Source organism: Ipomoea nil, unplaced genomic scaffold (assembly GCF_001879475.1).
Source record: "Ipomoea nil cultivar Tokyo-kokei standard unplaced genomic scaffold, Asagao_1.1 scaffold1721, whole genome shotgun sequence".
NCBI lineage: Eukaryota > Viridiplantae > Streptophyta > Magnoliopsida > Solanales > Convolvulaceae > Ipomoea > Ipomoea nil.
In genome coordinates this window covers 227724-290321 of record NW_017618149.1, presented here as the reverse complement: position 1 = coordinate 290321, position 62598 = coordinate 227724, and the positions used below count along the sequence as shown (strand labels likewise).

Sequence of the window (62598 nt, the reverse complement as noted above, 5' to 3'; positions counted from 1 at the left end):
AGTAATATATATTCCATTCCATTTTTAATCAAGTATTAATTATCATGTTCTTTTCCAATTGACATAATTTCTATGTCATTTTTATTCTCAGTCAATGATTCTTTTTTAATACATATTAAGAGTTAATTACTGATTTGGTCCCTTGACTATGAGAGTTTCACCACTTTGGTCCTTGACTTTTAGAATTATCCAATTGCATCCTCGACTATGCAATTTATGACCGAGTTAGTCCATAGCCTAAACTGTCGTTTGCTTGACGTTAAAATTGAGGATAAAAATGTAATTTCATTGTCTAATTACATTCTCGTTTTCCTTTTTTGCTTTCCACCTCCGGCGGTGTTTGGTGGGTGATTTTGGGTCCATGGACTCCGGCACTTGGAGAGTTCGTCTAGTTCTTCCTCCGGCTGCCAGATATGTCTTCGTCTCGTCACCGGCGTGCAAGAAACTCTTGGAATGGTGGAAGCCGTGACTGGGTTTGCTCGCCGGATTTTCCATGGTGGTTGATAGAACCGTCAAAACAGGGTTAACCCGCCGGGCTAGCCCGTTCCGTCCCGCCAAAAGGGTGGGGCAGGCTCTAATTTGCAAAGTCCATTTTATAGCGGGTTTTTTAGCCCGCCCCGCCTAACCCGTCAGCCCGCCTAATTAAAAAAATAAAATAAAATAAATTGGTTTAAGTAGTCTTCCCGACCATTCCCCTCCCCACTTCCCCTTATAATTAATTCTTTCGGAATTCCCACTTCCCCACTTTCTTTTCCCTATTTAATACTTTAATCCCCTTACCAATTTCCTGTAATCCCCTTCCCAATTCCCCATTTCCCTTTCATTAATCCCTTTTCCCGTAATTCATTAATCCCTTCATAGTTCCCCAACCCCTTTCCCTCAGAATTCTTATATGGCTCTGTTTGGCAGAACTTATTTAGAGCTTATAGCTTATTTTAAACTACTAATAAGCTATATTTCTTAATCTCCTTAATTTCCCCTCGCCAAATCACACAAACAATCGCAAGCTGCTAAATGATGACGACGCTCTCATTCCCGACCCTTTCCCAGTTCACCATGCTAAATGACGACGACACTCTTTGAACATAGTTAAAAAAAAAAAAAAAAAAAAAAAAAAAAAAAAAAAAAAACTCGCGGGCCTAAGGGGGGGAGGGGCGGGCTGGCCCCTTTTAGGCCCACATTTTGGCGGGCTTTTTATCCCGCCTCGCTACAAGGGCAGGCTTTGGCGGGCCCCGCCCCGCCAACTTGCATTGACAGCTCTAGTGGTCGACGTTAGCTGACGGAGGAGCTGTGAATGGCTGACATCTGTCTTGGAGTCCGGCGCTCGGAGAATTCGTCTGGTTCTTCCTCTGGCTACCAGAGATGTGTTCGTCTTGTCGCCTGCGTGCAAGAAACTCTTGGAATGGTGGAAGTCGTGACTGGGTTTGCTCGCCAGATTCCCCATGCTAGTCAACGTTGGCAGACAAAGGAGCTGTGAATGGCCGACGGCTGTCTTGGAAATGGACATAACTAATCTGTTTTGGCGCCCGAAGTTTGGAGATGGTTTTGGGTAGCTCCACTCGTCTCTCTGATTACTGCAAGGGTAAAATAGGGCTCCACCCATCTCTCTGACTTTCTCTCCGTCAAAGACAATGATATTTGACCGCCACCGCTGACATGTTATCTTCTTCTTTACACTTTTCCAGTTTTATTTTCCTTGGAACTTCCTATTTTAACCTTGCATTTTGACAGTAAAACAGATTGAGGACATTTTGGTTAACGTTTCCATAGTCGATGATGCAATTGGACAATTTTGAAAGTCAAGGATCAAAGTGATGAAATCCTCATACTCGAGGGACCAAATCGGTAATTTGATAATTAACTCTACATATTAATTAGTTACTTATTAATAATAATTTTTTTTAAAAATATTTCTAGTAATATATTCCGTGTCATTTTTTAATTAAGTATTAATTATCATTTTCTTTTCCAATCGATATAAAGGACTAGCCTCCTTTTCTGGCTGAAGGCGACCAATTGGCCGACTTCCCTGTAGAAAACCACCAACTGGTCGCCTTCTCTTCTCATTGAGAGAAGGCGCCCAGTGGTCACCTTCCCTGGCAGAAGGCGAACAGTTCCACTGGAAATGGCGACTAACAACGGTCCGGCTATCGCCAGTCGTCAAATTTTTGCTGGAATAAAAATGGCCTGCAATTGCAGGTCATTTATGATTTACCTGTTCTTGGACCTAATTGTCTTAATATGACATTTTAAAGAGTGTAATTACACTTTTTTAGAGTTTAGAGGTTGACTTTTCAAGTAATGTTTATGAACTTATTTGACCTTTTTCCCATATTAATATAATAAATTTTGATCTACAATTCTTTACAAAGCTAATATAATAAATTTATAGATTATATTATATTATATTTAATAAGAGGATAGAGGATAAATGTTGATGATTGATATATATAATAGAATTTTCATAGGTTGTTAGGACATATAATTCTTGACTAAATTATTCCAAACGTTACGAAATAATTTTTACATGCTAAAAATTTCAAGTAACTCCTTAACTGTGATTAAATTTCAAGTTCCTTATACGAGACCTAGGTTACTAATAAGTCATACAAGAGTTATTGAAATGCTTTTGATTTGAGTAACTTTGAAGTAAAAGGCTGGAAAATGGAAATAAAGCTGCAAAAAAATTCCTCCTTTACCCCTTGAACAAAAAATATAAGTGCACTTACTCCACTATTTTTTCAACTGTACCAAACTACTCTGCAAAATGGTTATGTGCAAGTTAAAACGGTTAGGCTATGCACTAAAACTGAGCAACATTTTGGATGCAAAATTGGGAGCCAACCTTCGCGTATCCCTTTTTGAATGTTATCCACATAGCGAGCAGAAGAGAGCATAGCGAGCAGAAGAGAGCAGTGTTCGGCCATATTTTTCGTTGCTGTACCATCCTGATGAGCGAGCACTTTACTGCCTCACATCCATTCTCTTTCTCTGTTGATTTCTGTTTAGTATGAAAACAGTGGAATCGTGTCACTTATACGTCACATATTGAGACTAGAGACAATCTGATATAACAATGCAGTAGTATCCGTTCACATTCATGTTCTAAAATATTCTGATTGTTGAAAACCATAATGCAAGCAAATTTCAGCATCAATAGGAACATGGAAAAGTTGGTTTTACCTTTACGCAAACATAAACCCTTCCTTTGTCATTTTGAAGACGACCTTTTGAAGAGTTAAATCATGGTGAAAATTGGTTCCTAGTCGTCTCTGGGGATAATTGATTCTTTTCCATAATTCAGCTCAACTGGATGAGAAGTGTTGCTGCAGAAAGGAGAAACATTTATAAATTTTGATAAAGAAAAAACATAACTGATGAATGTTACTATGTTAGAATGGATAAATCGATCCATTTGTGTTTACAACCATAGATGCCAAACACTTACCTTTGCATAACTTTAAACATCCCCGTGCCCATCTGCATTGGTATGCCCATAATGATGCATTCACCGACTCCTTCAATTTTGTCGTCCCGCCCACTTACAGAAGCATTGAAAAGGTGATCAGCAGTCTTCTCAAAGGAGGCTAATGTCAATACACTGTCTTTCATCTTCTGAATACCAAATCTAGTAATTCCTAATACTTCACCCTGAAACGTTAAGAGTTATGAATGAATTGCAAGAACCCTTGTTATGTTAAACGGGAGAAACACTGAAAAGTATTCAAGTTTCTGGTATCCCTACCTTAGAAGTCATTAGATCTGCTAGAAGCATCATGTGACGTAAATCTATAGTCATTCCATGGCTTGACATGGTATACCTAATCTCTTTAATTATACGATTTCTTGCGGCTTCAATTCCAAGTACTTGATTCACTTCCATGATGTGATTGCTTTTTGTGTTATATCCATAAACTCCAGCTGTGCCCATAACAGCTAGAAGACCAGTCCTACAAAACATGACTAAATATTAGGGGAAACTAACTTTTATCATGAGAAGTAACATTCATATTAGTGGCCAGATACTCTTTCTCTGCCTTTTAACTGCCTAATAGATACTTGAACCAAATTTTGTTTCAAAGCAATCTCCCAAAATGAAAACCATATATATATATATATATATATATATATATATATATATATATATATATAGAGAGAGAGAGAGAGAGAGAGAGAGTAATAATCAAATGAGACCACCTCTTCCCGTGAATCCCGTGAGACTCTTCATAAATACACAAAAGCTACTACACGAATGCACACAGGCTACCCTGTGTGCATTCATGCAGTAGCTTCTGTGCATTTCCGAAGAGTCTCACGGGACTCACAGGAACAAGTGGATGCACTTGAATATATATTATGTAGCATCTTCCATAATAATCATCATCCCTATATGTGCAGCTTCTGTACTATATATAAAGCATTAGCCAATGTACCCCGACTTGGGAATCTAATTGCTAAACAGTTAAGCTAGAGAGGCAAATCATGGTTTCAGTCATATTCTTGATTAACCAAACCACCTCAAAAGGGTTCACTGAGGTTAATTTCTTCAGAATGCTTACTGTAATTTGCATGGAAACATGAAGTGACAAGCAGATAAAAGAAGGTTTATTAGAATATAGCAAAGTTAAGAAACTTGGTTTAGGTTGAATCACTTTGGAAATCCAAACTTTTTTCAAATACTATAATCCCAATCAAGCAGGCCAAAGCAGAACAGAAAAGAATCGTGTTCATAGAATAGAAGATACAGAATGCAAAACTGTCATTCAGTTATCCTTGGAAAGATGTTAATCAAGTGATTTGCATGTATGAAATAGACTCTGTAAGAAACACTAGAGAGGTTCTTTTCTAAGCAAAGATTAAACACACGACAAAGTACATCAGATAATATAACAATTGCTTGTAATTTGAAAGTTTCACTAGAAAAGGTAAATTGACAATACCCTTCCACAAGCAAGTTGTACTTCCCCGCATTCTTTCCCTTTTCTTTTTTGTTGATCACAGCACGTTCAACAGTGTCGATACCCTGGTGAGGAAAATAAAATAACTGTTGTGAATCCACACAATTGAGCAGATAAAGAAACCAGTCACTATAAAATAAAAATTTATGAAAATTCAAATTGTGCCATTGAATTACCTACCTTCACAACAACCCCAGGAAGCTTATTTTTGAGACGGTGGAGTTCAAAATGAAGTTTACTTCGATCAACATGAGGGATAACTTCCAGCTTTCTAGGATCTAAAACCTTGATGTGCTGAAGGAAAATGCATATTTTAACATTGAGCTGTCACAAGATGAATAGAAGAAACTTAAATGAAAGCATATCCTACCTGTTCCTTCAACTTCATTTTTTTAGTCTGCAAAATTGATTCCTTAACAATATAAGCATCTATGGAAAGAAATGAAGTTTGAATTGCTTCCTTATCAAGCACTATAACTATGGATGCTACTCTCGCAGCCATCACTATCTTAATACTCTTGGCAACCTACAAACAAAAATGAAGTAACAGATCAGCTTAGTAATAACCAACATACTAGCTAGGTGGTTGGAATTAGGAGTGTAAATGAGCCGAGTAGCTCGCGAGCGGCTCGGTCAAAGCTCGGCTCGAGTTCGGTCAAAATCGATCTCGAGCGGCTCGTTTAGTAATTGAGCTCGAGCCGAGCCTAGATATTCTAGGCTCGTGGCTCGTCGAGCCGCTCGCGAGCCATATAATATATAATATATATAATACATAATATATAATATAAATAATATATAAAAATAATAATTAGAAATTAAAATTTTAAACTCAAAATCCCTAAAAGATTTTTTATTATTTATGTATGGATAAAACAAAGTAGTTTGAATTTTAAATCAAAAGTATTAAATAGGTCAAATTCAATGTCAAAATCGAGCTCGAACTCGAGCTCAAGATCGAGCTCGAGTTCGAACTCGAATAATCGAGCAGCCCGAAAATTACCAAGCTCGAACTCGAGCATCAGTTCTCAAGCTCGATCGAGCTCGAGCTCGAACTCGAGTCGAACCTCCATTAACGAGCTCGACTCGGCTCGTTTACACCCCTAGTTGGAAATCTTCTCATGGAAAAAAAAAAAAAAATAATAATAATAATAATAAAGAAAGAGGGTCTATGCAGTAACATAGACAAAATATTGTTAAGGAGTCTGAACAAACTAACAATGGAATAAAACACATTAAGACTAGATAAGTTAATGTTATTTTCATTACCAACTAGAGGAAGGGGGGATCGAGATTATACAACGACACACACCAGAAACAGAATTTTAGAAAACCATTCTATGGAAGTTTAACATTATTGTTTCTTGGTGTTGTGTGTTTTATGGTAAAGAGCCTAAATTATTATCTTAAAACATCACCAGGGAACAAAACTAACAAAAAAGCATAGAGTGTCTCTAATGATAAAATAACTTTACTAAGGCTGTTGATAATACCAATAAGTAGTTAGAGAATCAATAGCTGCACTGTTGCATAGTTAATATTATTTAAAAGATGGAGAATAAGATGACTACCTGACCAAGAAGAGTTTTTTCGATACGACCCTTTACCATTCTACCAAAAGCTACATTATCATCACATGAAAGTTTTGCTTTAATAATAGGTGTGCTGATCTTTTTGGCTCCATTTATAATTTCTTTTATGCGAGGAACACCAAGTGTAACATCTGAAAAGGTGTTAAAGAAACATTCTAAAGAAAAAAAAAATACAATCATGACTGCTAATAACGATTCAGTGGGCCAAGAAACCAAATAAATTGGAGCAAAACCCAACACCAATTGAAACAAGGATACTCATGCTTGCAACACCAGCAAAGTGGAAAGTTTTTAATGTCATCTGCGTCCCTGGTTCTCCAATACTCTGAGCTCCTATTGCACCGATTGAAGTTCCGTCTTCCAATTTCTTTGCATGATAACGAGAGATGCAGGTCTCTAGGAAAACCTATGGCATTGCAAACACATCAAGCTGTTTTTGAGAATCAGGGCATATTGCCTCATAGCAAGCAACACATAAAACAGTGACCTTGTTACAGCTATACAAAAATAGATTAGCAGATAACAGCAAGCACCAATATCTACAAGCATAATTCTTTGGACACAGGATACAGAACAAAATGTATTATTCAAGTCCAGATAACCTTACATGATACTTTCGACCCAAAATCCAGAAGGCAGAATTCCAGATCGTCAGCAGGTAGATTTCATAAGCATTAGGGCATATAATTGATAAATTCAAAAGGCATAATGTTCAAAAGTAATAATAAGAATAATATGCTTCTTATTTGTTTCATAGGTTCCTGAAGAGTCTTGATTCTACTTTTTTTGAGTCCATCGTTGTTACATATGACTAAAAGAATAATATCACAACTAGTCTTAGATTTCCAATCTCTTCTGGTTACTTAAGTCCTTTAAGGAGTTCTCTACATATTTCGAGGGAAGATCACAGAAAATTAGTACCTATTTTCGATCTCTAGCCTTGATGACTATTATTTGCAGAAGGGAAGAATACTTGAAACGCAAAGAACACAAAATTGACAGAATTTTTTTTAAAGGCAATGAACCACATACTAATGAACATTCACTCTAGTGGATAATGTACCAAATTGCCTCAAATTGCAATATCAATGTAGAGTCAAATAATGAAATTAAAAGTTCAAAATAAAACCTTTTTGACACAAACAAAGGGAAGTGTCTCGTGAATGTAAAAATTGACCACGCATTAGAATGCAAGCTACTATGTTATTTTTTTTAACTAATATGTGAGCGAATGCTTCACTCTTAATTACTCCATATAAATTATACACCAAAGACACTAAATCTAATTTCATAAGACGTATTAATGTGTAGTAGTACCAATAACAATGTCCAATGACTAAATATCTTTTCCTGACACAAATATCTCCTGTCTAAAAACAGGTGTATTAAGCTCAGATGCATGCACTGAAAATGCAGAAGGCAGCCAAAAGTGCCCCATCAAAAAATAATGTTATTGAGCAAATAATTATATTATGTACATCACCTAGCTAGGCAAAAAATCTACAACCACATGGAATTTATGTTTGAAGTATGAAAGTGATACGCATCCAAAAGGATGGATAGTTTACTCACGCAGAAAAGGGAAGGATGCAAATCAGGTAAATCAGGATATATAAGGGAAAGCTTAACTCAAGGGTTTTGACAAATAATGAGAGGCATAATCATCTCAACAATCATCTCAGCAATCATCTCCTTTCTATAGTTATTTATTTTCTAGCACTATAAATAAGAATCTCTAGAAGAGAGCAGATCATCAAATCCTTTATCTTAGTCTTTGAAGCTCTAAGTAGCTGGGCAAGAGCTTAATACTCTTGTGGGGAAGGTCTTAGGACTTCCTGTTCTTTTTTTTTCTTAAGTTTCAGTCAAATAAAGCATACCTTTGTTCTTATCTCTAACAAATTGGTCCGACCTGCCGTTGAATGGCGAACACACGTGATTCCCGCATAGAGACGTTAGAGAAGAACCAGGATGCACTGCGTACTGAATTCACTACACTGACCGATCGATTTGCAGCCGTAGAAGCTTCTGTGGCTAGGATGTCCGACCTCCTCGCTCTCTCCATCCAAAGCAAAGGGCTGGGAGATGCCAGTGCGTCATCGGTAGCAGTCCCAACAATTGATTCCAACCCCTCGTCAGAACGATTGGCTCCTCCAGACAACACCACACTGCCCACAGGAAGATTGGAACTTCCTGCATTTGATGGTGTCGACCTGATCGGGTGGTTGGCTAGAGTGGAGCAATATTTCGCCATACATCACACCCGGGAAGATCTAAAGGTTCCGACAGCCTTTATCAGTATGCAAGGACCGGCTCTACACTGGCTACGGTGGCTACAACAACAAAATCCTACTCTAACATGGTCTCAGTTTACTCAAGACCTGTTAGAAGAGTTCGGTGAAGACCTACCGGGGCCACTGTTCGAGCAGCTTGCGGCTCTTCGCCAGATCGGAACAGTCGATGAGTATATCGCTAAGTTTCGAACTCGGATTGCCCAAACCACAGGACTTGCGACTCACATTCAACTGGGACTCTTTCTCAATGGGCTGAAACCGGCGATACGGGTGCGACTTCGACCGAATGACGTGATGGACCTTCGAACGGCGATGCGGGTGGCTCGCGCGGTAGAACGAGAGATTGACTTTGTTTCTACCGGTCGATTCCCTAGCCGCAGCGTGAATGAAGAAGAACGATCGTTCCAGAAGAGTTCTGCAACTACTGGGTCCAAAAGTCATGGGCAAAGCTACCAGGCAAATTCCTATTTAAAACATTCACAGCCCAAACCCATGTCGGCCCACTCTCAATATTTTACTAATAGCCAAATACCTCCCTCTGAAACGCAAACTTCATTCCACAAACCACAGGCTACTGGTTCTACACGCAGCTCTGGTTCGACATCATCACCAGCTCCGGCACGACGTTATTCAAATAGAGAATATTTAGACATGAGAGCGAAGGGACTCTGTTTCCGCTGTCAACAACCCTACAGCCCATTACATGTATGCCCGAATAAATCACTCAGAACATTAATCGCAGGTGAAGATGAAGACGGTGGAGGTGAAATCAATGATGGTGATATTGATCAATTTTTGGACGGAGACCCCACAACAGAAGTTGCGCAGCTTTCCTTGTTAGACCTTCCATTAACTGCCATGGGAGGGATTGATGGTCCTAAGACTATGAAGTTTCAGGGCCAAATTGCAGGTCTTGATATTCTTATAATGGTAGACAGTGGTGCAAGTCATAATTTCATCTCTCGTCGCTTGACCACCTTTCTGCAACATCCACTGGAACCAACCACGACCTTTGGAGTCCGATTGGGGGATGGTCGTCGCGCTGAATCAGACGGTAAATATTCTCAACTACATGTTGATTTGGGCCCCATTGCAATGCCGATCGATTGTTTTGTGTTTCCCTTGGGTGGAGTTGACTTGATTCTCGGCATAGCTTGGTTAGAGACACTAGGGGATGTTAAGGCAAATTGGGCAAAGCTGACAATGGGATTTACTATTGGCGATACACCGGTACAATTAGTTGGCGACCCATCTCTGGCTAGACTGCCTATTTCCCTCAATTCTTTGGATACAGACACTGCAAACTGCTGGTTATTGTGGGAGCTCTCTCTATCACCAAATATTCATGGTGCCCAGACTATTTCTGCAGTCCAACAAACTCAGTTGCAGAAACTACTACAGCAGCACCAACATATTTTCAGCGAACCAAAAGGGCTGCCTCCTTCCCGAGCGAATGACCACCAGATTACCTTGCAAACGGGTTCTTCTCCAGTAAGCGTTAAACCTTACCGTTATGGCCATAATCAGAAAAATGAAATTGAAAGATTAGTGGGTGACATGCTCACTGCGGGGATCATTCAGCCTAGCTCGTCCCCATTTTCGAGCCCGGTTTTACTGGTCAAAAAAAAGGATGGGAGTTGGCGATTCTGTGTCGACTATCGTGAACTTAACAAAGTCACGGTGCCAGATAAATACCCCATCCCAGTTATACAGGAGATGCTGGATGAGTTGTATGGTGCAAGATATTTTTCAAAGATTGATCTTCGCTCAGGGTATCATCAAATTCGGGTGGCTCCCAGTGACGTGGCTAAAACAGCGTTCCGCACACACTCTGGGCACTACGAGTTCTTAGTAATGCCGTTTGGCCTAACTAATGCATCGGCCACCTTTCAAGCGATCATGAATGACATTTTCCGGCCATACCTTCGCAAATTCATACTGGTTTTCTTCGATGATATTCTTGTGTATAGTTTGACTTGGGAAGACCATCTGCAACACTTAGAAGTGGCCTTGAGAACTCTGGATGTTCACCAACTGACCGCTAATGGAAAAAAATGCCAATTCAGCAGCCAAGCTGCTGTTGAATACTTAGGCCATGTTGTTTCTCAATTTGGGGTAGCAATGGATCCCTCTAAAGTCTCAAGTATTATTCGTTGGCCTGTCCCAAGGTCCATCAAGGCTGTTCGGGGTTTCCTAGGCCTCACAGGATATTACCGAAGGTTCATTAAAGACTATGGGAAGATAGCACAACCTCTCACGACCCTTTTAAAGAAGGACGCTGGGGACAAATTTGCTTGGACCGAGGCTGCAGACAAGGCTTTTGAGGCACTCAAGACAACTGTAACCACTTCTCCAGTTTTGGTCACACCAGATTTTTCACGACCATTCATCATTGAATGTGACGCCTCCGGAACCGGGATTGGCGCAGTATTGCACCAAGGACAACAGCCTATAGCTTATTTTAGCAAGGGGCTCTCGGGTCAGACATTGGCTAAATCTACTTATGAAAAGGAACTGATGGCCCTAGTTCTAGCAATTCAACATTGGAGGCCGTATCTCGTGGGGCGTCGATTTACAGTGCGGACGGACCATCGCAGCCTCCGCCACTTGTTACAACAACGCATCACCACACCTTCTCAACAAAACTGGGTGGCCAAGCTCATGGGGTATGACTTCGAAGTCGAGTACAAGCCAGGGAGGATAAATAATATAGCTGATGCCTTGTCCCGACAGAATGAAGAACTGGATCTATCAGCTATATCACTGCCCATTTGGATCGATTGGACAGAATTGGCTACATCCATTTCTACTGACCCCGAACTAAGCTCTATTGTTCAAGCACTACGTCATGACCCAAACAGCCGGCCTCCTTTTCAACTGCTTCAAGAGTGCTTATATTATAAAGGACGCATTGTTCTACCAACCACGTCATCTTGGATTCCTCGACTCTTGGAGGAATTTCATTCGACGCCAATGGGCGGACATTCCGGGGCTTATCGCACTTACCGCAGGCTTGCTGCTAGCATTTACTGGAAAGGAATGATGAAGCGAACGCAACAATTCGTAGCCGAATGCCTAGTGTGTCAAAAGAATAAGTATGACACAATGGCACCAGCAGGTTTACTCCAACCTCTGCCTATACCAATGACTGTTTGGGAAGACATTGCAATGGATTTTATCACCGGCCTCCCACGTTCCTGCGGGTTTGATTGTATATGGGTGGTCATAGACCGTTTCACCAAATACGCCCATTTTATAGGGCTAAAACACCCATTTACTGCCAAGTCTCTGGTTGGAATTTTTGCAAAGGAGATAGTTCGCTTACATGGAGTACCGAGATCAATAGTAAGTGATCGAGACCCAACTTTTCTGAGTACTTTCTGGACAGAATTTTTTGACAAATGGGGCACCAAGTTGCGTTTGAGCACTGCCTACCACCCTCAAACGGACGGCCAATCAGAAGTCCTCAATCGATGCCTGGAGCAGTATTTGCGATGTATGACTTCTGAACAACCAAAGCAATGGGGACGCTTCCTCCATTGGGCTGAATATTGGTACAACACTTCTTTTCAAAGTGCCGCTGGAATTACCCCATTTCAGGTTGTCTATGGAAGGCCCCCGCCAACCTTGAAGCAGTATTTACCGGGGGAATTCAAAGTTGAAGCAGTTGCCGAGGAGCACAATGATAGGAATGAAATGTTGAGACAGTTGCGCTACCATTTAGAGAAAGCTCAGAATAAGATGACCAAAGCTGCAAATGCCAAACGCCGTGAGCTCCAATTTTCTGAAGGGGACAAAGTTTTGTTGAAGCTTCGACCGCACCGTCAATCCACAATCCACCATCGCATTAACCAAAAAAAGTTGGCTCCCCGGTTCTACGGACCATTTACAATTCTCCAGAAATTTAGTGCAGTTTCCTACAAATTAGCACTGCCAGCTGCTGCAAAAGTCCACCCAATCTTTCATGTGTCACAACTAAGAAGGGTCACAGGAAATCATACTGCAGTCACTGACCTCCCTAAAGACATGGCAGTTACCGAACCAGGTTTTGCCCCTCAAGACATCTTGAATGCTCGGCAACAGAATGGGGTGCACCAGGTCTTGGTGCAATGGGAAGGCCGCCCTACAGACGATGCTACTTGGATGGACGTATCTGACTTCAACGGTCAGTTTCCTCACTCCAACCTTGAGGACAAGGTTGTTTCTTTGGTGGGTGGCAATGATACGCATCCAAAAGGATGGATAGTTTACTCACGCAGAAAAGGGAAGGATGCAAATCAGGCAAATCAGGATATATAAGGGAAAGCTTAACTCAAGGGTTTTGACAAATAATGAGAGGCATAATCATCTCAACAATCATCTCAGCAATCATCTCCTTTCTATAGTTATTTATTTTCTAGCACTATAAATAAGAATCTCTAGAAGAGAGCAGATCATCAAATCCTTTATCTTAGTCTTTGAAGCTCTAAGTAGCTGGGCAAGAGCTTAATACTCTTGTGGGGAAGGTCTTAGGACTTCCTGTTCTTTTTTTTTCTTAAGTTTCAGTCAAATAAAGCATACCTTTGTTCTTATCTCTAACAGAAAGCAACTTTGACAAACCTAAAGGATAATGATCATCATTCAACTTCAAATGCATTAAAGCTAGGGGCTATCTTTGAAAATATATAATACACATTATGCTAACTGTAAGAGTCCGACATTGATAAAATAAGAGAGAACATATGGGTTCATAAGGCCATGGGTTAGACTAGCTAATTGGTTGGATTCAATCTTTTAGTGTGATTTGGCCCACATGCATTATAGCCCAGTTGAGTGACCCTAGCCCAATCTTAGTTTATAACACTAACAAACATGGTATATTGGTGAAAAATATACCTGTAGTTGCTTTCTTGTTACACCTGATATATTTAAAGTGATACTTTCAAGAGCATCAAGATCCTCCCCTGCATTATGTTCCCCATCAAGTTTCAGATCTTTCCGTGTTTTCTCTAAGCTTGCTACACAGTTGTTTTCAATGAATTCTTCTAATGATTTGCAGAAGGCATTTGAGCACCCCCCATCTGGAGTCATATCATGTTCTGAAAGCCTTTTATGCATCACCTGTTGGATTTCTGATGATGACAGACTCTTTTCCTCTCCGGGAGGACATGTTGCCTGTCAAAATAAATGAATCAAGATTGCACTCAACCTGGAAATATATGTAATTGAGAAGAGATCATAAAAATTGAAGCTTCTACCTTAACTTTCATAAATAATCTATTAAAGTTCAGAGGATGCCCTTTTTTCTCTTCCATCTGTGCAGGGTCCATACCATCATCACCATACTCAAATTGTACTATGCATGAACTTGCATTTCGCACGGTTCTGTCGTACAAAATTGAAAGATCCTCCAGAGCCTTCATAAGCCTCCGAGACATATACCCTGTGTCAGCAGTTTTAACCTGTATAAATAAGAAAGTTTGAAAATGATTAAATATCGGGCTAGATGTTTAGTAGGGTAAAACATAATCCGTCAATTTTTTTTTTTAAATGAGATTAATACAAATTAGCATCATTAACTACTGAAATAAGACAATGATTAAAAGCATTACCGCTGTGTCTACAAGGCCTTCTCTTCCACCCATAGTGTGGAAAAAAAACTCAGTAGCACTTAAACCATCATAAAATGAACTGGCGACGAATCCTTTAGCCTGAATGTACAATCATATGGATAAAATTCAGAACTAAAACTATCATATGTAATTGATGTTAGACTATACATTGTTATGTACATTCAGCTTAATCTTCACATAAGTACATAACAAAAAGAAAGATAAACATGATCATATTAAATGAATTCAGATCAAATAATTTAGGAGGGTTTGAAGCCTATTCAGTGTTTCCATTTAAATGAACTAAATTCTCAGTGCAGGCTGGCATCCTCAAATTTAAGGTAAAAAAAAACAGCAGAATGTCAAAAGCAAATCCTCTCAACTCAAATTGCAATCCAAGCAATTAACTCTTTTGGATAAAGAAAAAGATGATGAAAGACCATGTGTTGATCTAATGATAAGTCCAAGATCATATTCTGTACCCAGTAAAACCTACCACATTAAATCCACAATAGCTTTGTATCACAAGTGCAACCTTTGAACTTCGACCCTCACCTATCTATCCACTTTAACCTTTCACCTATATATAGCTCATAATATATTCATATAAAAAAATTAAAAAAAAAAGTGTATCATTCTCAGAATCTCAGGACGTATGTATAATGTATTATAACATTATTAATATAATCAATATCAAGGTTATCAAGGCGGACTTTCTAGGCGAGATGCCACCGACTGCCTAGTCGACTAGTCGACTAGGCGACCGCCTAGGCGATGAGTATTAAATAAATAAGAAAGTATATATATATTGAAAATATCTTGTCTTGGGCAGCCTTTTTGCTGACTTATTTACTTAAGTAGATGAATAATCTTTCCTAGGATAGTGAGAAGTCAAGTATTTATTGTCTATTGAAAATATCTGTCTTGGGAAGTCTTTTTATAACCCTATTTACTTCAAGTCTTCTTGAGAAGATGAATAGTTTTTCCTAGGGTGGTGAGAAGTCTAGTATTTATCGATAACATGCTAGAGTGAGGTAGTGGGCTTTGCTCAGAACAGGAGGACGACGCCGGAGCTTTAACCGCGCCGCCATCAGAGCCACCACGCGCCGCCGCTCCGACGCCACGTGCCGGCGCGTGAGGCAGATTCCGGCAACTTCTCCGGCTGAAAATTACACCGGTCAACTCGCCTTAGTGTGTAGGTTCAACCCATGTATGTTTTATGGAGTTTTGGGTTGTATTCTGCACTTAGGCGAGGCGAGCCCATTAGGCGTTCGGTCTCGACCGACCGGACGCCTAGGCGTCGACTAGGCGACACCTTGATAACACTGATCAATATGTTCATTCTTTCTCTGGTTTTCATATCTTAACTTTTGCTTCACTGTTTGGTGGTGGTTATTCGCCATCCACTGCGCCCTGAATCCCTTAATTTAAATATTATAAGCAGAAATGAGAAATTTACATATATGTTCATCTTTTTTTTCACACTCGAAATCCGAATTAAACTCTAATATACCCACAAGCAATCAACTTTTGAAATTGCGGTTGTCCATTCAACTATTCAGTAACAATCAGGATCAACCCTGACTTTGCTAGCAACAAAAGAGCTCACTTTAACTCGATCTTTATTTTTGGTACCAACATGAAAATAACAAGCACCAAGTTGATATGGTGTTCTAGTTAAACATAGTACCAGAATTAGGATTTGACAGTCTACCATTTAGAAAGCCAATATAACATTTTTAAAAAAACGTAAAGAACTTACCGCTGGAAATTTTGATTTTATAGGAAAATGAGGAAGACTCCGATCCATGAATCCATTTGGAGCACGACAACCCCCAACAGATTGCTGGCCGACACATGCAACCATCTGACTAATATTGAGATCTGAGCCTTTTGAACCACATTGATACATAATTAAGGGGCTATTCCTCCAATGTAGTGTATCAGTGCACACCTGCACAAAAAGGGTTTAAAAGGCTACTATACCTATTTCCTCATAACACAAGCAAACTCAGAAAACATATACACACTATTTGGCTTATAGAGTCTTTGCCTTTTAAAAGGTTGAACTTTTAGAATAGAGAGAAGCAGCGCCAAATTACCAGTTGCCCAACCTCAAATTTGAGAAATTATATTTAATATTTTGAAATTTTCATTACAAATTAGAAAATATTAGAGTGTATTTAGTAAACGGAAATTTTTCCATCTTTTTTTTTCTTGGAAAAATGGAATACAGAATTTTATTTGGTTCAAAATCAACAATTTTCAGAATTAGGAAATGGAAATTTAAAAAATGGTCTTCCAACATAACAAAGGAATTTGGAAAACACTTTTTCATGTTTTCTAAAATTTCAAATACAAATGTATTCGAAATTTCACTGGTAATTTACCATCTTCTTACCTATGAACTTCAACCTCACATATTTATCTAACCCAGTAAATGAATTTTAAAAAACTACCACGTTTACATATTAATTTGAGGCAATGGGTTAGACTAGCCCAATTGATGACCTTAGCCCAATCTTAGTTTATAAGAATACGGTTATATATTAACACACATGATAACAATAAGTCTGACAAGCTAGACCTAAATTTATGTTATTTTTCAATTGCCATAATTTTAGGCTCAATTTAACAGTGATCTAATATTTTCAGATCAGATAATAATGTAATTAATCTTCTAGATGCAAGTATACAACTATATTGTGTACTAGATACCCAAAAGGTTCCATTCCAATGCCCTAGCTGTTACTGTACCTATCAATAGGATCTGTAGTTCTAAATAGCAAATTATGTTGTCATTAAATGGACACAGATCTAACTGGGAAAAGCTGAGTCTAAAACTTTGAAATGTTATCCAGGTGACTAAAGGTTAAACCAGAAAGCTAAAGGAAAAATAATGCCATGTTAATGGCAGGATCAGTAGCTTTGAATAGTTATAATATAACTTATAAATGGCCACTGTGCATTCTCTTTCTTTCTACAGTAGTTAGGATGAGGATGGTTCCATCAAAGCACAGACAAAATGATTGCAAAAAGATCTTACTCGCCCAGTTTTCACTCGGATACCATTCAGTTCCTTTGTTATATTGGCTTCAAGTGTCTGTGCAGCATCACATCCAGGTTGTAGCTCAAGTTCCCCCTTGTTAAATGAAGCTATATACGTTTCACATGTCCCATACCCCTTCTCTATTTCCATTGTCTTCTTTTCAACTAACTCCTTTCTTGGTTGCACATCATCTATGCCAATTGAAAATCCATGATTCCCTATCCAACGAGCACTGTCATAATGCAACAGCAGGAATTGTGCGAAGATAAATAACCTTTTCAGTTAATTGAATATAGCAAGATATAATGAAATCAAAGTAACGATTGAACAAGTACCATTAAAAAAAAAAAAAAAAACTACTTAACAGAAAACGCATATCAAACTCTATCCATCCATCATTAAATTTATATCATGAAGTGAAATTTCACACATAACCCAGGTCTCATAATCAATACTTCCTAAATTTCAGCCATCCTGAAAAAGAGTCTGCTCTAGTTTGGAAAAAGTAACCACTCTTTTTACCTTAATTATTATCTAACTTAAATACTAACATGAAAAGAAATAGTTGGTGATAACTGCAAAACAGTTTCAGTGAGAAACAACTATTTAGTGTGCTCAAATGTACAATAGCAAAGATAAGAATATGGAGTAATTAGACAGGTTACGTCCAAATGACAAGAAACTATATAGAGTTGTGAGTTGACCTTTATCACGACTTATTAAACAACTTTAATTGAATACATTTAATGACCATTTGACTAAAACAAACCGATTGAAGGTGACAGTTATATCATCTGGTGGTTTAGCAGAAGAAAAAATGGTTCAAATAAATACACTTAAGTAATGCAGGGGCCAAATAAATACGGATGAGCAAAAGAATCCAACACTATGTGTTGAAGCAAGTTTGGTGGACTACAAAAGAATGAAACGACACAAATTTAGAATGAAAAATCCGTGACAAAACTTGCAATGAGAAAAAAGAAAAGATATGAAGTGCATAGGAAACAAATCTCATCAAAAGGACATGTATAGATGTGCAAATATGCAAGGAAAACGCTGAGATGCTGTTAGAAATGCCATAAACATACCTCAACTTTGCAAGCCGATTCATACATATTGCAGCACCATGTGTGTTATAGTCCCTTAGCAGCACAGAATAAAGTCCATCCTTGTTTCCATTTCCTATTGCCCATTTCACAAAATACACATTCATAGTTTAAGTTAATTTTTTCCCTATTTAACAACTAGAATAATGAACATTTCAATGACTACCTTCTCGATATTGTTGACATAAATGGTCATTAAGACTAATTCTCATTTTTATTTTTCATAAACACAATAAGCTGGTGCTTACAGCACTGACCACAATTATGCAATGGGCTTTACCTATGACTTAACTCCTTACTTCAAAATGAAGTAAAAAGTAAAATGGTGACATACAAAATTTCAGACCAACATAATTGTGGTCAACATCTGCCATATTTAGATAATTATCCAGTATCTAGATAGCATTTCCTATAAATCATGATGTGTATTTAGAACTTTTAAAGCTTGAGAATTAGGAAACAAAATACAGTTGCATTGGGATAAAATAGAGAACAAACAAATGTGAATCTGTAGTAATCAATACAAATTATTATTTAGAATAAAATTTTCAATAGCCATGCATAAAATTACTTGGTTTAAAAAAAATTGTTAAGTCAGATAAAGAAAAAATCAAGATCAGTAGAAACTATTTATACAGAACAACAAATAACTTAATGTTAAAAACAATAGTATATATATATATAAAGGGATGAAGAGAAGATGAAGAAGATATATTGGCATTGAAGATAAAACAATACTTGGTGAAACTATAAGCTTCCAGTGGAAGAAGAAAAAATATAAATGAGCAATATTCAATATCATAAACAGTAATGAATACAAACTTGAATGCATGAAAAAAAAAAAGGACACCATTAACCCAAAAAAGTAATATAAGATTAGTATAGAATAAAAAGTTAGAAATTCACCTAGTGTGGCCTTTCCAAGTTGCCCACTTATCAGCTCACTGTTGCGGAAGTAAACAAACCCATCACTTGGGCACATTGTTTCTAGATCTCCTTTTTTCGGGTAACACTTCTCCTTAAGAGTAAGGGTTAAGTAGACTCTCATTTTACTATATGGACGTAGAAGCACACCAAATAACTGTTTTCCAGTCCAAAGCTCAACTGGCTGCAAAAGCAACAAAACTAATTTTATTGTCTTTTTTCTAAATTTGAAAACAAATTAACCCCTAAGAATGGGATAAGGAAGAGAGCAATAATATAGAAATGCATTTCATTCTAGAAACTTGATCAAACAAGAATTATGGAGTTCATGAACCAACCTTAATTAAAGCTGGAGTTGGCAAATCAATGTGATCCATCGCATCGCCCATGTATGAACACATAAGTGAAAACGAAGCACGATCATAAAATGTGTCCTTCCTTGTAATGAGAAATGAAGATGTTAGAAAATCCTGTGTAGAAGCAACCAAGATTTCTCCATTCTTTGGGGTGCATAAATTGTTTTGGACCTGCATTACCATCAGCAGTATGTTAAAACAATGGCAGAGTATTAGGAGATAATGTTGCCATATTTAACAATTTTCCTGTTGGTCTATTTCATATTGAAGAGTGACATATATAACTAGTTTCATGATCTCATGCTGATTAAAATAACATGTAAAGCAGTATTGGAAATTGGAATCCAAAAATATATTGGATATAAAGGTTATGAGTTTATCCAAATGAAGGCAATTGAACAGTTCACAAAATACTTGGCAAATAAAACACAAACAAGAAAAACTTATGACAAAGAACAAATCAACTCTTCCCATAAGGTATGGAAACCATTGCAATATTAGCCAGGGCTGAGAAAAGGAGACTGAAACTATTTGATCAAACAGCGGACACCAAAACATATATCTGTAGCCACATAAGAATGTACTGAACACTGATTGACTGAACATTTTACCCCCATCAACAAAAGAGCCTCTGTGCGAGCCTCTACTGTTTGTGGTACATGCATATTCATCTCATCACCATCAAAATCAGCATTGTAGGGATTGCAAACAGATTCATTAAATCTCAATGTGCGCCATGGCATAATCCTTGCCTACACCCAAAGAAAATGTTAATATCAACATAATTAGACACTAAAACAATTTTTTGAGTAATCACTCACCCGATGGCACATGATAGACATTCGATGTAAACTTGGTTGTCTATTAAATAGAACAGCATCTCCATCTTCCAAATGACGATCAACTATGTAGCCATATTTCAATTCATCAGCATGACGCTTTCTACTAGAGTACATTAACGAACTGCAAAATTGCAAATGAACCAAAAAAATTTAAAAATCATCATATACAAATAGGATGGAGAAGAAATTGGAATTTACAATCCTACTTACATCTCGGTACCATCAGGATGCTTGATATACTTCGCACCAGGGTATTTGTTGGGCCCATTGCGAACACATTGCCTCAACTTCTCTATGTTGTGTCGTGAAACACGCTCAGGAAATGTTAAAATTCGAGCCATTAAGATAGGAATTGCTACCTGCAAATTCTATCATCATTTTCTATTTCTTTTTGTTGAACAGAGTGGTAAAACCATGGTAAAACACAATACCTCAGTGATTTTAAGATTTGGATCAGGTGAAATAACAGTGCGTCCAGTATATTCAACACGCTTGCCTGACAGATTTCCACGGAAACGACCTTGCTTTCCTTTGAGGCGCTGAACAAAGCCACTCAGTGGCCTGGAAGCTTGCATTTGTGGTGGCAATCCACGTACATCACTATTTATGTACTGTGCAACTTCCATTTGGAGATCAACCCAGCTAGCCTGACACAATTTTAAAACTTAAATAGGGCTAAAGGAGCAAAAGAATAAAATAAAATAATAAAATAATGTCTCCACCTGGATACAAAGAAACTCTATTTGTCAATTGTCATGGAGATGCATGGCTTGGTTTTTATTAATGACAAAAATGAAAAGATTAGCTATAGTGCAAGATAATCTTAGATAACTTAAGAAAACAAAGGGAATCACATTCCATCAAGAGAAGGGAAAAGGCTGATGTGGTAGGCATATCAGATTCCCTTGGATTATCACATAACATGAACCAAACAACACCTGTTATGTACTTATGTAACATCCCAACATAACATTACCTTGGTAATCTCAAATTACCTGAACCAAATGCCCCCTAAAAGATCAGAAAACATGGACTAGCAGATCCATTAACTAAAACTTCATACTCTGATTTAACTACAGAAACTATATAGGAGCACACCAATCCAACATGAACACATTGTATACAATTTTTTTCTTTTAGATTTAAGTATCTTATTTACACCAACTCACCAAGATGGTGCTACAAGTGCTTTATAAAAAGGTCAAATCTGAGAGAAGCTTCTACAGTCCAATAAATCCCATACTGTCTACATGCATGTCTCTGAATTAAAAATAAAATAATATATTCAACTATACTCCAATCTTTGCACAGAGTCAATAACCCTTTAAACACCATTTGTTACTTTCCACACTAACAATCCCATATGTTTAGAAGGACTGTGTCCAAAGTCTTTCATTTGCTTATGAATTTCTCAAATTTGTACAAAGAATGCAGTGATTGCAGTCCATTAACTCAATCCATATTAAATATAAAATGATACAAAATATCCATGGTCTCACAATATGCTTGAATAGATAGTTGAGAGATTCATCTACTAAAATGTAGCAAAGATTCTCTTGTTCTAGTACACCTACTGTGAGAATATGAGAAGAGCTCATCAAAATAATATCATACCAGACTTCTAGCTGGAAGAGTTGTATCGGAAATTTCTTGTCGAAGACTTGAATTTGCTTGGATAATGCGCTTCAGCCTCTCTGTGATGTCATTCTCATTACTGCAACAAAAATACCCAGGATCTCAACTAACCATGTAATGCGAAGGAATAAAATGTAGTATAGCAATAGCACATTTTAATGCTAAAGAATGTTTTAAAAAAAAACAAAAAAACACAAAAACAAAAAAAAAAAACCCAAGACAATCATGATTGCTGGATAGTCCATCTTTTACTGGTATAAGAAGCCAATAGTTTAGTGTATTGACAAAAAAGATGTGAGGTTCAGAAATGCACAGACCAGTGCCTGCCTACTGCCTGGTACTGGAACAAAATTTGCAAAAGAAATATTTTCTTACCTATCTCTCTTACCAGTAGCATTAGTCTATTATGTTATTGTATTTAAAGGTGATTCTGATGACTTATGACTTCCGCAAAAGTTTCCACCTAGTCTAAAATAACATTCCGACAATGTATGTTGACTTAACAAAATTTGTAGAAAACTTAAAGAAGAGTCAACAGCATTTGCTCCAAGATTTTTATATCTAGTAGTTGTTGCAATGCAGAAATTAATTTATATACCCTTACATAATGCTTTGGCATGATTACATGAGGCATTTATTCCCTCAACCAGAGTCGCATGACAACAAAGGCCAAATCCTGAATAATGCACACAATTACACTTGAGCCAGACATACCTCTGCATTCCACCATCCACAAAGACAGAAGGGCGTATTGCTATTGGTGGCACAGGGATACTTGTGACAAGGAGTTTTTCTGGTTTGTCACTAAGATAAAGCAACTCACAGTCCTGCACATCAGAAGGAAATAGGAGGAATTAGAATGTGGAAACAGAGAGGAAGAGCCTACAGACATAATACTAACTGTGACCTAAATCAAATGTCCAATGTTATTTTATTTTTATGTGATAAGTTCATGTCAGAATTCAACTTCTGAAATGTAGTTTAAATTAGCTGTTGCTTAACCATGTGTAAAAAATTGTTGGCCCACACTTCATTTTCATTTAATGGATTGAAAAGTGTAAAGGCCTAAAGGATGTTCACTGTTCAGGAAAGGGAAATACACGCTAGAGCTAAACCTTAAAGGCAAGAAATTTCTGGTCCACACTTAAAAATCTTCTAAAGGATTGAAAACAAGGAAGGGTAACACCAGCAAACTCAAACTTTTGTCTTACAACTTCAGTGTAATGAAATGTTAAACTTTATCTTTCAAAAAAAAAAATGTTAAACTTTATTTCGCAAAATGTGGATACTATTTTGGAACAAACCGAACAGAAAACAAGGTTATTTAACTCAAGAGAAGGTAGAAGAAAATTTTTGTATAGCAATCTAGATTGGAGGCATTTTTGTGAATGAAAATTTACTTTAAAAAATACAAAAGAAACAAGTAAATGCCTATCTAAACAATTTATTCAGATGAAATTTTTAATATTAAATTACTAAACTCAATTCAAGCCAGGTATCGCTAGGGAGATTTTGATCATTGGAAAATGAAACTTCTACTGAGATTCACACTCAATGTTAACATGGGAAGACAAGATTGGTTACATGGCATAGAAGTTCATGCAACAAATCCTGTCCCGCCATGTCAATAGTGAGTGCAAATCTGGGTGCATGTAGCATAGAATTAGATTATCATGACACTTTTATTAACTTTTTGAGTGTTCTTGGATTCCAATTAACCCTAGAAGACTGTCTCTTCAATATTATTCCATTCTCTTCCTTAATTCCCAGTTCACTGCTTAATAATACTTCCCTTCCTAGTTCATGCACCCTACTGCACAAATTTTGGCATTTTGCACTAACCATAAGCATTCATCTTCAAATGATACATGCACAATTTTCTAGAAGTTCTTAAAACAGATTAAAACAAACCATCCTTTAGGTGTTCACACTTCACGGGTAGTAATTAAAAATAAAATTTGTAAATGAGAAGTAGAAAATGAAAGGAACATGTGTGATTTTACTATGTAACTATTGATATAAACAAAGCACTACCTCATCTATCATTTTCTTGAAGAGGGCGTGAACTGTCTTCGAGTCAAGTTCTGGAGGCACAGTAATAGATCCCTTGACTTTGTTAGAAACAGCATTATGGCACTCATCTAAAAACTGACTTCCATATTCATGGATGATCTTCAAAGGACCCTTTTTCACCATTCCTAGAATAGATAATCATTACACTTGACTCAATAACAGCTCATTCAAAAAGTCAACAATACTTCTTGAAAAGGTAAACATATCTAAATTTTATTTCATTCCATTTTGATTATCAAATACTTTGTTATGGCTAACATCACTCGACTAATAATGAAGCTACAAAATGGGTCCAACAATGAAATCACAAAAAAGTGAAAGTTGGAAGTGGGACCAACTTCAATATTACATGTCTTTGACGTCAAGGATACAAAAGCATAAATTCCAAAAATTACATTTCACTTTTTCATTTGGTTTGATATTCTCCCTTTACAGCCTAAACACCTTGGTAAAGTTATTGTTGAAGTTTCATCTAAGTAAACGATCTTAGCCTTTATATTGACAAAAAATTACTCTACAGAAAAGAATAGGCAAAGAAAATCATGAATTAAGGCTCATGGAATTGGAGGATTTGCAGATTCTTTATTGTGTGTGTGAGCAGGTGTAATAGGAAAATAATTCTATCCACCACATAGTCATAGAGGCACAGAGAAGTTAATAAACCATTTACGCATCCACATCTGGAACAAATCACTGCCTTGCGACCACTTGTCATGGCAGTGCACCTTTTCACAACTCTTTTGAACAACTCATTCTTTTTCAAATGCTCCAACTTTGTATTTCTCATCTTTCTTAGGAAGTCTAGACGTTCTTTTTCACCAAGAAGAATGCGGGAACAACCCTGTAAAAATAAAATGGGAAGAATGAATGTAAGACAATTTGAAGTCAGAGATCAAGTTGTAAAAATTTGCAAACCATTTTCTCTTGCATCAGATAAAGCATCATGAAAGAGAGTCTACCCTGATGTTTGTTTGAGATTCATAGCACAAAAATGAAAACAGCCATAAAAATAGTAGTTAATCTTCAAACTCTTTAGTAGCATAGTTCCAACCATGATCATTCACCAACTGTTAATCATGTTCAACCTCCTCATTAATATCCTACTCTCTTTTAAATAGTTATCCCAATTAAACAAACTCAATAGATAACATGTATTCCTCTTCCTGAAAGTTGACACCCTCCGACACAAACAAATCACGAATCGTGGCTTCCTGAATTATTCTTAAATATTGCAACTGCATTCCTACAAGTCACATTCAACATATTGTGCCGTATATTCTCTAATCTATGGGGTCTTTAAGATGATATAAATAAGAACCATGAAGCTCATGAATAAAGAGCTGTGTGCTTAATATACATGTCTCTCTTTGTGTATGTATACACACACACACATCTAAGTTTCAAACCCTAAATAAAGATTGAGATAGCACTTCAATGGGACTTTAAATCTGGAAAATCAGACGTTACTAATACAATAGAATCTAATTCATACATCAGAAAATGTTGAATAATTTCCAGACATATACCAACAACTAAATAAATAAAGAGAGAAAGGAATACACATAATGGGAATTTACAATTGAGCACTCCTAAATCCAATGTTATTAAAACCAGACTGAACTGCAGTTAAAGAGAAAAATGGTTCACTTTTTGTCAAATACCAACTATGCAATCCACCCATTTGACCCACAGGTAAACTGCAAAAGTTATATAACACCAGCAGTTTTTAAACTTTTTATCCAACCCAAAGGTTTGAACCATAATTTTAATATTCATGGGTTAATGGGTAGTTCAGTTTTAATAAAACTGCCTGCACCGAACATCAAAAACTGTAAAATTTCCTTTGGACAATAACACCAGAACTAGTGCTCCATAACCAAGTACCTTGCAAATGCATTTCAAGATGTCGATAATGATGGGTAGATATCCAACATTAAAAACTGGTAAAGCAAGATTCAAGTATCCATAGTGACCAGGACATTCTTTGAAATCTCCATTGCATGTGGCACAAGATTTGGTCTTGTTTGGAGGGCCCTGAAACAGCGAAACCCAAAGTTCTGTGAGTTATCTATAATCAAGTGGTTTGCAAGACTTGCTCTGCCCAAACAATGGTAGGCAAGATATAATGGACATAAATGAGAGGCAGTCATTCTAAAACATTTAACCATTGTTTCCACTGTCAGTTTGTCAAATTTGTTTCCATTCCAATGATCTATGACGAATACCATAAATTTATTCTTATTCACTTCTCAAAATGAATATAGAGATGGTGTAAAATGCAGGTAAAGTGATATAGATTAAGATCAGTAATGTCAAAAATGGTTAAGAACATAATTTTACAAAAAAATAAAAGATTTATTCAAGCATTTCATGCTAATGAATCAAAAGGAATGCCAACTGAACCCAGTCATATTTCACTACAATCTTTATTATCATCCATCCTCTTAATCAAATATTAGCACTCCAAGTTTACTCGGCCTTCATGTGCCCACCTACATTCATGTTTTACTTTGTCCCCAAAAATCTGCCCAGTCAGTGTATGGCTCTAAATCTACTACCTACCATTTTACAAATCATAGAGAACTCCATGTCTCATCAAAGCAATAAATAAAGAATACAAACAGCTATGGAGGTCGATAGAAGATGAAGTACAAATTGAAGAAACCCACAACAGTTATAATGAATAGGACTTAACAATTTATTATTTTATATAAGGAAAACAATTGGCTCCATTAGCTATCAATCTTAAAAAGTTGCATTGAGGACTTTTTAATAATGCATCCAAGTCAAATTGTAAAAAGCTTTTAATCGAAACAAATGCTAATAGTTTTGTTTTGAAGCTTACTTCCCATAATTCAAACTTACACAATGCATTCCTATACTTATCACAAAAGAAAGCATTACCATGCGAGGGTCTAATAGGCCATTGGGAATAGGATTCTTGGAAGCATCATAGTAAACTCCACGATAGACTTCCACTTCAGCTGATTTCATTACTTCAGAACTAGAAAAAGTTGAAAACTGAATACTTTTTCTGTAAAATGCCAATGAAATTAGGATAAATATATAGATTAAACTCAACTTAAAAGACACTAAAAAAGAAGGGAAAAAAGAACATGCTCAAATTGAGAAGAGCAGAAAGCACACATTTTCCGAGGGCCCACATCTTCAATATAAGGCTGCTTGGTGAACTGCATTTCTTCTCTTTTCCTCATCATCATCTTGACCACTGCTAACCTCAACCAACTCGTTTGTGGGGAGGTACCTCTACTCTGAAAAGTTGATCACCTGTATATTGTCCTTAGGGTTCAGCCTAAGGATAAGCAGCAATGCAGTTATAATTTTTCAAGGAAACAGTCCAACATCATTGCACCAAAACACTACTTTAAATTGATCAAAGAAGGTTCAATGGATAAAATCGATTGAAAATAAGATTGCATTTACACTGAATTATATTTACTTAATTAATAGAACACTTAGTTTCAAATCTACCAGATACACTAATTGCATAGTCGAATTTCTTCTCCTCAGACTGCTAGCTTCCTTGCCGCTCCACTAATACTTACGCCTTATGTAGCAAGGGCAAAACAAAACGAATTGTATCTGCTGTTCCTACTAGAAATCGATAATGAACCAGAATGGCTTTTATAGTCTTGCAAAGATCAACCGGTATACCTCCTAGCATTACCATTCACTGTCAAAGCGGGCCGCTCACCCCATTTAGGCCCGCGCCCACCGTGGACCTAATTTCTAGCGGGTTTTTGCGGGCCAATCCGCAAGGCCTGCAGGCTAAGGTCCATGCAACCCTAGCATTTTTGTTTTGACTTTTGAAGGTCAAAAGTGCAATCCTTATGCTATGGACCGTGTCCAGTATGCATTGTGGACACGATAACGGTACCGTTAGTGGCACCGTTATCTTTCACTTTTTTTTTTTTTAATTTCAGATCGCTTCGTTATAGGAGTATATGTTCATAATTGTAAATTCATAATGTCAGAGCTATGTGTTCATAATTCATAAATGTACATTCATACTTCCATAATTGTACATTCATAATTCTGTAACTGTACATTCATAATTCAATAACTGTAAATTCATAATTTTCGAAGCTCTATGTTCACAATTTTAGAGCTCTATGTTCATAATTTTATCACTATATGTTCATATTGTAAGTTCATAATGTCAGAGCTCTGTGTTCATAATTCTATAACTGTACATTCATAATTCTATAACTATACATTCATAATTCTCTAACTGTACATTTATAATTCTCTAACTGTACATTCATAATTCCTTAACTGTACTTTCATAATTTTTGAAGCTCTATGTTCACAATTTTAGAGCTCTATGTTCATAATCTTATCACTATATGTTCATAATTGTAAGTTCATAATGTCAGAGCTCTGTGTTCATAATTTCATAACTTACATTCATAATTCTATAACTGTACATTCATAATGCCACAAACGAATAATGTTGTTAACGGTGAGACAAAATCAATTTTTTTAAAAAAACTGGAATGCCGCGTTTTTCCTGTGCACTGGAATGACGCAAAAAACTGGAATGCCGCGTTTTTAAAAGTGGGCAAATTATGTTGTGCATCCGTATGCACCATGCATGGTGCATACGGATGCAAAAACGACGTCGTTTTATTAAAAACGCGCATCTCCCCTTAAAAAAAAAAAATCAGGTTCGATTCTCAACAACATATGAACTAAAATTTCAGAATCGATGAACTATAATTCCAGAATCGATGAACTATAATTCTAGAATCGATGAACTATAATTCCAGAATTTATGAACTAAAATTCCAGAATCTAATCTATGAACTAAAAATTCCATAATGAATGAACTAAATTTTCAGAATCTATGAACTAAAATTTCATAATTGATGAACTAAAATTCCAGAATCGATGAACTATAATTCCAGAATCAATGAACTAAAATTTCATAATCTATGAACTAAAATTCCATAATGAATGAACAACATAATGCTGTTACTGGGAATCGAACCTGAATTTTTTTTTTAAGAGGAGACACGCGTTTTTAATAAAACGACGTCATTTTTGCATCCGTATGCACCATGAATGGTGCATACGGATGCATAGCATAACTACTCTCAAAAGTGGGATACAATCACATTATTGACCCTGGCATCTTGGGCCAACCCGCGGGCTTTTTGTTTTGTTTCATTTTTTTATGAATTCATGTGAAATTAAGTAGATGCAATTGCTGAATTCATGTGAAATGATGTCGTTTTGGACATTTTCGTGTGTCTGTTGTTAACTTTTTAAAAAAATAAAAATTCATATTTCGAATATACAGAATTGTATAATAGAATGTACAGAATTTTATATCTGAAAACACATAATTTTATACCTGAATATACAGAATTTTGTAACTAAAAATTCTCATGTTTCGAATGTACAGAATTACGGAGTACATAATAGAATGCACCAAATTTTATAACTAAATACACATAATCTTTTTTAAAAAGATAAAACTCTCATATTTCGAATGTACATAATTGTATAAAAGAATGCACACAATTTTATACCTGAAAACACAGAATTTTATAACTAAATACACATACATTTTCGTCGTGTTAATTCCCCACGCAACTTAACAAAACGAAGCGCGGGACGCACAGTGCTATGTGTGGTATAATGATTGAACAATAATTCCCCTTGTAAAAACTCCGCTGGTTTACCAAATAATCAATAATTAATCCGGTTTTGAGCCACAAAAACAAGACAAGAGATAATCCCAAATCATGAAAATGCTAAAAGGGTGAGAAAATATGAATTGGAGACTTGGAGCTTCAGGTCAGTGGGACTGGTCGCGTAGAGTACTGGCGTGGTCCGCGACGGACTAGAGCGTGCGACGGTGGATCTCTCTCATCTTCCTTTAGCAACGTCAGTTTCGGCTGGTATTTCAGTCCGAGTAGAGCGCAAAGAGGAAGAGAGCGCCGTGAGGTCGCCGATCGGCTATGCGATGTAGGGATGGCAACGGGGCGGGGCGAGGGCGGGGACTATACTCCCCGTCCCCGTCCCATATCCGCCGGGGAATTTTAAAAATTCTCTGTCCCCGTCCTCGATCCCCGAAATTTTTCCCCGTCCTCGTCCCAATCCCCTACGGGGGCGCGATCCCCGACGGGAACGGGGCACATTGCCATCCCTAATGCGATGGAAGAAAGATGCGACTCTGGAAAACGCAATCTTCCTTGTACGCTGCTTGGTTTAATCTTTTATTTACCAATTTTATTTTTTTGCTTATATAATATTACATATTAATCCATACTTCTATACTATTAATAAAAATAAAATCTTCCTTATTAAATTTTCGGCTTATAAATATTAATAAAGCTTAATTGATTAACAAATTAATAAAACTTAATTGTTAACAAAAATTACATATGAAAATTAACTAATATCTAATAAATTGACACCGCAAATTAAAGTCAATATGTTACGATTTAATAATTAAAATATTATCAATTTCATACTTAAGAAGTGAAAATGGAAAAGAATCAATAATATAAAAAATTTAGAGTTAATTCCCAAAATGATCCTCCAACTATGGTATTTTCTCAAATTGGTTCCTTAACTTTTAATTGCACTCAAAGTGATCCTTCGGTTATTGAATTTTAAGCCAAAACGTCCTCCGTTAGTTTTGGTGTTAAGTGGGTGCTAAAATGAGGGGTAAAATTGATAATTTAGGGTTTTCACTATAGTCAAATGACTACTTTGGGTGTAATTAAAAGTCAAATGACCAATTTGAAAAAAGACCATAATCAGATAACCATTTTAGAAATTTTCTCTTTATAATTCAAACATGATTTGTACTCATTTTTATTAAAAGGGATTAATCTTGTACTTATTATTATTATTTTTCTTTTTGGGATCTTGTACTTATTTTCATTTTCTAAATAAACAATCTTTTTACTTTAATTTTTAGCTAGAAAATTATTTTTTAAAAACATAACTTAGAATAATAATTTTGATTATTAGCCTAGTACTTATATATAGTTGTACAAACTAACATTAACTTTAGATTAACTCTTTAGTATTCAGAAATGCTTGACATTATGTATTTGGATTTTGATTTTCTATGATTAGACATGACAAAACTATTGTGAAAAATTACAACCAAATGGACAACAGACATAAACCGTTGCTTATTTAAAAAAAAAAAAAAAAAACAGTTAAATACAAACGGATAAGAAAGATTTAAAAAAAAAAATCATTGTCGATTACAAAAATGTTGGTCAGTGAAGGTGATTTTTAAAAAAAAAAAAAAAAAATTCAAAACGTGATAAAAGAATATTTTTAATAAAATATGAAATTGTTAGAATAAATTATATATCATCGCTATTAATATCATATTCATAAATACTTTTTAATTTAATTAGTTTTAATATAATAATACACAATTGAAACTTTTACATTATATTAACTAAATAGTTCATAAAAATAAATTATCTTTTAAAATATTAACTAGATAGTTCAAATTAGTCCTTTAACTTTTAATTGCACCCAAAGTAGTCTTCTGACTATAGTAAAATATTGAATTACCAGTTTTACCCCTCATTTAAACACCCACTTAACACCAAAACTAACAGAGGAACATTTTAACTTAAAATTCAGTAGTCGGAGGACCACTTTGGGTGTAATTAAAAGTCAAGAAACCAATTAGGGAAAAGGTCATAGTCGGAAGACCATTTTGGGAATTAACTCAAAAAATTTATAAGGAAGATTGTGCGAAAATAATTGAAACAAATGGGATATTAATAATTTATTAATTTATTAATAAAGCTAGAATCTCATTTTTATTTGCATAAAGATGGGAGATTCCTTTTCCAATTTATTTACGTAAAGATGGATTCATTAATTTATTTGTGTAAATATGAATTCCTTTTCCTATTTATACACTTCATTATATTTGCGCACAACTGTAAACTTCCAACGAACTTCTGCACTTGTAGACCCCTTTTACACCAAATACGCATGGCTTCAACTTCAATCGACACTGTTGGACGTGAAATTTCTCCGACGAACAGAAGGAATGCGATAAAGGTTAGAGTGATGCGTACCTATTTTTCATAGTCGTTTTTCATTATGTAATAGTTCAGTTGGTTCAGATATATTCTCCTATGGAAAAATTGGTGGCGGAAAACCTTCAAGATTGATTGATTTTTTCATAGAAGATAAAAAGTGAGACTATATTACTCTATTATTTTACTGATTTGTTATCTCACATTAGTAAGTAAATATTTATTTTGTGATCTTTTAATAATCTTAATAAATACGGGCGAACATTTGAGATGTACAGTCTGGGATGATCACGTCTCAAAAATTGAGCTGTGGTTTAATAGGAACTTTAATGGTCCTGTGATTATTCTGATGCAGTTATGTCGAGCGAAGTACGACTTAAACAGTTAGTATATATATTCTTTAGGCTTAAAGGTTATTATATATACCATTGCATTGTAATATAAATTTAAAAATGTTGTCTTTTTATAATGATGATATTGTACAGCCGGAGGTATTAACCCATCCAGTTTATATGATGGACGGAGTCAGAAATTATGTTGAGGGGGCGAAGAAGTAGGGATAGATTCAATTTTTTTTTTAGTAAAGGCGAAACATTAAAACAAAAGAGATAATTTAAAATAAATAAATAAATTACCTAAGAAATATAGTTGTAAATATTGTTAGATATAAGCGAAAAATAAAACACATCAAAACTTTATAAAAATATTCATAACAAAATATGAAACATAATTAATTTGATAAAATAAATAATTCGAATAGAAAACACAACATTATAAATTACAAATCACATTATTAATATAAAATAATGTTATATATATATATATATATATATATATGTGTGTGTGTGTGTGTGTGTGTGTGTGTGTGTGTGTGTGTGTGTGTGTGTGTGTGCGTGTTTTGAAGCCACAAGGAAGGGGTAAAAAAAAACTGTCAAAAAATATTAATGTCAAGGATTTGAACCCCTAACCTTTATTATAGTCAAATATATGTTTTAGAAACTAATCTAACTCATTTCTTGTTGACTTTTAGTAGATTTTTTATACTAATACTCAAACATGTACTCTATATATATATATATATATATATATATATATATATATATATAAATGTTATATATGGAGTGGGGTTGGGATGAGGGAGACAGCTGCCCCCTGCCTTTGGCTCCGTCTCTGGCTACGCAGATATTGATCAACCAAGATACACCTGAGTTCATGCAATTTAAGGAGAGGTATCTTGATTTAACCTCTCCTTAAATTGTACATGGATGGCATTGATTTTTTATTTGTGTTTCCTTTGTGCGCAGCTTTTTGTTATATAAATGATTTCTTTTTCTTGTTTTGTTTTGTATTGCTTTTTTTGCAGGGAAGTTTTTTACTATAGGTCTCACCGTGTTTAGTCACAGAGAACTTTGCAGTACCTGATCATGAAATAAGAAGCAGTGTTTTAGAATTTAGGGTCTGTTTGGAAAGCAAGAAAATGATTTTTGGAAAATGATTTCTGGAAAATGCGTAATTTTTCGGAAAACATTTTCCTTTTCTAGTGTTTGATTACATATGAAATTTTTTTTTGGTGTGTTTGGTTCATTTTCTGGAAAATGAGTAGAATTGTATAATTAAATATTTCAATTATTTTATTTAGAATAAAAATACATTTTTAGAGGGGATGTTGATAGCTTTTGGTTTTGATCGGGGTTGGGTCGAGTTACTAATGCTGTGCATCTCCACCGTTAGCTATTCTATTCAAGTTAACGGGGTGAATGTGGGTACAGTTTGCCCCACTCGGGGAATAAGGCAAGGGGACCCATTGTCCCCTTACTTATTCATTTTATGTGCTGAAGCTCTATCAATTTTGTTGAAATGCAAGGAAGCCAGTGGAGATATTCATGGGGTGAAGGTGGCGCGGGGGGCCCCGTCTGTCACTCACCTCTTTTTTGCTGATGACAGCCTTCTTTTTTTCAGGGCAAATCAACATGAAGCATTGGCAATTAAAGAATGTTTGTATCAATATTGTGACGCATCGGGACAGTTAATAAATTTTGACAAATCTAGTGCTGTTTTTAGTGCTAATACCACTGTCGAGACAAGGAGCCTGGTGACTGACTGTTTCGACATTCCAGAAACGGCGGATCTTGGACGGTATCTTGGCTTATCTTCGGTGGTTGGGAGAAATAAAACTGCTGTGTTCCGTTATATAGAGGAAAAGATCCGGGAAAGAATAGGGGTGTGGCAAAACAAGCTGTTATCCAAGGCTGGAAAAGAGGTTCTGTTAAATAGTATAGCACAATCTCTTCCTATTTTTTCTATGTCAATTTTCTTGCTGCCAATTAGGGTGTGTGATACGATTGAGAAATTGTTCAATCGGTTTTGGTGGGGAGGAGGGGGAGGTGGTAACAGGGGGATACATTGGTTGAGTTGGAAGCGAATTTGTGTGTCTAAATGCAAAAGCGGGCTAGGATTCAAGCGTATCCACGATTTCAACAAGGCGTTATTAGCAAAACAGGGTTGGCGGCTGCTAATCCATCCAGAGTCGTTAGTATCCAAGATGTTGAAGGCTAAGTACTTCCCAATTTCTGACTTTTTGACGGCCAAAATTGGGGCTAATCCTAGTTATTTATGGCGAAGTATATTGGCGAGCCAAGAGGTTTTGAAGATGGGAATAGCTAGAAGGATTGGAAACGGGGAAGATGCTAAGATATGGGACTGGGGTTGGTTGTCCAACTCTGCAGGTATAAATCTAACAACACCCTGTATAGACGAACTTAAGGAAGCTACAGTAAGCAGTTTGCTGAATGAGCACGGTGAATGGGATGCAGAGGTGCTTCGGGACATTTTTAATCCGCATGATGTTCATCATATTCTCGCCACTCCTGTACATAATCAACTAAAGGATTCGTGGAGGTGGATTGGGGATATAAGGGGGTGTTATACGGTGAAACACGGGTACAGACTACTCACAGCCGATCCTACGGTAGATGTTGCTGCTGCTAATTTTCAATCATGGAATAATCTGTGGGCGCTGCCAGTGCCACCAAAAGTCAGAAATCTGCTCTGGCGTTGCGTGCGGGGTATCTTGCCGGTACGCGAAAATCTGAAAGCTAAGCGAGTGTGGATTGGCGGAGGCTATCCTTTCTGTGAGGGGATGCCGGAAACTACGGAACACATTTTCTGTGAGTGTGTTTGGGCTAGAAGATTATGGGGCAGCGACGACGTCCTTCAAGGCCGTTGCTTGCTGACATTTCTGGAATCCATGGTGGGAGGATCAAATCGAGAGGAGGCAGTCAAGCTGGCTGCTATTTTCTGGACGGTGTGGACCGTTAAAAACGACATTGTCTGGAATCAAGCATCGTGGTCTTTAGAAAACCTCCGGGGCCAGGTCGAGAGATTGCGGATCAGCTGGAAGGCAGCGTTCAGTGGAGTTAGGAATCAGGAAGTGGGACAGATTCATGCGCCTCGTTGGACTCCTCCGACAAGCAATATGTTGAAGTGCAATGTGGATGCAGCTGTGTTCGATGATGGTGCAGGCTTTGGTGCGGTTGTGCGTGATCACGAAGGCCGATTTATCGCTGCAAGAAGTGGTAGATTGGTATGTAATCAGCAACCTTTTATGGCTGAAGTCTTGGCAGCTAGGGAGGCTTTAAAATAGCTCGCAGGGATTCAAGGAAACCGGTTAATTTTAGAATCTGAGTGTTTAGAGTTTTGTAATGCTTTAAATTCTAGTATGGTAGATTATTCGTATGTAGGCACGATTGTTAAGCAATGCTTGGCTATTGCTAGAGACATTGGGGATGTTCATGTCCGACATGTCAAGAGATCAGCGAACCGAGTGGCTCATGCACTTGCCCGGGCAACTGGTTCTAGTCCTGTCTCTAAGTCGTGGGCTGTTATCCCACCTACGTGTATTTCTGAGTTGTTATGTTCTGAATGAAGTTGCAGGTTTTTGCTTTCAAAAAAATACATTTTATATGTTTAAAACTCAAAAAAAAAAAAAAAAAAAAAAAGTTTTATGGTTTCCCTATGGTTTCCGGCGGAACTGGTTTCCGCTGAAACCATAGCCATGGCGGAAAAAAAAAAAAAAAAGAAGAAGAAGAAATAGCAATGGCGGAAAATGACTTCCGCCAAATTTGGGCGGAAGTCATTTTTCGCCAAAATGAGCATATTTTTCCCAGTCAACGAAAAATGTTTTTCGTTGACTGGATTTTTCAAGTGTAGCCAAACACCAAAAACTCGGAAAATGATTTCCATAAATTACTTTTCGGGTTTCCAAACATAGTCTTAGACTCTTTGTGCTTCTTGGCATTAGCTCACTAAGAGGGTGTTTGGTTGTATGTAGTTACAATTCAATTATAGCCTAATTATTTGGCCACTAGAATTATAGTGTTTGGTGGGAGGAATTGCAATTCCCCTCTTCATTTGGTTGAATTGCAATTCATATCCTCCCCCATATGAATTGCAATTCAATGGGGAAAGGAAAGGGAAAAGGGAGGAAAATGACTTTCTTATCCTTTTCTTATTAGCATTATTATTACACAAGGATATTTTAGTCTTTATACCATTTCTTCCCTTCTCATTCTCAATAATTCTATTCCTCCCTATCAAACAATGTAATTTGAATTCATACTTTATTCAACCTTATTCTTTTCCCACCGAATTACAATTCATTTCCCCCTAATTCCTTCCTTCCAACCAAACGCCTTTTAAAAGTTTGGACATATGTTTCTATTGGTAGACAATTTGTGTATTCTTTTTTTCACCACCATGTTCTGTAATTAGTGATTGTATTCTAAATAGGTTTTTATGTTCGTTATGTAATTTGTAGACCTATTATAAAAGATTTTTTCACTGATAGTCAATTTGTGGCTTCTTTTTAATTTGAGTAGAAAAATAAGTTTATTATATATGTTTGAATACCCATCATATAATTTAATATGCTTATATCTTTTATTTTAATTATTAATTATGTAATCGAGCTATTATTTGCATCTTGATTATACATTTTTTTCCTACTATATAAACTAGTATAGCACCCGTGCGATGCACGGATAATAACATATATTCAATAATTATACTATTTATTAAATTTAAATAATGTAAAAAATAAATAAATACTCAAAATATTATATAATATTCAAACCATATATTATTATAATAAAGTATGTATAGTACCTAATATCAAATTTCGCTTTTGAGAAAATTTCAATTTTGGTCCTATGACTATAGAGGCTTTGTTAATTTCAGCACCTGACTTTCAAAAGTGTCAATTTAGTACCTTGACTATGCAATTTTTTATCAATTTTGGTCACTCCGATCAAATTGCCGGCCAAATTTCATCGGAAAATTTTAACAGTTAAAATAATGAGGGTATTTTAGTCATTTCACATCTCTTTCAATTCCTTCTTCTCCGGCGAATTCATCTTTTCCGGCAAATCCGAGGATGAGGTGCGCTGCGATGCTTTCAACATTATCCAAAAAGAGAAGTATTTATTCAACATCAATTTTAGCATAATGTTGATATAGAGAAGTTTTAGAATAAATAGGCACCATCATCAGTTTTAGCATTTCGCTTTCTTCTTCGGGCAAGCCTTTTTTTTTTTTGCCGGAAAAGCTTTCAACCGGAATTTTGGCAGGAGGTGCACTGGACGAGCACAAAGAGAAGTGCAGTTCGGAGATTTCTAGGTTCGCCGATATCTCAAGCCCCCCTTACACAAAAGTTCAGATGTTTTCAACCGGAATTTTGGCCATTTGAACCTTAATAAATCGCCGGCGACGGCTTGGACGAATGAGTTTAAGTATGCTTTGGAAGGTGTGCTGCTACAACGGATTCGCCTGAAAAAATAAATTCGCCGAAGAAGAAGGAAGAGATGTGAAATGACTAAAATTCCCTCATTGTTTTAACTGTTAAAATTTTCCAAGACTAAAATATCCTTATTATTTTAACTGTTAAAATTTTCCAAAAAAATTTGGCCGGCAATTTGACCAGAGTGACCAAAATTGATAAAAATTGCATAGTCAAGGTACTAAATTGACACTTTTGAAAGTCAGGTGCTGAAATTAACAAAACCCATATAGTCATATGACCTAAATAAAAAGTTTATCTTTCGCTTTATAACGACTTAGTGTTGGGATTAAATATATATATATATATATATATATATATATATATATATAAAAGGACCATATACTTAATACACATCACTTGTCAAACTACAAAAATACCATGGACATACAAAGAGAACTATATCAAAACACAAAAAAAAAAAAACACACACACACACATACACACACAAATACTAAACCTAATTGATGGATATTTATAAGCAAGCTAAGGGACATCTAAAAGTTAGAGTGCAGTGACTTTGCTAGACACAAATTTTGAATTTGAAAATTTTAATTAAATGTAGTCAGCACAACAAATAATGTATTTGACTGCCCAAAAGTATTAGAATTTGCATATATTAAACTACTACACTAAATATAATGTAATATTAGTAAGTGCAGACTATGTGTATTGTTTAAGGTTTTCAAGATAATATATCTCTTTAGTAAATGCAGGTCATGCGTGTTGCAAATATTCATATGGGTTTGAGAAGCGTAAAAGGAAAAGAGGAATTGAGCATCTAACTCAATCTAAAAAAGGAGCTCTTGAAAAATTCATTACAAAAGAAACTCAAATAGATGTGCAAAAAAGATTATGCCAAGGAAAAATATTTAGATGTTAATCTTCGTATAGAAGATCAAGATGATTGTGAGATTGAAAATTTTTAAATGATAGTGTGCACAACGATGATATGTATCACTGTGATAATGAAAATAATAAGAATGTTGATAGTTGTTTAGATGATGTTGGTTACAATGATAAACCAAATGATTCGCTTTTATTTGACATATATGATCCAAGAAATTGGGATACCCTTGATTCTAAATTAATAGATATTTTTGTAAAAGATTGTCCTAAAAGAGATTTATCATTAAATAAAGGTCCTAAAGATAAATTCTTTAGAAGATTTTAGTCAGCATTTTACATGCACAAGATATAATGGAGAGAAGTGTGATCGAGTTTGGCTTTGTATATTCAAAAGAACTTGACAAAGTGTTTTGTATTTGTTGCAAGATTTTAAAAAAAAAGGCATAGGAAAAGGTGTTTTGGTCAATGAAGATTTTATGGGCTGGGCACATCTTGGTGTTAGACTTAAAGAGCATGAAATTAGGTAGATCATATGATTAATATGACAACTTGGATGGAGTTGCGTCTTAGATTACATAAATATGAGACAATTGATAAAGTGGCTCAAGAACAACTTTTGAAAGAAAAAGAATATTGGAGGAAAGTACTATTTAGGATTATTGCAGGTATGAAGTATCTTTCTAAATATAACTTGGCATTTCGTGGAACAAGTGAGAAGTTGTATGAGAATAACAATGGAATTTTTTGGGTCTACTTGAAATGTTGGCTGAGTTTGATCCTATCATTCAATAGCATGTTTTACGTGCTAGAAATCATGATATTAATCATTATTTTCTTAGTCATAAGATTCAAATTAAAACAAATTGATACTTATACTTTCTACCGCAGTTCAAACAAAGGTCATCAAAAAAATCAAAGAAGCAAAATATTTTTAAGTGATATTAGATTGTACTCCTGATGTCAGTCACCACTCACCAAGAACAAATATCTTTGCTTTTAAGATATATAGATATATCAACATATCCAATTAAAATAATAGAAGATTTATTTTTGGAATTCTTGGTTGTGAATGACATTACTAGCCAAGGTCTTTTTTGAAGTTGGTGGATGATTTTGCATCTAAATGTGCACGTCGCATGTCACTTTTTAAATGAAATTTTAGATGAATTTTTTATACAATATTTATATTTTACTTTTTGAACAACTATTATTTATATATACAAATTATTTTTTAAAAAAGGGGTTCAATTTAAGATATTGCACATGACCCTGTTTTTTATTGGAAAGGCCCTGGCTTTGATGGAGTGTGGGCACCTGGGTCTGTGAACCCATATTTTGTTGGATGTTGAGCTTCGACTCTAGTAGTTTAGCCTGTAGTCATCCTAGTGTGGATGGCTGCGGCGGTAGCATCATCTGGAATGCTTAGGTTGTTAACTTTTAAGTTATTAATCCAATATCTATGCCTTTACTTCTATCTCTAAGTGTATAAATTATATTAGGCTTGTATATTAGAATTTGGGGGTGTTACACCTATACACTTAGTATGTACGTGGTAGATTTCAACATTCCCAATCTGCATTTCTATTCTTAATGTACAATCCATTTTACTGTATCACCACCATAATGTATCTCTAGGGGCCGGGCTATCAAATGGAGCTGGGTATATATGTTGGTTATAAACCTTTGTCTGTTGTCTAAATACCTAGAATCCATGATATGAGATCAATAGATACATTGATTGCATACTTTATAAAGATCGATTCACGGCATTAATCAGGGAGAGATATAAGCCTAAATTTAATGGAATGTCGATGAAATGAAAAGATCTTCAGTATTAAAATCTACATACTAGTTAGACTGAACCAGAAGTTTAAAAAATAATCAATTTGCAAACTACTTGGGTTTTAACATACATACATACATACGATGATACATAGTATATAAAACAAGATTAAAAATATTATTAAAGATAAACAAATTAAAAAGAAAATGAAAAAAATACTAAAGAAAATATGTAAATAAAAAAAAATAAATAAAAAATTGACAAATAAATAATAAATATAACAAATAAAATGTGATAAATGGAGTAACTCTCAGATTTAGATAATCATACTTGCCAAACAATTTTATTTATACACACACAAAGGCTGAAAGGCACCATGGCTTGGTGTCCATGTCTATGGACAATGATGCTAGGCTAGCGAGACTTCGTCTTCGTATGAGGACACTAGCCCTGGTATCTTCATCCAAACACGAAAAAAACATCGAGACGTACATATGTTTTTTTTTTTTAATTAATGATTTACACCTAAAGTTGGCTTTTACACCTTCAAATTATTTATATACAAAACACCTATGAATTAAGTACGGAGACACCATGGTCAGATATCTTCATTATATTTTTGGATGATAATGCTAACAATTGTCATGGTTTTTTTTTTTTTTTTTTTTTTTTTTTTTTTTTTTAAATGTATTCACTTCATCTCATTTTATGTGTATAGTTCGATAACGAGATTTGATTAACATTATTTACTATTCAATTTTCCATAATATTAAGTGTAGTATTAATATATAAAATTTATATATTTAGAAATTATATTAAATGTATTATTAAACATAAAAAATAAATTTAAAAATAATTAAAAAATATATATAAAAAAAAGAAAAAGAAGAGGAAGAAAAGGAAGAAAGAGACAATTGATTTGACTTATAAAGGAGTATAATTTTTAAATTTAAAAAAAATCATATTTATCGAAATAATTTTATATACAGAAAGACACCATGGCTTGGTGTCTTTGTCATTGGACAAGGATGCTAGGCTAGTCATAAAGACTTCATCTTTTGATGAGGACACTAGCCATGCATGGTGTCTTCATCCAAAGACAAAAGGTCATGGCCTTCTTTGTCTAGATCGATCTAATTAGATCTAGTACGTTGGCCATGGCCATATATGAATGGTAGCAACAACCAGGGTAGTTTGAACTTTTTTTAATAAAAAATTTGGTGTACCAGTAAAGCATTAGGTTAACAATTAATTTAGTTTGAAATCCACGCAAAACAAAAAAAAAAAAAAAAAAAAAAAAAAAAAAAAAACAAGAAAAAATGTCTTGTCATATATAATTGTAACTTAAAGGTCATCGCCTAAAATTTCAATTGTATAGTACTATTTTATTGAGTATGCTTGTTAATTTGAGATTTTGTTTTTTTACTTGGATAGTTTAATTATGGAAAAATTATAATTTATGCCGCTCATAAATATGTCCAATTATCAATGTCACACTTGAATTATTAGAGCATCCACACTAGTAGTTATTTAGGAGTTATTTCTACATGAATTCTCTCAACTCAAAGTTAATAGCTGATGTGGACAGGCAGTAAACTATCATAAGCCCATCACCTCAAGCATTCTTCACAGGAATTGTCATTCCATTCTGTCATAGGCCTTCGCCATATCCAACTTTAAAGCCCCCCAACCAGCTAGACCACATTGCTTTCTATTTAAAAAATGGCCACATCTGCTCATAATTTCCAACAACACGTCTGTATCCCCCTTTAACTGTATAGTTTCCATTTGGGTCTCCCTGCCAATACCACATATCTGGGTAATCCGGGCATATAGGTATTCGATTTATTCGTATCACATCATCCTCCATGAATAAGTCCCTGAGTATATGTGGATCCCAAGTTCCAGTGTCCTGATCAATCAAACCCACTACTTTTGAACCTGCCAATTCCTGGGGCATATCAGTTTGAATCATAGGATCTGGGTCATCAGGCAGCCATGGGTGTCCCCATATTAAAGTATCCTTTCTATCCCCTATTCTCCTCCTTATACCACCACAAATTAAACTGTGTGCTGCAAAAATACTTCGCCAACAAAAGCTAGGATTATTTCCCAAAGCTGCTTCTTCAAAAGATGTTCTTGGGTAGTATCTTGCCTTATAAATTCTTGCTACCAGTGACTCAGGTTTTATCAGAAATCTCCACCCCTGCTAACCCAACATTGCTAAATTAAAGGCTCGCAGGTCTTTGAAACCCAATCCTCCATATTTCTTTGGGACACATAACTTGTCCCAAGCTTTCCAGTGAATACGGCGGTCCACCCCGAATCCCCACCAATATTTATTCATTGCCCTCTGAATTGCCTGACATACAGCCTCAGGGAGTAAGAAAACACTCATAGAAAAGGTAGGCATTGATTGTGCTACACTTTTCAAGAGTACTTCTTTTCCTGCCTGGGACAACAGCCTCTTATTCCATGTGTCTATTCTCTGTTTTATCTTGTCCTCAATGTATGAGAACACCGCCCTCTTCCTCCGCCCAACAAACGAAGGTAGGCCCAAATACTTGCCAAAATTGCTTGCTTTTGGGACCCCCAAAAGCTGCGCCACCTGATCCCTCCACTCCTCCGTTGTATTTTTACTGAAACACACACTAGACTTATGATAGTTTACTGCCTGTCCAGATAAGGCCTCATACTCCATCAGACACCGCTTCACCTCCCCGGCTTCCTCAACATTTGCTTTAAAGAAAAGCAGGCTGTCATCTGCAAAAAACAAGTGAGATATTGGCGGTGCTCCCCTGGCTACTCTGCATCCATGTATCTTGCCTTGTTGTTGTGCCTGTTGCAAAAGCATAGACAGTCCCTCTACACATATTATAAATAAATATGGGGATAGAGGATCCCCTGCCTCAATCCTCTGGTGGGAATTACCTGACCCGATGGGAGACCATTAATCAAGAATTCATATGAGACTGTAGTGACATAATACATTATCAAATCAATCCACTTTTCATTAAACCCCAGGGCTGTTAACATTTTACGCAAGAAGATCCACTCCATTCTATCATACGCCTTAGCCATATCCAGCTTCAAGGCTCCCCATCCCGCCATACCACATTGCTTTCTATTTAAGTAGTGGCCTACTTCTGCAGCTATTAGTATATTATCCGTTATCAGTCTATCTGGTATGAAGGCACTTTGGGAATCAGAAATCAGCCCTTCTATTAATGGTTTCATTCTATTCGCTATCACTTTCGCCATTACCCTGTACACCACATTACTCAATGCAATTGGCCTTAGATCAGTTACATATTCAGGCAAACTCTTTTTCGGAATCAGTACCACATTCGTACTATTTAATCCCTCCGGGAATGATCCATTATTCAGACAGTTAATAATAAATGCAGAAACATCACCCCCCACCACATCCCAAAAGTGTTGGTAGAAGCCCGGATTCATTCCATCCGGTCCCAGGGATTTATCAGGGAACATATCAAACAACGCATTTTTCACCTCCTCACAAGTAAAAGGGGAATTCAGAGTCTCATTCTGTGCCTGTGTCACTCGGGGTTGTATCATGTCAAATAACGTACTGGCTACATCCGGGGAATTACCCGAACTGAAAACCTCATGAAAATATTCCATAACAGTTCGGTTCACTTCATTCCCCTCAACCCACATCCCATCAGTAGTTTTTATTCTATTCAAAGCATTTTTCTTTCTACCGTTAGAAGCATACCTGTGAAAGAAACCGGTGTTCGCATCCGCCCCTTGCAGCCAGTGTTGCTTTGCCCTTTGCTTCCAGAATGAATCATCCATCGCCTCCAGTCTACATAACTCGGCCTCTAGACGACAAAATTCAGCCAATGAAGCTAAATCCCGCCTTCCTCTCAATCGGTCCTGCTCTTTTTGCAACCGCTTAATTTGCTCCCCAAACTTATGAAAACGGTCCCCTCCCCAGCTAGTAAGTCTCCTCCCACACAACTGTAGGCAGTCCTGTAGCCCCAAAATTCTCCCCTCCCCCCATGCTCTCTCCACCACCCCCCTACACCCCTCATCATGCAGCCAAGACATTTCAAACCTGAAACACTTCGCTCTTCGCCCCCTACCCCTTATATCATCCCGGATTCCCAGATATAAAGCCGAATGGTCAGACCTATGTGTCATCATGTTCAACACACTGGCTTGCACATTCAAACTCCTCCAAGCTTCAGTTACTAGCACTTTATCCAGCCTTTCCTCCAACAAGTCCTCCGTTCCTTCCCTTTTCTTCAACGTAAAAGGATACCCTTGCACGGGCATCTGCGCCAAACGGCAATCATCTATGGTTTCCCCAAAACCGCGAAGGAGACCATTTGGGTGTGGATTTCCCCCACGCTTCTCACTTTGGAATAGCAAATCGTTGAAATCACCTATCACAACCCATGGTAGTTGTGATCGGTTCGCCAAGGTCCGTAACAAATTCCAGGCCTCTTGCCGCCTACTACGCTCCGAAAAGCCATAATAACCAGTCATACGCCACGGTGCACTTCCCGGTATAGCTACTTCAACATCTACATAATTTGTTGAGTAACTAAGTAACTTTGCCATATTATTCTTGCGCCATAGCAAAGCCAATCCACCACTCAAACCGTTTCTGTCTACATAGAACAAACCTTCATACCCTATCTTAACCCGAAGTCTCTCCGCATGACTCCGCCCCACCTTCGTCTCCATTAAAAATACAAACTCTAGCTTCTTACTGGACACCCAGTCCACTATCTGTTGAACTGTTCGTGGATTGCCCAAGCCACGACAGTTCCAACTTAGGGTACTCATTGGGACGGGCGGGGCTGCGATCCAGCTCCCGCCACAAACATGTTTTCTGAGAGATCCATCATAGCCACATCACCATTACCTCCTCCAACCCGCCTCCCCTCCTCCACTCCATACCCCTCCCTACGCCTCTTAGCAACCGCTTCTAGCACCAAACCTGCCCCGTTATCACTACTGTTCGGGAAGGCCGAACTAGCCACCCCGGACTGCCCTACGGCCAGCTCCTCATCCTGAGGCAGCTGTTCCTCCACCGGCGTCAACCAATGCTCCCTATCTGCTCTCGGTCCTCTTTTTATCCCCGCCCGAAGTTCTGCAGAGTAAGGGTATTCTTCTACCGGTAAAACCGAGTCCCTAGCCATCCGACAAAATTTGTACAAATGACCTAGTTTTCCACAGTAAAATCAAAAATTGTGTAGGCGCTCATACTTGAAAGACACCCAACACGTAGATTTATCCCTTTTAACAAAATTTAGCCTTCGTTTCAACGGCTTGTCGACCGGTATTGCAACACGGATCCGGTAAAAAACTTTCCAAGGTGTTCCTGCGAACCTGTCATCCCTTTTTTTAAAAGTGCCCAAATAGTTACCAATCTGTTCTAGGATTTTGTCAGATGTATATCCCATTGGTAAGCCATGAACCTGTATCCACATTTGTACCGTATCAAGCTTAACATCGTCCCGAAAACCCCCTTCCACAAGCTGATCACATACCAATGTTGCATTCTCGAATGCCCACGGACCATCTTTTGGAACTCTCTGTAAATCAGTAACATGGTGAAAGGTAAACAAGAATAACCGGGGCTTTATCTCCGAAACCTGCATGCCCGCGACCGGCTGCCATGCTGCCGCCATCACCTGCCATGCTGCGTCAGGAATCTCCCCAACAACAGCCACCGCTAAGCCTTCTCACCCGCAGCAACTTCGTCGTGATCCAATTCAGGCGCAAAGGGTGCGGCCTCTTCCTCTTCAATCGCCAAGTCCGCCCACCTCGCCGTTATCGCCGCCACTGCTCCTCCTGTACGTTGTTCCGCCATTATGCCGACCAGACACACGCCGAACAGATTAATCAGATCGGAAACCGGTACGTACTACCGGAGATGATTGTCGATGAATCGTGAAAACCACGGAAACCCTAGGAGTAGAATCTTGAAAACCCTAGAGAGCTAGAGAGAGAATTTAGAAATTCGTTGCACGAACTATTATTAATTTAACAAATTTACCAATTAAATTTTTGACATCCTCTGAATGAACAAAGAATGTAATGGTTCCGTGAAATTGATCTTAAATAGCTCAATACACAATAAAAGATTATACATGCAGGGTTGTCACAATCCTTATACCATGGATCAGGGTTCACAATGCATTGTGGACCCTAGTGCATGTGTAATTGTGTATATGTTTTATATTGTGAGTTTTTATGTCTTGTCCTATGATATTCTGTACCTTAAAAATATGAATTATGTACCTGAAACAAATTAATAATTGTGTCTTATATTATGATTTTTTGTGTCACATGTGTTGTGAAATTATATGTCTATGAACATAAATTATGTACCTAAATCAAATTTGAAAAATAAGTAAATATCTAACATGTGTTATGACATTTTTTACTTTACGAGTATAAATTCTGTATTTCGTTGTTTCAATTCAGTGTCTATAATACTATATGAACCCTGATCTCGCGAAGGGAACTGCTTGTATTAAATGAGGAAAGAGATCTCGCGAAATCTGCTTATTCTCGCCTTTAATTTGGATGAGCACCCGGTCGGGAACGCCATGACTGCCTCAGAGTTGACCCGAGGAGGGGCCGCGATACTCGGACAAGGACACACCGACCGCTGAGCCTGGTCGCCCAGCTGAGTCCCCGAGCGATACCCAGTCGAGGACGCACTGCTTACTGAGCCTGGTCGCCCATTCAAATCCTGGGAGGGGATCCGGTCGGGGAAACGCCGACTACCGAGACTGGTCACCCAACCGAGTCACATGTGTGAACCCACCCCGAGGACGCCCCGGCTACAGAGCCTGGTCGCTTCACCTGAGCCGGCCAACTTTCGTTCGGGTATGTGCCCATCAGATGGACGACTGATTGCCGGGGATGAGGGGTTACAATCTCCCCGGCATTTCACGTGACGAACGGGAATCATGAGTGTCGTCTAATTTGCTAAGTATCAGGCCACGCTCGAACCTGACTGTTATGTCTAATACTCCAGATCGGGTGTCTGATTTGGGGGTATCTATTATACCAAATACATTTTTAATATATTAAAAATACATTATTCGTATACTATGTACATTATATAAAATAATATACTTTTAGTACTTAAATAATGTACTTTCCCTGAATACAATAATCAATATACATTTTTAATATACTAAAAATACATTATTTATGTATAGGATATACATTATTTGATAATATGATCATACAACTGTGAATGATTGATAATATAATGTCCCCTCCCTCACTTATTGGGCATAGGGGTTATATTATTTGTAATGTCAAAAGTATTAAACTGAGTGCATTATTTTATTGGGCTATACAAAATGTATACCAAGTGCATTTAATAAATGAAGTAATATAATGTCACATCCCACATGCATATGTCGTGTATTGTTTGACTATACTTTCCATCGAAGTTAATGCCACAATTATAAAACAAAACATCATGCTTTTCTCCCAAAAGGTTGATTCTCCAGCCCTAAGGACTCTCATATTCCGGTCCGACAAAGTATTTAGAAGGATGTAAATTACGATGATTTAATGATTCAGCAGACAGAGTCAAATGTCGGTATAGACAAAGAATTTACCTACTTTAAATATAATTTCCACACTATCGCCGTCGAGGTTCGAAAAAAAAAAAAACATCATGTTTCTAATAGAACTCTTTTTAAACCTTTTTGGTCGTCAATACTCAACAAATCCATAAATTTCGACATTATTCTCACCAAAAATAATAATAAATTTCGACATTATACTATAGCACAAAATATGCTTACCCTTTGCACGACTTAAGGGCTCAAGCATATATAATAAAATCCAGAAATTATGGACTATAACTAGTTGAATTAATTAATCAGATGTTCCTTTCAAAAAATTAATTAGATGTTACTCGGCTAGTATATTGTATGTCAGAAAAATATTTAAAATAGCCATCAAACTGAACAAGGTCATTGAACCCAAAAATGTGTAATTATATTAGACCTATTGACTATTCAAATTCTCCAATTATACCAAAAGAGTAGGTGAATGACCTCTATTAAATCCCAAATCCCTCAAATCACTTATAGGGCTAGGTTTGGTTCGCGGAGCATATTTGAAGGAAAGTGAAATTGGAATTTCATGGAAAAACAATTACTAGGAAGATGAATTTCATTGTTTGGTTGGTGGAAAAAGAATTACTGGGAATATTAATTTTATTGTTTGGTTAGATTTGGAATTGTAAGGAATAATGAGTATAAAGACTTATATGTCCATACAAACTAATAAAAGTAATATAATTAAAAAAGAAAGCAAGAGTAAAATAGGCAATCTATTCACTTTTTCTTCCCATCTTCCATGGAAAACAAAATCCTTAGTCCAACCAAGGATTTTGTTTTCCTCAAATTTGAGGAATTCATTTTACAATAGAAAATAAATTCCATGAACCAAACACTACAAAACAACATTTTCCTTCACTTTAAGGAAAATGTTTTTCTTTGGAAAATATTTTCCATGAACCAAACATCCCCTTAATCTTGTCAGAACATTCGACGACGTTGAACAAAATACGAATCTTAACTCATTTTTTTATCAGTACTGAACACATTTGGACGAAGAAACATAGCTATATTTACTTGTATCAGGTATGCTATATGTTGAATGAGTTGATAAATATTCTTGGCCGGGTTTGATTTGCATGTATATGTTTTGGATTTTGGATTCTTTTATGTATTTAATAATAGCGACAATGATGGGTGTTGTGTGTTTTCCTTTGTCCTTGTGCTATTGCATTTGTGATTTTTATTTGGGAAAAGGGTCAAATAGGCCCTTGAACTTTAGTTTAAAAGTCAATTAGGTCCTTAAACTTTTTAAAGGTGCAATTACACCCATCAATAATTCATTTAAGTGTAATGAAGTCTAAAAACAAGTTAATGACCTGCTATTACAGATAATTAGGGTTCAGGCCACCTTTCGGCGAATTTTTCGACAAAAAAAATGTGACCAGCAACTGACCCAGATTTACCTGTAATAGCAGGTCATTAATTTGTTTTTGGACTTCATTGCACTTAAATGAATTGTTGATGGGTGTAATTGCACCTTTAAAAAGTTTAGAGGTCTAATTGACTTTTAAGCTAAAGTTCGAGGGCTTATTTGACCATTTTTCTTTTTTATTTTGGTGTATATATCAGCAACTCAAACCCTTATTGATATATGTTGAAAATTACAATTAATAACAAAAGTACAATTTTATTTTCTTAAATCAATACATTTTGGAGAAAGTCTCCGGCCAACAATCACCTAGTCACCTGGTGGGGGTGGGAGGCGAATTGGAGAATGAGATGGTCAATGATTGGGGTGGAAACCGGCGTCCACTACCAAATTATGGCCGGTCACAAACTTCGAGTCGTCACAAGCCAAGAACAACACTGCATCTGCTACATTTTTGGGCTTGAGAAACTCCCCATTTTTCAGCACATTAAACGGCTCGAAAACCTTGTCGATCTCCTCTTCCGGCATGTTCATCGACGTGCACAGCAACGGCGTCGCCACCGCCGACGGCGACACGCAATTCACCCGGATCCCATGCTTCCCCAGCCCTATGCTGGCCGACCTGACCAGCCCCAACACCGCGTGCTTCGACATCGCGTAGTCGATCTTCAGCGCCGTCCCGAACGTCGCCGTCACGCTGGCGGTGCAAATCACGCAGCCCTTCACGCCGCCGTCCACCATCGCGCGCGCCGCGTGCTTCACCATCGCCGCCGTCCCGCGCACGTTCACGGCGAAGAGGCTGTCGGACGCGTCGAGGTCGAGGTTGAGGATGTCTTGGTCCTGGCCGGATATCACCCCCGCGCAGCACACCACGACGTGGACTTGGCCGTGAGCCTCGACGGTGGCTTTCACGAGGGACTCCACTTGTTGCTCGTCGCTCACGTCGCACTTCACGAAGTGATGATGAGACGACGATGACCCGCCGCCACCGATTGATTCCGCCACTTCCCGCCCCTTTTCTTCTTGAATGTCGGCGATCACCACCTTGGCGCCATGCTCCGCGAAGAGGCGGGCGGTGGCCTCCCCCAAACCACTGGCTCCTCCGGTGATGATCGCAACTTTTCCGGCCAGTTTCTTCTCGCTGCTTTTATGCTCACTTGCCATGGTAGTAGTGAAATGCCAATCACTCTTAATTAATAACACCGCCCCGGCCCGTGCAGTTAGTTGCATATTTATATCGAGAAATAAGGGTTAAATAGATCATTTAACTGTACACTAAACTGCAATTAGACCATTGAATTAAAAGAAAAAAATGCAATTGAGCCATTGAATAATACAAAAATATACAATTTAGCTCAAAATAACATGTTTACCTAGCAAGTTTTCGATTATAAAAGTAATTTTTTAAAATAATTTTTAATAAAAAATAATTAAAATATTAAAAAAAAATCAGAAACTGCCCGGCCGGCTTCGTCTCCATGGTCGGAGACGAACCTCCGTCTCCAGCAATGGAGACAAAGACCTTCGTCTCCATAGCCATGGAGACAAAGAGACCGTCCCTTCGTCTCCGGCCATGGAGACGAAGCCGGCCGCCGGCCCGCAGTTTATATTTTTTTTTAATTAATATTTTAATTATTTTTTATTAAAAATTATTTTAAAAAATTAATTTTAAAATCGGTAACTTGTTGCATGAAGTAAATAGGTTATTTTAGACTAAATTACATATTTTTGTGTTGTTCAATGGCTCAATTACATTTTTTTTAGTTCAATGATTTAATTGTAATTTGATGTGCTGGTGAGCCTTATTCCTTATATCAATACATGTTTCTAATTCGTTGACTTTCAACTATATAATATTCGACTAAGAGTGTGTTTGGAAACCTGGAAAATGAGTTCTGGAAATCATTTTCCAAGTTTTCACTGTTTGGATGTGCCTGGAAATCAAGTCAACGGAAATCATTTTCCGTTGACTTTGGAAAATAGGCTTGTTTTGGAGGAAAATGACTTCCCCTTTTTTTTGGGGGAAGTCATTTTCCAACTTTTACACCAACATCACTCCACCACCAACATCATCAACACCATACCACCACCACCTCACTACCACCATCACCACCACTACTGCCGCCGTCGCCACCACTATACCACCGCAACCACCGCCACCACACCACCACCATCACACCACCACCACTACCACCACTAACACCATACCACCACAACCACTACCACCACCAACATCATCAACACCATACTACCACCACCACCGCTGCTACCACCACCACCACCATACCACCACAACCATCGTCGTCGCCACCGCCACCACCATACCACCGCCACCACACCACCACCACACCACCAACATCACACCACAACCACCACCGCCGCTGCCGCCGCCACCACCACCATACCACCGTCACCGCCACCACCACCGTCGTCGCCACCACCACCATACCACCGCAACCACCGTCGCCGCCGCCACCACCACCATACCACCGCTGCCGCCACCACCACCAGCATCACACCACCGCCACCGGCACCACCACCATACCATCGCAACCACCATCGCCGCCGCCACCACCACCACCATACCACTGCAACCACCGCCACCACACCACCACCACCACCATACCACCGCAACCATCTTCGCCGCCACCACCACCACCATAACACTGCCACCACACCACCACCACCACATCATCGCCACCACACCGCTACCACACCACCACCACCACTACTACCACCGCCGCCGTCGGCACCACCACCATACCACCGTCGCCGCCACCACCACCACTACCACCACCACCGCCGCCGCCACTGCCACCACCACCATACTACCGCAACCACCGTCGCCGCCACCACCACCACCACACCACCGCAACCACCGTCGCCGCCACCACCACCACCACTGCCACCACCGTCATACCACCACCAGTTATTATTATTATTATTATTATTATTATTATTATTATTATTATTATTATTATTATATAACAAATAACACCACTACCACTACACCACCATCACCATAATATTTTTGATATATTATTAGTTATTTTTTTATTATATTTAAAATTATTATTATATTATTATATATTATTATACATGTTGTAATATTCTAAATAAAATAATTAAAATATTTAATTATACAATTCTACTCATTTTCCAGAAAATGAACCAAACACACAAAAACAGTTTTCCAGAATGCAACCAAACACTGGAAAGGAAAATATTTTCCGGAAAATGACTCATTTTCCAGAAAACACTTTCCAGAAGTCATTTTCCTGCTTTCCAAACGGACCCTAATATGATCATATCCACCTAATTTTTGTTTGTATACATAATTACTTCAAATTACACAGTACAAATAATATCATATTCGACTAATATGATCATATCCACCTAATTTTTGTTTGTATACATATAATTACTTCATTACAGAAATAATATCATATAGGCATATATACTTTTTTTTAGAGGAAAAGACCCACAATTATTATCATAGGGTTTGTAATAGGTAAATCTTATTCTTGTGTAATAATAATAGTACTAGAAATTAAAGCTTGTAATGGCCGGATTCGATTGAAAAAGTGTTAACAACTATGGCTAATTTTATTGGCAATTGTGACTAAATTTTTCATTTGCTACTGTTATCGGAATTTTTCTTTTGATAATCATGAATATTTTTTTTTTCAAATAATTGTTAAACATTCCAACCATCGATGGTTGGAATTTTAGGGACCACGACTATTGAATTGTGCGACCAAAAATTCTAACTACCAAAAAAAAGTGACTGAAATGGTCATTTCTAGCCGACTTTTGGGTGATCAGAAATCAAAAAAATTTCTAATAATGACATATGTAGGGTCATTAATAATTATTGCAAGTCTATTAAGAAATTATAGGAAGTCTATTAATTTATTATTATATAGGTTGATCAACTTACTATTGCAGGTGCGTAAGATAACTATATCTGGAGTATCTATTAAGTCACTACTATAGATATATTAAGACATTACCACTAGCCAATTAAGTCACCATTGTATGTCCATCAACTCAATAATAAATAGGTCCTTTAGGTCACTTCTATAAGTTTATCAACCCATTAGTATAAATATATTAAATTTTTATAATGTTCATCATACAATTATTAAAATGATATATATATATATATATATATATATATATATATATATATACATACATACATACATATACATATACATTAGTGAAAGGTTCCCGTGCGGTTGAATGCTTCCCGTGCAGTTGTGCGGGTGATTAATGTGCGTGAGATTTGTACTCAATGTGCGTGAGTGTTGTGTCTAATGTGCTTGAGATTTGTACTTAATGTGCGTGAATGTGTAAAATGCAACAGAAAAATGGATGTCAGCTTCTTCCCCATCCCCAGTAGCCATTGCCCCCTCCCTAATGATGATGATGCGGAGGCGGGCTATGGTGGTTAAGAATTATGGGAATAATACAACAGAAATCCACACTTAACTGGTGTGCAAATTTTGTTGTGCGTGCGTCATCTATATAAACATTCAACTGTAATGAAGGTAACTGATAATCCAGAATCCGTGGCCAAATTGAAGGAAGAAGTTACAAGAAGCTTAGGCGTTAATGTGCGTGAGTTTTCTGTTCTGCTTCTTTCTGAGCTTGTAATTCTGAACTACTCACGCATATTAAGCACAAATCTCACGCATATTAAGCACAATACTCAGACACATTAAGTACAAAACTCACGCATATTAACATTACGCACATTAAGTACAAATCTCAGGCACATTAAGCACAACACTCACATTAAAAAAAAAAAAAAGCACAACACTCACGCACATTAATCCACCGCACAACCGCACGGGAAGCCACAAATGCACCTGATCCCTTCCATATATATATATATATATATATATATATATATATATACACTAGTATTTGCCCCGTGCGATGCACAGACAAAAATTTATAAGTATTTTTGTATATGATACAAAGTAGAATTAATTTTATTAAAAATGTAAGTATTTAAATGTTAAAACAATAAATATGACAAAAAAATGCATTCATATTGCTAATCTCATTTGCAATAATGATCTTACAAAGTTAAACGGACAGAGAAAGACTCTCACCACCTCGTGGTTTACATACAAAAAAAATAATGATCTTACAAATCTATTACTCCCTCCGTCCCATTTTGTTTGTCTGGTTCGGTTAACGAGGCTTGACTGAAGTTATTTTTACTTCAATTTTTTATAATGTTAAATTTATTTTTAGTATATAAAATTTATATATTTAGAAACTACATTAAAAGTACTATTAAACATAAAAAGTCAAATTTAAAAATAATTAAAAATTACTAAAGAAAATAAGCACTGAAGAAAGAGTTACGTTGGATTGACCAATGAATAGTAAACAGGACAGGCAAAACGAGACAGAAGGAGTAATATGGATTCACAGCTAGGCGAGAAAATATTTTCCTTACTTAATTTTACTTTACCTAATTTTCTTTGTAAATTATTAAAAAGCTAATCAAAATTACAAACTATTAAAAAGTTAGTGTGTATATATATATATATATATATATATATATATATATATATATATATATATATATATATATATATATATATATAGATTTTGAATCATGTGTACACCCTCTAGTTAGCCAAGTTCATGAGCATGCTTCCTGTTCGTTGATGGTGTTTTTTTAAACGGTGAGATAGTGTGTTGATGGAATACACGTGCGTTGTACGTATGGGTTGTTTTGTAATTTATATTTGGCCTTTATTATGTCTATAGTGCTATCAACGGCGATATTTTTGCTTGTGTGAGTAGATAAATTAGGAGCATTGTCTTGTTATCTCCGCTGGCAGCCTTGTAACACCCCACTTTTCTAACTCTTAATTACCTCTCTAAACAGTCATTAACATAAACTAAGCAGCGGAAAACTAGATAATAAGTAGTGGGAGTGTCACCGCCACAACCACCACCCTTGGGTGGTTGCACAGGCTAAAAGGGATAAAACCACAAATACGATTAAATCTAGGAACTAAAAGTAAATACTGAAAAAGTAATGAGGAAAAGTGTCACCCCAAAACAGTCTACAACCATCCTCCAACATGAAGTCATAATTCTAAATCCATAACATCATCATAAATGAAACTAGAGTTTAGACATCTCAGACTAAGAGACTAATCTAACTCGACCTATTCTCACTGCTGGGCCCACCTGAAAGGGGTTTTGCAAGCAACACATAGAAAAACAGGAAAAACACCCGTTAGTACGAAGCTAAGTATAACCACACTCAACCCTGTAAAGCGTTCTAGCATAAACTTTGAAAACATTTGACGTCTTTATTGCAATAAGCTAATCTCAAATCGTCTTTAGATTTTCATATTCTTACTAGATGCTTGCACCCTATATTATTAGCTGGCATGCTTATATATGTATAAAACTAATCATGTAGATTCGTCAACATATAGACTTCTCAAATAGCTTATCAAGCAATTCATGCTTACAAATAGGATCATGCTAAAAGACCATTTAATCAGGTGTTCACATGCTTCCACACTTTTATCACATAACTTGTTAAGTAAAACTTCTACTACATCACAATAATCATGCTCAAGGAATATTTCATGTTAAACTTCTCAATAAATAATCTTTTACAAAGCTCTATTCGTATACAATCATATATAGCATTATGATCATGCTTCTTATGCAATCTAGTGCAACAATATATTCATACTCATATGCAATCTAGTGCAACGATATAATCATACTCTTATGCAATCTCGTGCCACAATATACTCGTACTTGTATGCAATCTAGTGCAACAATATACTCAAACACGTATGCAATCTAGTGCAACAATATACTCACACTCGTATGCAATCTAGTACAACGATATACTCATGTTCATATGCAATCTAGTGCAATAATATACTCATGCTCATATGCAATCTAGTGCAATAATATACTCATACTCATATGCAATCTAGTACAACAATATATTCATACTCATATGCAATCTAGTGCAATAATATACTCATACTCATATGCAATCTAGTACAACAATATATTCATACTCATATGCAATCTAGTGCAACGATATAATCATACTCTTATGCAATCTCGTGCAACAATATACTCATGTTCATATGCAATCTAGTGCATAATATATTCATGCTCATATGCAATCTAGTGCAATAATTTACTCATACTCATATGCAATCTAGTGCAACAATATACTCATGTTCATATGCAATCTAGTGCAATATATACTCATACTCATATGCAATCTAGTGCAATAATTTACTCATACTCATATGCAATCTAGTGCAATAATATACTCATACACTCATTTATAAATTAGAGTACTTTCTGTGGAGGTTTCTTTGTTACTTTCTCGAGTCTCTTTTGACTCTCTTTCTTTCTATCGAGTCTATATGGACTCTCATGCTTGAGTCTCTGTTGACTCTCTTTCTTTCTCTTCTACTCGTAGACGGCTTAGGGTTTCACAGAAGTGTGACTTACCCCATTGGGAGCGGCATAATTCCGGCCCAATATCTCCTACCGTCTACGGAACCAAACTCGTGGTTCAAACTCTTTGGAATCAGGTATCGAACTATTAGTGTGCACACCCCCTAACCAGAATTCCAAGCCTGGCGGGAAGTTTGCAACCTCGTAACGTGGGAATACGCCGCCGTTACATATACTGAGACCGCAATGTCCATAAATATCTCCCGAGAGGAACATAGTCCAAACGGTATCCTCCAAAATCTCACCGATATAGATAATACGTAAATATATCTCTCATGCATGCAACAATTCTACTACTTCTCAATGCATCAAAGAATGATATATCACATGCTTATGGTTTTTGAAAGTATTCTTGGACTCACGTTGGCCCTTTATGCATTTTTGAAATATGACTCATGTGAAATGTCAAAATGCTCTATAACATGCTTCTAAATCATGTATAAACTAACATGAAGTATTCAAGGATATATCATCGTGCTCGATTTGCAAAATAGCAATTTCTATACATTTCACTCAAGAAGTATGCTTCTATTCTCATTGATCAAATAATACAATTTAATCATGCTTTCATAATAAATCATATTCTCAAAGGATCATTCTTCTTTACTTCAATAAAACATTATCTAATCACATAATCAACAATTTCTCAAACACAGAGAATTTAGCAAAATATGCACTGTGTAACAATTCTTCACAAAATTCTTCTTAACATACTTGTTTTTAATCAAAATTCAACGAAATCAAAGTCAAAACGTGCGTCGAGACGATCCCGAAGAGCCGAGCCACAAGGGCCCGTAACACTCGGTCCGAAACGACACGTAGCTGAACCACAAGGGCCCGGCCACTGCACAAAATTTCTCACAGACAATACTCGGGGACCTGTGACGGGACTCTTCATGATGGTCCGCCCCTGGAGTCCCATTGATGAGCCGAGACTAGGCAACGACCCTCCTCTAGGGCCGTGCCCTAGTCCTGTGGCACCACGGCTCTAGCCGGCGGCCCTTCTGATGGGCCGCGGCTAGGGCCGTCACTTTGATCTGGTGCACACTGTGTTGTGCACCAGATGTGATTTTACCTGCAAAATCTCAACCATACAATTCCAAAACATTCTCAACATCTCACAAATACATACTAAAACATTTCTAAGCATAAACACATCAAAAGCTCATAGTTTCTACTCATTTCTACTCAAAACTAGGCTTCACAAAGCCAAATCTAAAGAGGAATCCATGGGGTTATACCTCTTGTAGTCTAGTCTTCTTGCTTGGATCTCTTCTACCTCTTGGCCTAGCTTGAGCCTCTTTCACCACCTACACTCCCAACACACCTTCTATCCTTAGCCTATAACTTCAAAGACTAAAGAAAACTAGAAGAGAAAAGAGGCTAGAATGAAGGATGAACAAGCTTACTAGGTTGTTGTCTTTCTTCTTGTTGTTGGCAACCAAAAGAATGAGGAAGAGGCAAAGAATGAGATCAGGAAAATGAGATGGAATGAGGGGCTTTATATAGGGTTCAAAACCCTAGGATGATTCACAATGATTGGTTGAGGGCAAAGGGGTAATTTCCCAAGCTAAAAGATGATTCTGAAAGGGATTTTGGATGTCTTGTGGTCCACCATGTAACATGAACCATAGGCTAGAAATGTTATCTTTTATTACTTTGGGGTTGAAAGTGAATTTTCCCAAAAGCTATATGGATGAACACTTGTTCAAAATTCCCTTTTGAATTCTCCCGGTCTCACTCGAATAAAATTCTCGATTTAAATCTTGGTACGCGAAGTACCCGAAAACTTTGGAATTTTCGAACGAAACTCATTTCTTCGGTGTCGAATTAATTTTAAAATAGAACAAAATTATTTTATTCAAACACCGATTGCTTGTAAAAATATTTTAATGGACTGAAAAAGCTACTTTGGGATTTCTTAATACTGGATTTATAAAATAAAATTTTGGGTTATTACAAGCCTGGCACACGATCTCTTCAGATTCCCAGCCAACACACTTCCTTTTTGCACCCGTTTCGTCTCCAGGTCGCGTCATCTCTCCGGCATTCACGAAGCCGCGTTTCCTTCATGGCTGGTTCAAGCAGGAGGCAGTCCAAGCGGCTTAGGGGTATATCTTCTGCTTCAAATGCCGATATTATGTTCACCGATTCGTTGTTTTTTTCATTCCTTTTTCTTGCGGTTTTGGTTTTCTTTGTTGGGGTTTTAGGTGAGCTTCTATTCCAGCGGGTTTGTGGGTGGGGTTTTGAATTTCTGTATTTTTATTTGGTTTGTAGTTCTTCTGGGTGTTTTTTTATTCCGAGTTTTCTCTACGGTTTTTGTCTTGGTATTCGTCGATTGCATTAGGTTTTGTGTGGGGGGCGAGTGTGGTGGTGAGCGGTGGTCGATTTTTGAGCTAGGGTTTGGGTTTTTGTTTTTGTTTTTTTATTCTAAGCAATCATTCCAAGCACCAGAGAGCATGGGTGGCGGTAGGTGGTAGTCCAGCGATCTTGGAGTGGCGAGTAGCCGTTCGGGAGGGCTGGGTGCGTTGGCGGCGGTCGGTGGTCGGTGGTGGCCCGAGTTTAGTGTAGTACAACCTAGATCTAGCCTTTTCGGTCGTTGCTTTTCAGGTGACGGCTCTGCTTTCACGTCGTTATAGTAGTCTACGTGGCTGGCTCTTCCATCAAGAGGTAACAATGTCAAAAGAGGGATGCTTCCCAGGGTCGTCAAGGTATTCCGGGTTTCTTATTTTTGTTTGCTTTTTCTTCGGGTTTATTATTTTGTTGTGTATGTGGATTTTCTGGTGTGGGGGATTTAGGGGCAGTTCCAGCGCTATTTGTTTAATTTTGTTTGTTCTTGGTTTTGTTTTTTTGTTTTTTTTTTTGTTTTTTTTTTTGGGTTCTTGGGGTCGTTACTGTAGGGTTTTGCATGGTGGTGTTGTGATTTTTTTTGGGTGTTTTTTGAATTTTAGATGAGGGTGTACAGGTTTGGGGTTTTTTGGTGTGGAGGTGTTGGGCGGTGGGTTTATGCAATGCTTGTTAGTATAGTTTATATTGTCTACTTTCAGAATTAATGCTTTATATAATTTTTGTTGTTGTAATAGTATTGCTATTGGACAAGAAGGCGGTATAGCACCACTTATAGCATTGGCAAGAGTTGAAGCTGAGGTAATTTTCGATTTGCTAAAAGAAATATATAATTTTTAGTTGTTTTTTTTTTGGATTTGTTTTCATTAAAAAAAAAACCCCCGCTTTTTGATTCGGGTTTGTTTATGAATTTCGTTGTTTGAAATTAAGGGAGGGAATTAAATTCACAAATATGGGAAAGCAAGGACCTTGTTATTACTGTGGTGTTACCAGTGAGTTTAATTTTTTTTGCTTATAAGAGTGTTTGTGTAGGCAAGAAAAGATTGAGTCTTTGTGATTGTTTCCTGTTGGGGTTGTTCTTGTTTGCTGTAAATGGATGCCTATGATTAGATTATGTATTGAATTATGGACCTGGAAATCAATAGGTTGCTGTTATTGGACAATGAAGAATAATGGATAGTATGTGTTGTTGCTCACCTTATTCCAGTTGTTTTTTGGTGGTTTTGATTGTGTTGTTAATGTGTTATAGAGCTACGGCTTCACATAAACTGTGGGTTTCAACAATGGGTCTTAGTTTTAAAGTTGAATTCAACAAGCTTAAATGCAATTTAAATGTTTTGCTAAATGTATTGCCTATACCTGTACAGCAATTCATGTTTTGAATTCATCCTGCACTGCAATTTATGTTTTTCAACCTCCAGGGAATGGGGCTTAACCCATAGAGATACAAGTTTCTTCTAGTAGTTCATGCCTTCAGGGCAATGAACAAAGAAACTTGGGAAAAGAAGATGGAGGCTTATAAGAAGTATGAATTTTATGAGGCGGAGATATTCAAAGCTTTTGAAGTTATATACAGAAAGATTGGCTCTTCTCTATTGATCATGACCTGCATATGAAGAGAGAGCCAGATACTCTTTTATCTCTTTTATCTGCCAAAGTGTACATTTCACCATTTTTGCCTAGAATATTGGTTGTTAATGGATGACATTTTGGCTTTCACACAACCAAGATGTAACTAAAGTGACTCAATTTAATTAAATGGTTGCTTTCTTGCCAACAATTCATTACATGTGTAATGTGTTTAAATCAATTGCCTCCAAAAGTTGGTTTTCTTCTCATTGTATAGAAGTATCAGAATTCGTGTGGTTCCAGTGTGATATTGCCTTTTCATCTATTTGAACCCATTGCATAATATGTGATTCATTTGCACACACCACAAAGCGTAAATGCACACGCCCCATCATCATTACGCACACGATTCTCCATACCAACAATTAAACATCTGCTACCAAAATGAATTTACCCAACACGCACTAACCGAATCCACAACACACACAGACCACTACATGAATACGCACACTCCATAATTAAAAACGCACAGACCCCCCATACTTCTACCCATTCAGTAATTTTCTTCCATATATGATCAAACCACATGCATTCGACCATATCCCCAATAATAACTTAGCTCATTGGATCTCGAATTACAGGAAAAACATTTTACACTTCCAATTCACCAAAACGCACACGCCACAACAGTAACACGCACACACCATTACAAGTAGACACATAGACCACAATTCCAAACGCACAGACCCGCAATACTACTCCTGTGACGCCCAAAAATAACAAACCACTTCTACCTATTTAGTTAATTTCTTCCATATCCGGGCAAACAACATACATTCAACCATACCCCTAATAATAACTTAACTCCTTGGATCTCGAATTACAGGAAAAACATTTTACACCTCCAATTCACCCAAACACACACGCCACAACAGTAACACGCACACACTATAACAAGCAGACGTACAGACCACAATCCCAAATGCACAGACCCCAACACTACTCCCGTGACGCCCAAACAATAACAAACCACTTCTACCCATTTAGTTAATTTATTCCATATTCGAGCAAACAACATGCATTCAACCATACCCCTAATAATTCTTTAACTCCTTGGATGTCGAATTACAGGAACACGCACAGGCCATTACAAGACGCACAGACCCCAAACACTACAGCACTAAATTTTCGTACTACTACTACATGTTCGTATC

The 62598-nt window shown here is 37.0% G+C and overlaps 2 protein-coding genes across 3 annotated transcripts; both read right to left on the bottom strand.

Annotated features, from left to right (window-relative positions):
* Positions 1-2681: 2681 nt before the first annotated feature.
* Positions 2682-28009, bottom strand: LOC109191881 (DNA-directed RNA polymerase III subunit 1-like). Of its 2 annotated transcripts, none has more exons than XM_019342553.1 (29): positions 27907-28009; positions 27562-27727; positions 27319-27448; positions 26299-26448; positions 25078-25255; positions 24376-24539; positions 23009-23168; positions 22321-22430; positions 21138-21353; positions 20917-21065; positions 20686-20827; positions 20476-20616; positions 19847-20035; positions 19491-19692; positions 18567-18660; positions 17476-17710; positions 16192-16383; positions 14430-14528; positions 14076-14279; positions 13714-13992; positions 6806-6953; positions 6527-6678; positions 5329-5484; positions 5139-5252; positions 4941-5023; positions 3746-3950; positions 3449-3651; positions 3184-3326; positions 2682-3001 (listed from the first exon to the last, which is right to left on the bottom strand). In XM_019342553.1, the coding sequence occupies exons 2-28, from the start codon at positions 27633-27635 to the stop codon at positions 3263-3265; spliced, it is 4233 nt and encodes a 1410-aa protein (XP_019198098.1). In that variant the 5' UTR covers positions 27636-27727; positions 27907-28009; the 3' UTR covers positions 2682-3001; positions 3184-3262. The 2 variants fall into 2 exon arrangements, with proteins under 2 accessions (XP_019198098.1, XP_019198099.1); XM_019342554.1 differs by having other exon boundaries at positions 22321-22420; positions 23056-23168.
* Positions 28010-50285: 22276 nt separating this feature from the next.
* Positions 50286-51159, bottom strand: LOC109191869 ((-)-isopiperitenol/(-)-carveol dehydrogenase, mitochondrial-like). Its single transcript, XM_019342543.1, has one exon. The coding sequence runs from the start codon at positions 51095-51097 to the stop codon at positions 50288-50290; it is 810 nt and encodes a 269-aa protein (XP_019198088.1). The 5' UTR covers positions 51098-51159; the 3' UTR covers positions 50286-50287.
* Between the last annotated feature and the right edge of the window lie 11439 nt (positions 51160-62598).

Coding starts and splice junctions, on each gene's coding strand:
- LOC109191881 (XM_019342553.1), bottom strand. CDS start 27,635: ATGATGATGAGGAAAAGAGAAGAAATGCAGTTCACCAAGCAGCCTTAT. Junction 17,711..18,566: donor AATCGGCTTGCAAAGTTGAG/GTATGTTTATGG, acceptor GCATTATGACAG/TGCTCGTTGGATAGGGAATC. Junction 3,951..4,940: donor TACAACTTGCTTGTGGAAGG/GTATTGTCAATT, acceptor CATGTTTTGTAG/GACTGGTCTTCTAGCTGTTA.
- LOC109191869 (XM_019342543.1), bottom strand. CDS start 51,097: ATGGCAAGTGAGCATAAAAGCAGCGAGAAGAAACTGGCCGGAAAAGTT.